Below are 61045 nucleotides of genomic sequence, written 5' to 3'. Positions count from 1 at the left end.
TACTTTCTCTCTCTTTTTGTATTTTTTCACTCATTGCATTGCCCTGGATAGGGATTTATTTTCTGCACACAATTCAAATAGTCAGTGGACTCTACTTCTATTATTTTCTCTCGAATACTGTGAGTTCCTCTTGACACTGTTTGCCTAGTCATGCTGTAAATAATACATGGAACTTGGGCTGGAATTTTGGTAATGCAGAGGCTCTGTTTGGTTGTTCAGCTAGAGGTATTTAGGGAGTCAGGGTTGTCAGTAGGTAAGGGCAACTGGTAATTTTCATGTTTCTGAATATATTCCCTTGAATTCACAAGCCATTTTTAATGTGGAAATAGCTCCATTTTCCACATAGTCATACTCTTAGTCTTTGTGACTTCAAATTAAGGGGTTTTAGTAACGTGTTTCTGAAATGGTTTAAGTTCTGCAACCTGTACTGGATAGAGGAAATTAGTGTTACTGTTTGGTCCAAAGATTATCGTATCTAACAAATATTCTTTTTTTTTTTAAATTTTATTTTTTTGGTGGTGCTGGGGATTGAACCCAGGGCCTTGTGCATACAAGGCAAGCACTCTACCAACTGAGCTACAACCCCAGCCCCAAAAATATTCTTCATATGCTTGTATGAGGCTATAGCTATTTCTAGTGTCATAACCAACTCTTTTTGGTTATTGTTTCTTTTAGTGAGTGTCAGAGAAAATTGTATAGAAAGTGCTTTTGTCTTTCAGAAAGCCATTTCATATTATTATTTATATTTATATTTTGAGCATTTGGAATCAGTTTTATATTCAAATTACTGGGGATGTGGCTCAGTGGTTAAGCACTCCTGGGTTAATGCCCAAAAACAGAAGAAGAAGCGGAGGAGAGAGGGAGGTGGAGAAGGTAGAGGAGGAGGAAAAGAAGAAATGGCCAAAAAAGGAGGAGGAGGAGGAGAAGGAGAAATAGCCAACAAATATATGAAAAAAAAATGTTCAACATCTCTAGCAGTCAGAGAAATGCAAACAAAACTACATTAAGATTTCATCTCACTCTAGTCAGAATGGTAATGATCAAGAATACAGTCAACAATAAATGCTGGCAAGATTGTGGGGAAAAGGTACAGTTGTACATTGTTGTTGGGGCTGTAGACTATGTAGCAGTATGGAAATTCCTCAAAAATCAAGGGTTGAAACCACCACATGACCCAGCTATCCTGTTCCTTCATATTTTCCCAAAAGATCTAAAACAGCAGCAATACAGGCACCTCAATGTTTATAGCAGCTCAATTCACAAGAGCTAAATTATGTAATCAACCCAGATGCCCATCAACAGATGAATGGATTAAGAAATTGTGGTGTATACATACATGGAATTCAATCAGCCAAAAAAAAAAGAATGAAATTATGGCATTTGCTGGTAAATGGATGGAAATGGAGAATATCATACTAAGTGAAATTAGCCAAACTCAAAGGTTGAATGTTCTCTCTCATATGTGGAAATAGAGTGAAATAAAGGAAATAGGGAAGGAAGGATAAGATTATATAAAGAACCAATCAAATATAAATTAGCTGACAAGTGAAAGGAAGTCTAGCAGAGGAAGGAGAATGAAAGAGGGGTGGGAACATGGGCGGGAAAAGGGGGATCATGAACTGAAATCAATTTCCACGCATGTATGAGTTTATCAGGATGAACTCAACCACTATGTATAACTATAAAGCTCTAAAAAAAATATACACGTGTGTGTGTGTGTGTGTGTGTGTGTGTGTGTGTGTGTGTAGAGAGAGAGAGAGAGAAAGAGAGAATTATCTTGTATGGTGAAATGGAAATAGAAAAAATAATACCTACCTTGAATAGTTGTTCACAACTAAATAAAGATTACACCTCTAAAGTATCTAAATAACAGTGACCACATGGGATTTTTTAAAATTGTTGATTTCCCTCCTAACTTGAAATCCAATGGTTTTCACTGCCATGAAGTTATGAAAGAGCTGGTCAATATCACTGATCTATAAGAAAGGTAGTATCTGACCTCAAATATGACCCTCAGGACAAGCTACATAATTTGTAGGGCCTAGTGCGAAATGAAATTGCAGAGCCTGTTCAAAACCATTAATGATTTCAAGACAGTAGCAGAACAATAAATCCAGCCAGAACAGGCTCTTCTGAGCATGGACCCTGTGTGAATGCATGGTTGCATGCCCTCGAGGACAGTGACCAGTCAGCATTATTGCTTTGAAACTAAAGAGCAAAGTTTAGAGTAACCCACAAGTATTCTGTTATATGGCATATCTTTTGTTGATACTAGTTTCTGAGAATCATTGGTTGTTTTGATATAGAGTAAGCAAAATAAATAAAAAATCCTCTAGAAAATACCCTCTTTTGTAAAATTCAAAATGACCTCATTTTTCATTTTGCAGAGGGAGGAAAAGAGTTTCTCAGCTGATAATAACCCATATTTGCTGTGAAGTTATAGATAAAGTCCAGTCTTACAAATCATTACTCTGACCATATAAATCAGGCAAGTGTAATGTTTGGCTTAATGAATTGATTACCATTGTGTCTCCTGAGGGGGATCAGCTTGTTTCTTTTTGTCTTTTTTTAATTGTAATGTGGAAATACAAATCTACTCTGTATAACACTGGATTCAATTTACAAAAATAAGCCAGAATCTTTGGAACCCAGAGAGCCCAGGTGGAAAGATTCTGTTCGTTATCTACCCTCCTGCCTCCAGCTTTGTCCTTGAACTCTAACTGGGTAAAATATCTATAGAAAAGAGGCTGTTTGACCATGCTCTGTACTATGTTGGTATGAGGGAAACACCACAGAGGAGTGTAGAGAGGACTGAGTTATTATTCAGAGACAATCACAAAAGTCAGATGAACCAACGAGAGGACAGGGGCTTGTCCCCTTGCGCTTTCCTATTTGACTGGACTTTGTATTCGTCTGGAACTGTGGTACACATTACCTTTTTCATTTTATCACTCTTTTCACATTCTTTCCCTTGACCCTCAGTGCCTGATGTGTGGCTTTTCAGTAACTAAATGTCATGGAGAAAGTGAGGATACTATAGCAAGCTGTGAGATGCATGGAATATCATAGGTATTGAAAATCTGGGATTGGGCCCTGCATAGCAGTGCATGCTTGTGATCCCAGTAGCTGGGGAGGCTGAGTCAGGAGGATCGAAAGTTCAAGGTCAACCTCAGCAACTTTGCAAGGCCCCAAGCAACTGATTGAGACCCTGTCTGAAAATAAAAAGATTTTAAAAAAGGGCTGGGGATGTGATTCAGTGGTTAAGCGCCCCTAGGCTCAATCCCCAGTAAAAACAAAACAGTTAAATATTATGGGCATGAAAGCTATCTTAGTGAAAACGCCATCAATAAGCATTTGAAGGATAACTCATTTCTAATACTATCATTGATAAAGTACTTTTTATATTGCCAAATTAATATATCTCTTTCCCACAGGTTTTAGCTATAAAAGCAATCTTCATGTTTTACATATTTACATACAATTTTCCCCATCACCTAGCCAAGAAAATTTCCACAAACATATAATTTTTAAAAATATATTTATTTATTTTTTTAGTGGTACTTGGACATAATACCTTTATTTTATTTTTTTATTTTTATGTGGTATTGAGGATCTCACCCAGGACCGTGCAAGGTGAGCGCTCTACCGCTGAGCCACAACCCCAGCCTCATCATTTTTTAACACAGTATACCTATGGCTGTGATTTTCCTGTCCTCTGGTTTTCGTTTTCCTTTTTATTCTCAAACGTGCTCCATTGCTTTCATTCTTCTGACTCCTACACATTTGCTGACTTTCACATCTCTATTTATTCTAAGATTCATGGTTCTTCCCCTCTTCTCCCACTTTAAAAATAATAGCGTGGCATAGACTGAAGTTATAGAGCCACAGGACCCATGCTTGGGTGCTGACTCCAATACCTACCTTGGACCAGTAACATGCCATCTCTGTGTTTAATGGTATCTGCCCTGCAGAGTTGTTTTAGGAATGTATGCTCCAAAATGAGTGCCCCCAGTTCTCCCTTTTTTGCCAAGTAATCTCAAAATCTTTTTATATAAATACATTAATACCAATTTTGTTTGAACTTCTAGGCCCAATCCTCAGCAGGTCATCTATAATATCTCATTTAGTCATTACAACAACTCTATTAGTCTTGGTATGATCCCCATTTGCAGAGAGGTAGATAAGGCTTAAAGATGCAAAGTCTCATTTACTCAGAATTGCTCAGTGAGTAAGAGGCAGAACTGACATCTGAACCCAACTCCTCTGTTTCAGAGCCGGAGCCTAGGCTACTATTTGTTGAATTTCTTTTTTTTTTTAAATATTTATTTATTTTTTAGTTTTTGGTGGACACAACATCTTTATTTTATTTGTATGTGGTGCTGAGGATCGAACCCAGCGCCTCGCGCATGTCAAGCGAGCGCGCTACCGCTTGAGCCACACCCCCAGCCCTATTTGTTGAATTTCTGAATCTGATCTCCATATCCTTTTCTCAAATGGATTTTATTTTTTCTTTTTGTTCTTTGTAAGTTGTATTTTCTACTTCATGTTGATCTTATCACTTCAAGTATTTTGCCAAGCAAAATGGATATGAATAAAACATTTAATACAAATTCAAAAAGTCTCTTTTGTACAACTTCGCATGAGTTCTCATCTTTGCCTTATAACTTAATTCTATAGCCACTTTCTGGCATTTTAGCAACCTTGCCCATAAATCCAGTGTTTCCTTAAGTCATCTTGGACATTTCCTGGCATTTTAAACCCATTCTACCATCTTTCTCATGCCTTTGTCACATTGGCTATGGTTTGGCTATAGTTTGTCCCCCCAAGTTGATTCATGTGCTGGAGGCTCCCGGGTTTCTGTTCTCGCAACTAAAAGGCTCAGGGGTCACTCTAGTTAAACTGGGCTAATTGGGCTGCAAGAAATATTTGTGTCACAAGAGACACAAATACCTTTTTCTTTGGGGTTGCTGTGACGGCTCCTCTGACCTTAAGGGTCCACAGAAAGAGAGAGAGAGCAAGAGCACACGCTGACCCCTTTTACTGAGGAGAAGCTATTCAAATAAGGCAAGGGGTTGACTAACACCTGGGTAGGCCACACTCAAGGGCACAGTAAGAGGAGGGGACACACACAAGGCAATTCCATGGAAGACTCTATCCTAAACAGGGCAAGGGGTTATATTACAAAGGAACAGGTGAGCATAGCTTCACCCATGGGGCTGTAGCAAGACACACCCATTTCTGTGACTGAGCGCCTCAGCACCCAGCTGGGGAGTGTAACTCAGTCACCCGTAAGGTTGGCCTCCCACAGGAGGCTCTGTCCCCATGTAATGAATGGTATTGAAAGAGGGTGGGACCTTTAAGACACTGGGCCTGGGGGAAGGTCATGAGATCACTGGGGATGTGGCCTTCTGAAGGCTTTAATGCTCATCTCTTGGGAGATCTAGTTCTTATGGGACTAGATTAATAATTGGTGTAGCTTGTTATAAACAAACCTGGTACCTCTCTAAGATGCTGTCTTTTATCCTCTCCAGCCATGTGATCTCTCCTTCTCTGTCTGCCTGTCTCTTCCCCCTTCTTTCTTTCATGCTTTCCTACCATATGATACTATCATGAAGCCATTACCAGAAGCCAGTGCTCTTAAGACCTCCAGAATTGTGAGCTAAACAATCTCTTTTCTTTATAAAGTACCCAGTCTCAGGTCTTTTGTTATAGCAATACAAAATGGCCTAGGACAACTTTTTACCTTGTTTGGTTGACTATCTCTTTCTCATCAGTGCTGTAATCCCTCCTTACCAGTTTTAAAGTATAGGATAGTAGAATTTCAAATTTTTTTCTCCTTTTTCCTCCAACTTCTGTCTTCTTTGTGTAGAAATGGAATAATGAAAAGTAATTTTGCATTAATCAGACCTCATGTCATACATCTATTTTTTGTCTTTATTTTACTGTTATTATTTTGGTGGTCAGGATCAAACCTAAGGCCTTGTGCATGCTCAGTGATGATAGATCACTGAGCTACATCCCCAGCCCAACTTCATTTTTTTTTCTCAAACTTGTAATCCTCCTGTCTCAGCCTCCCTAGTCACTGGGATCATAGGTACACACCATGGCACCCCACTCCATTTTTTGACTCCTGATTGCTTATTATCCTCATCCCCTATGCCTTCCCCCTTTGACTCTGGCAAGAGGCTCAAATCTTTTAAGTCCTTCTCCACCTACTGGAAGCCTCAATCCTCCCACCCCCACCAAAATAAAAATACCTAGCCAATATCCTTTCTTTACTCTCTCAAGCCATTTTGAACAATCTTGGGACTATCCTGCTTTTCCCTGCTCTCACTTGTTATGTAAGTAACAAACCTTTAATATATCTTCTTGGAGTGCAAGGTGTCTCTCCACATTTGTGGGTGTTTGTGGTGCCGGGGAGTGAACCCAGGCCCTGGTGCATGCAAGGCAAGCACTCTACCAACTGAGCTACATCCCCAGCCCTGTCTCTCTGCTTCTGAACTGTGTTTTGGGTGGGAGTTCACCTCTTCTTGTGTTGTTTGCCACACAACTTTACTGGGTCCTGTTCTCCTTCCTCAGTAGACTGACACCTGATCTGCTGCCTTTAGCAGATGGTTCCCAGGTATTGCTAGGCCTACCAGCTATTCCAATACTCTAGATTTCTCACGAATTTGGTACATTGCCCAAATTTTAATTTTCTTTTTCTTAGTATATATCAAAAAATTCTTACCAGCACGTCTTTTTTTTTTTTTTTTTTTTTTTGCCACCAGGTCTCCCTATGCCACCCAGGCTGATCCCTAAGTTAGTTGAAGTGATCCTCCTGTCTCAGCCTCCCAAATGCTGGAAGTTTTGTCATTTTTCTTGTTCTGGAGTGCTGGGGATCAAACGGTACTTCTTTAATAGTATTAAAGTTAATAGTATTAAACCAGATGTGGAGGCACAGGCCCAGGAGGCCAAGGCAGGAGGACGACAAGTTCCAGGCCAGTCAGCAACAGACCCTGTCTCCACAAACAGGGCTGGGGATGTAGCTCAGGGCTAGAGCTCTCCTAGGTTCCATCCCCAGTACAAAAAAAAAACAGTGGAGGAAAGAGGAGGGAGCTTCCCTCTCACCTTAGATGCCGGCCCTTCTAGAAGCCCTTCCAAGGGGTAGTTGTCACCTTCCAACTTTCCTAGGTGTGCTTCCAGAAGTTTGTGAAGCAAACAGGTTAGATAAATAGGACAACTTAAAACCCACAGGCATATTTCCTATTAGACTTATTATGTATACTTATATATCCATTTTCCTTTTTAAAAAAGTGCACCTTTTTCAAAGCCTCACATACAGAAGAAATGTGCTGTACTAAATCAAGTAGGCCCGAGAATTGGAGGCCTTGTCCGCCCTAACTTCTGTGTCCCCATGTTTGTAACAGTACCCAGGGTTCAGAAGATGCTCAACAAATAGTTGTGATTAAATAATGTATCACAAAATGTATCTTGGAATCATTCCCTATCACATACATAATCTCATTCTTTTTGACAGCCAATCTTTATTTTCTAGGTTAATCATGATCTACCTGAGCATCTAAGAAGGGCATTTAGGTTGCTTCTAGTCTTTTAAGAAATCTGGACTCTGCTTTAACATTCTGAATTTTTTTTTTTTTTTTTTTTTTTTTGCAAAAAGGTTTTGGTTATTTTAGAAATATGCCATAAAAACTGATCATCTTATTAGGGTTTGAGAGGTTTTCTTTTTGAAGAAAACCTACTAAAGCTGCTTAAACATAAAAAAAAATTTTTTTTCAATAGAAAACAAGGTGTGTTAAATAGACAACCATATCTGTCTGGAAAAGAATTTCAAGTAACTTAGAGAACAAAGTGGCTGCTTTAAAAAAAATTTTTCTTTAATTTGTGATGGGCTGGGGTTGTGGCTCTGCGGTAAAGCACTCACCTCTCATGTGTGAGACCCTGGGTTCGATCCCAGCACCACATAAAAATAAATAAGCAAAATAAAGATATTGTGTCCGTGTATAACTAAAAAAAATTTTTAAAAATTCGTGAATCAGGGCTGGGTTGTGGCTCAGTGGTAGAGCACTTGCCTTGCATGTGTGAGGTACTGAGTTCTATCCTCAGCACCACATAAAAATAAGTAAAGATAAAAAGAGAGAAAGTACAGTGATGCTCAGTGATGATAGATCACATAGGAAATATTTTTTTTAAAAAATTTGTGAATCTCTCTGCTGTGAACAGATGTTATCAATACATGAATTAATTGTAGGAAACATTGATTTTTAAAACCAGTTTGTCCTTAGGCAATTTTCTTGAAAACAGAGATAAATTTCTAAGCAATAGAAATATTGCTTAAGCAACAGAATAAGTAAAAATAACTCAAATATACTGAGGAACAAAAAAAAAAAACAAAATCAAGGGGAGAAACTCAGCATTCATTAAAATCACACCTAAGTCTTCCACCCCACATCTCATTCTGGAAAAATGACCATTGATCAGTAAAATATTATAATATTGCTTAACTTGTAATTTAAAAAATTAGATACCATAGCTTTAAAAATAAAAAATCTGAGACTTGAAATAATCATTTTATTCTTTTATTGCTTTTACTAACATTTGTTTAATTGACTTTGTAATAGAGACTTATGCAGGATCTATGGTAGAATTCTTGGTTGAAAGTACAGAAGCCTAACCTAAACTAACAAGTGAAAACAGAAATCAATTTACAAGGTAACTGCAAGTCTAGGGGTGGAGCTGGATTCGAGCCCAGCTGTATCCAAGATTTCAAAATAGCATCTTCAGTGTTCCACATCTGAGTTTTTCTCCCTTCTGTATGCTACCCTTTATCTCCTGCATACACAGCTTTTTAAAATGCAGCCAGAAAGGATAACCTTTCACAATTTGAGTTAGTTCAACTTAGCAAATGCAGGAGAAAAAAAAAAAAAGATTCTTTTTATTTTTTCCAGCCGACATTGACTAGACCAATCTGAGTATGCAGGAGGAGACAGGAATTTGGAACCTCCAAAGAAGATATGTGAGCAGACTACAATACACTAAGATAAGTAAAACGTAGTCAAGTAACAGCCTCTTGGAAGACAATAATAAACAAGTTGCTGCATGCTCTGAACCTCAGAAGAATGAGTGGCCAAATCTATGTATTAAAAACGGATTAAGAGACCAGGATTGTGGCTCAGTGGTAGAGCTCTTGCCTAGCATGCATGGGGCACTGGATTTGATCCCCAGCACCACTTAAAAAAAATAAACAAATAAATAAAGGTATTAAAAAAACAAAACAAAACAAAAAACAGATTGAAACTGGGCTTGATGGTATACACCTGTAATCCTCTCGGCTCAGGAGGCTGAGACAGGAGGATTGCGAGTTCAAAGCCAGCCTCAGCAAAATCGAGGCACTAAGCAACTCGGTGAGACCCCGTCTCTAAATAAAATACAAAATAAGGCCGGGTATGTGGCTCAGTGGTTGAGCGCCCGTGAGTTCAATCCCTGGTACACCCCCCCCCCCAAAAAAAAAAACTAACCCAGATTGATTTAGCCATTTTAAAACATCATGTGGGCACTGAGGTTGTGGCTGAGAGGTAGAGTGCTCACCTGGCATGCATGGGGCACTGGGTTTGATCCTCAGCACCACATAAAAATAAAATAAAGGTATTGTGTCCACCTACAACTAAAAAATAAATATAGGAAAAAAATCATGTGGCACACTATTAATATACACATTTTTTGTCAAAAAAGAAATAGTAGCTGGGCATGGTGGCGTGGGCCTCCAATCCCAGCAACTTGGAGGCTGAGGCAGAAGGATCATGTTTGAGACCAGCCTCAGGAGCTTAGTGAGACTAACTTTTTAAAATGAGCAGTGTTTTATAGTTACTATAGTTCCTAAAAACGTGTTGAGTTTTCATTTTCCTTTATACAGTCTTATCACTGAGGTTTCAGATCATATTGGAATGAGCTCCAGAAAGGGCTGGAGATATAGCTTAATGATGAAGCACTTGCCCAGCATGTGTGGGCCCCTGAGTTCAGTTGCCAGTACTGCAGAAACAAAGATCTGGAAAAATGAAATGCCAGTATCAAAAGTAAACTTCAGGCAGTTTCGTTATGAAGTGCTTCTGGAGTACTTATACAATCTGGGGTATTTAAATGGGAGGGCACTTAAAAGGTAAATATTTTAAGTATCAAGGCACTCCTTCTTAGGATTCCGAAGAGATACAAATACCAAAGGTAAATTTTGAGAGTAAAAATAAACATAACTGAAGCAATGTGTAAAAATTGTCAGGTAAATTCCTCGGAGGCTAATTGGTGTTTCAATGTATTGTGATAGCAAATGAGTGTTTAGGATGCCTTAACTAATTACCTAAGACAACTTAGAAACAAAGAAGACAATTTACAATCCTTTAAAGTCACATAAAAATAAAGTATTGTGTATTATAAAAATAAAGTATTGTGTCCATCTACAATCAAATCTTTTTTAAGTCACTTTAAGATGGCCACAGTGGCACACACCTATAATCCCAGTGGCTAGGGAGGCTGAGGCAGGAGGATCATTTAAGACCCTGTCTCAAAAAAGAAGGGAAGGAGGAGGAGGGCTAAGGATGTATGTACCTAGGTTGAGCAATTACCTAGCATGTGTGAAGCTCAAAGTTTAATCCGTAGCACTGCAAAAACATAAATAAATAAAATATGTGGAAAAGAAAACATATTTTTAGCTATTATCAGAGGCACTTAAGAATAGTAGGTTGCACATTGATGCTGATCTCCACTCAGAAACATGAAGAAATGAGTCATTTAAAATGCACTTATCCTTGTCTCCCTTAAAAATGGAGGAGAGTAGTTGAATTCTTGGACAGCATAAATACGTCGTAATGAAATTACTAAATGCATCCTAGGAAATGAAAAAAGCTTGAAAGACACTATAAACAATTTAGCACTTCCTCTCTAGGGAGACCCCTGTCTATTTTAGAACAGCTCTGGTTTGTCAAATGTATATTTAATTATGCAAACGGGTAAAGAGTCTGGCCTAGGCAAGGGGATAAAATCTGTGAGCGCATATAAGGCTCCAAAACCAAAGGAATTGAGGTGGAGTAGAAAGGGCTGGAATCTTGCTGCTTTAGGAAAATAGGAAAAAGCTGAGGCGTTGGGATCATTTGCAGCTAGAAAAATGCAAAGATGTATGAGCTTATGTGTTTTCCTAGAATTGACAGAAAGCAAGCATGCTCTAAGGCTGGGTAGATGTGGTTATACAGAGCTGACCTCAGAAGGAAACCTGCAAGCTCTGCCTTCTCTGAGACAGCCAGAGAACATAAGGTCTCTCTCAGAATAAGCAAACTCAAGTTTGGTTTGGTGGTGATCATCTTTCAAACACGTGGGGAGGTGCCCTTCTACTTCTGTGGCTCTGGCCCTGTTCTCTTGTGCACTGCTTGTTTAGTGCTAGCTGCATTTAATAAAGATCTTTACTTTTATAGAAAAAAAATCATGTAATGGATTTGCCCTCCAATTATTTAAGCTTTGAGTAAACCTGATCTATGCAGGCAAGGCTGACTGAGTTGCTGAGAGTCTCCACCCAAATTCTCATTATCAGAGGGGAAAGGAAGAAAGAAAAAAAAAAAAACCCAAAGAACTTTGTGCAGTGGATCCACCCAAGAGACTCTGCTGTCCCTGTTCCCCACATTGTTTTCGAAGCTGTGAGCTGAATGCTTGCTGTTAGTCTCCGAACACCTTATGTACCTACAATAAATGAGAAAGTGAAGGTGGGTACACTTCTCAGAAATTCATACATGACAAAGGAGCACAAGGTCCCTTTAACACAGCATCTTTTCAGATGTTTATCTATCATTAAATAATAAGTGTGGTGAATGACAAAGAGATTGCTGACTAATGTCATTCAAATTTAAAATAAAAACAAATCTGAAGTGATAATTACTTTAAAAGAGAGATATTTAACCTAAAAGCTTAACCCTAAATGCTAGTCTGTCCCACAGCTGAAATGTGCAGCTGAGATGTGCCCTGCCTGTGGATTCAAACCCATTAGAGACTCCACCGAGGTTGGAGGAAGTGATGGGAATGGACATCTCAAAAGTTAAGACAATAAAGCCTTCCATGGGCTAGGGATATGGCTCAGTTGGTAGAGTGCTTGCCCAGCATGCTCAAGTACCTGCCTGGGTTCAATCCCCAGCACCAAAAAAAAAAAAAAGATTGGGCTGGGGCTGTGGCTCTGGCTCAGCGGTAGAGCGCTCGCTCACCTAGCACCTAGCACATGTGAGGCCCCGGGTTTGATCCTCAGCACCACATATAAATAAATAAATAAAGATATTGTGTCCAACTACAACTAAAAAATATTTTTTAAAAAAACCTTCCATGGGGCAGAATGGTGCATGCCTGTAATCTCAGTGATTTGGGAGGTTGATGCAGGAAGATCTCTGGTTTGAAGCCGGCCTTGGCAAATTAGCAAGTCCCTGTCTTTAAAAAGAAATGATATCCAGGTTGATCATATTTATGTATTTTTTTGTAAATATCAAAGTCCTCTTGATAATTGATAGTTGATAGTAAACTTGGTGTACATAAATAAAAAAAAATAAAAAGAAATGGGGGGTGGGGGCAGGGCACCAAGATGTAGAATAGTGATAGTGTGTCCCTGGGTTTAATCTCCAGTCCACAATTAAAAAATAAATAAATAAATAAACAAACAAACAAACAATAAGAATAGCTGAGAATATAACTCAGTGAAACTGGATTCAATCCCCAGTACCCCACCACCACCAAAAAAAGCCTTCAAGTGACATTATTTTGTTTAATTTAAAAATGCAGTTGAACGAACAACACCTTACTTTTAGGTTGACCTTCAAGAAATACCTAAGAAATAGATAGCCGAGGTTGCAAACTTTCTATAAAGGGCACTATAGTCCCTGTCACAATTGGTCACCTGTCCTTGTAGTGTGACTGTACCCATAGATGATATGTAAATGTATGAGTGAGTAAAACTTTATGAATACTGACATCTGAATTTTATATTTTCTTCATGTATTTGACATATAACTCTACTATTTCATTTCTTCAACCATCTAATATTGTAAAGATCAATCTCAGCTCCCTGGCCCTACAGAAACAGACTTGATCAGATTTGACCCAGGACCATAATTTGCAGACACCAACCTCTCTCCGCCTCCAGCTCATTTCCATACACAAAGCTGGGCACGGTGGCACAGGCCTGTAATCCCAGTGATTTGGAAGGCCAAGGCAGGAGAATTGCAAATTCAAAGCCAGCACTTTACCCTGTGTCAGATAGATAGATAGATAGATAGATAGATAGATAGATAGATAGATAGATAAGGCTGGGGATGTGGCTTGGTGGTTAAGTGACCCTGGATTCAATCCTGGGTCAAAAAAAATGTAAGAACACTGGACTCACTCAAAAGGGAGAAAAGGGGTTGTAACTCATTATTAATTGAGGGCCACGTTTACTCTAAGAATAAGAGATGAAAAGAGCAGAATTTGTTGAAAACCCAGTGCTTCACCAGGTTTATATAGCTTGTTGGTTTACTAGTCTTAAGGATGCTATGAGATATTACATACACACTTTTCTTTTCAAAGAAGAGGAAACAGCCTCAGAGATATTAGGTAGACTTAGCTGGATGCCTAGAACTGGTACTCAGCTACATTGGAACATAGGTCAGTATTTTCAACAAAACCCTAAATATAGTGACTTGACCTAGGATGAACTGAGTTCACTATGACGGACAGGAGAAAAGGCTGCGCTCAACTTTTGGGGTGGAGTTGTAACAGGAGAAGCAAGTATTTCAATGCCAAGGTCAACAGAGGCTACCTGCACCAGAGAACTGATGAGAGAACTTAAGAATCTGTGGCTCTGCTAGGGAGCAGCCATAGCAGACACCTCAAATCAACCCAGACTGACTTCTGGGTGTGTCCTGCTGGCCAGTCTACCTGTAGTGGGACACCAGTCCAGAGGTAGATGATTAGCAAACCTGGTTTAATTAAGCCTTCAGACCATGTAACAAGTTAGCCCTCACACAAAAGCTAGATGTTTTATTCCACTATTAATAGATAGCATTCAGGTGGACTCGGAATTTCCTTTCTCTTTACCATTTTTTACAAATACAGTCTACATTCATTTTGCAGAAACTTTAGCACAATACAGATAATGAACAAATTAAAAATTATCCCTCCACTTATGCATCAAGACAATAATGGCTAACATTCTTGTGAAAGATCCTTGAAATCCTTCTAGCCTTTAAAAAAAAAAAAGCACATATATATTTTTTTTAAAGAGAGAGAGAAAGAGAGAATTTTTTTAATATTTATTTTTAGTTTTTGGCAAACACAACATCGTTTGTATGTGGTGCTGAGGATCAAACCCGGGCTGCACGCATGCCAGGCGAGCGCGCTACCGCTTGAGCCACATCCCCAGCCCTGTATGTTTTAAAATGGATCAACACTATATATTTTTTTACACTAAATATAACATGTTTCTTTGTCATTTTGGAAAATGTCTGTTGTGCAAAATGTCCCTAAAAGCAAACAAAACAACCATAGACAAAATTTGGTGTGTATATTTGAGTTCTTCCCCAAATTATGAATTATGTATCTTCACCCATATTTTCTTTAAATGTTTTTATTGTTTTACTTATATCTTCTTTTTTTTTTTTTTTGGTGGGGTGGATAGTGGGGATTGAACTCAGAGGCACTCGACCAGAGCCACATCCCCAGCCCCGTTTAGTATTTTATAATATTAAATACAGAGTCTCACTGAGTTGCTTAGCACCTCGCTTTTGCTGAAGATGGCTTTGAACTTGCCATCCTCCTGCTTCAGCCTCCAGAGCCACTGGTATTACAGGAGTGCACCACTGAATTCTGCTTACTTATATCTTATATGCGTGTAGGATTTGTTTTGGTATATAGTATTGATTTTTTTCTAGATAATCTTTTATTAGATCACAGATGCTTTCCCGATTGATTTGTGATGTTACTCTTCTAGAACATAAAAATTCTCACACATTTTTATGTCTTCAAAATGGACTAATAATTTCTGGAAAGCAAATTTCCCCACATTGCTTTTTTTTTTCTCTCCCAATTTTATGAGTTCATTATAGATATACAGAATATTGGGGTTCATTTTCTCATAATTATACAAACATGAAATGTAATTTGCTTCAGTTCAGTCCCCAGTGTTTCTTCTTTCCCTCCCCTCGTACCTCATTCCTGTTCCCTTTTCTCTAGTGATTATTCTTCTGTTTATTTATAGTTTTTTAAAATCAGTGCATTATGGACACACATAAAGGCAAAAATTCACTGTGGTATCTTAATATATGTACATAGGAAAATTTGATTGGATTCATTCCACCACTCCTCCCTTTTCCTGTCTCTCCTCCCTCTCCCTCAGTTCCCTTCCTCTACTCCACTGATCTCTCTTCTGTTTTCATAGGATATCCCCTGCTCCTTTCCCCCCCCATTATTTTGGCCTAGCTTCCACATATGAGAGAAAGAAAACATTCAACCCATGACTTTCTGAGTCTGGCTTATTTCACTTAGCATGATGCTCTTCATTTCCATCCATTTGCCAGCAAATGCCATAATATCATTCTTCTTTATGGCTGAGTAAAACTCTGTTGTGCATATATACCACCTTTCTTTATCCATTTGATTATTGATGAGTACCTAGGCTGGTTCCATAGTTTGTCTATTGTGAATTGTGCTGCTAAACGTTGATGAGGTTGTGTCTCTATACTATGCTAATGTTAGATTTTTGGATACATATCAAGAGGGGGGATAGCTTTTTAATTTATATATTTTTCTAGTTATTCTCTTGTAAATCAGAGTTAAACTAACCTCCTACCACATTCTAACATTTCAGTTTAAAATGAAGAAAATATTGGCACATCCCCAGCCCTTTTAAAATATTTTATCTAGAGACAGGGTCTTGCTGAGTTGCTGAGCTAGCTTTGAACTTGTGATCCTCCTGCCTCAGCCTCCTGAGTTGCTGAAATTACAGGTGTGAGCCACCAGGCCTGGCTATTTGTCAACTTTTTAAAAAGATTTTTAGTCTATACAACTGTTTTAGTTATCAAAATTGTTCTCCCAGGAGTCATTTTATTAAGGTGTCCAAAATTATTAGCCTATTGTACCTATGGTTATAACTCTCTTCATTCATAATAGCACGTATTTAAATTTCTCATTTTCTTGTTTGGCTTTAACAAGACAGTGTCTATTTTATAGGTCTTTTCAAAGTTCTACTTCTTAGGTTTGTATGTCAGTCCCATTTTCTAAAAATTTCTTCATGCTCTTTCTGGATTTGTTCATTTTGTGGCTTCTTGAAGTCATTGCTTGGCTTACTTTTATTTTTTCATATTCATAAGAATGTAGAAAAACATGAGGCTCTGAGTTTTTCTCTATTCTGGCTTTAGGGCATATTTTGAATATAGTTTTTTTCTGTTTTAAACTCTGACAATAGTTTGTATTTTTCTCTTTGATCTAAGAATTATTTTAAGAAAGCATTTTTAGTTTTAAAAATTATTCTTTTTTGTTAATTGTTCACTTTATTGCCTGGTGATCAGAGAATGTGTAGCTTTAATATGTTGTTTTAAGTCTTATATTGTTTTTGTACAACCTTGATGCATATTTTTAAAATACGTATTTTTATAAAAATCCCCTCTTTCAGGGAAGTTAAAGCTGATTTTTATAAAATCCTTTGTGTATATTTATATCTATATATCTATATAGATATAAAAATATCTGGTATATGTATATCTATAGATATATATGTAAGTACACATACATATATACATACATATATATTTGCTTTATGTATTTTGATGGAACCTTAGTAGTCATTTTTATGTCTTCATACAACATAGCCAATATAATAAAATAATCTCCTGCTGTTTGACCCAGTTATTTTTGCATTAAATTAATCCCAGCAACTTGAGAAGCTGAGGCAGGAGGAACAAAAGTTTGAGGCTAGCCTGGGCAACTTAGCAAGACCCTCAGCAACTTTAACAAGGCCCTGTCTCAAAATAAAAAATAGCTAAGTGGTTATATGCCCCAGGGTTCGGTCCCCAGTATTGCAAACAAAACAAAAACAAAAACCTTTGACCAGTTCCTGATATACCTTCACAGAGTTACAAGCTTGAAAAGCCTCTTTAAGTGATTAATCACAAAATATAAATAGTGGCCTCCATTCTCTCTGCCTCCTCGAAATGTCTGTAAAGAATACATATACAGGGGAGGGAAGGGCTATGGTATTAGGGATTGAAATTGAGAAAATCACCTTATATGAATTTATGAATGTTAAAATGGCCAGCTCGGGAGGATCGCAAGTTCAAAGCTGGCCTCAGCAGTGGTGAGGCGCTAAGCAACTCGGTGAGACCATCTCTCTAAATAAAATGCAAAATAGGGCTGTGGATGTAGCTCAGTGATCGAGTACCCCTGAGTTCAATCCCCAGTACCCAAAAAAAGTCAAAATGAACCCTACTATTATGTATAACTACAATACTCTAAATTTTTTTTTTAAAGTAAATACACACAAGTCTACACAAATACAGCATGTGTCAAAAGTGACAGAGTAGCATCACCTTGTATTCATGAAAAAATCCTGTGTGGTTAACGAAGTGACTTCCATTATGGTGAAATGCGTCTGTTTTATAACACATAATGGCAGGGACAGTTCAATCGTTTTCATTTATTACTTTTATTTGGACAACATATATACATATGTACAAAATACCTACTGTCAGAATCCTCTTTTATAATTTCATTTGATTTACAAAAACGGGACAGCAAAATAACTTAGGTCACTAATACTGTACAAAAATAAAACTGATTAAACAGTTGTAGAGATCAGTATTTTACAGTGTTACAGACCATTCATCCGTTGTGAAAGAACATCTCTATCTACTCAAAGTGATGAGTACTATGCTAAATCTATCTGCAAACTGACGAAGCTAATTTGTTTCTGTAATTATAACTACCAAATATAATTCTCAAAAGAAGCATGATATGGAGCTTAAAGCCAGGGCATCATTCCACAATGGTGAAGGGCTTTCTTCTTCCCTAACCAAGGAGAGGAGATATCTTAACTCTAAAACTATTAAATTTTCCAGAATATGACAACTACTTACAGTGTTAGATAAAACAGCTTTTTCTTTCTTTTTAACACCTGCGATACTCTTTCAAAAATTCAGTTTGGTTAAAAAAGTAAACAAAAATTACTATCCTGCATTTGGATTTTCATAAGTTAAATCCATGGTCTTTTTAATATAAAAAGTAATTGTTTCATAGTTTTAGTGTTCAACGAACTCTAGTAGTCCTATTTGAACCACATCTTGATATAGTAAATCTAATTAGAATGCTGGTTCCTGTTTTGTGACATCGTAAAACAGGATTTATCACAAAGAATAAAAAGCCTTGAGTTTATACATTACGTTACTATGACATATAAGAGAATATCAAATGTGTGTCTGTCAACAACTTCAAAAGGCAAGTAGCAACTTTTTTTTGGGGAAGTAAATTGTGCATCTTTTTTAAACAAGTTGCTGCATTTATATCCGTCGAAATGCTTGACGAAAGCCATATATAGATTTACTCCTGAAACTAGAAAGATTGTCTTTCACTGGCTTGACTTTGTTTTCCTTCATTTCTTTCTGCTAGGGAAAGCTGAGTTTTTACAAGTTAGCAAGTTGCTAGGCAACCCCCAAACTCCTCACTCATTCAAAGGCGCGTGCTGGGTATCCTAAGCAGAGCCTTCCCATGAGCTCAGTAAGAAATAGGCAGCCTGACCTATTTCGTATGGAAGAACAGATGTCCTTAAAACTTATTTTGGACACAGAAATTAAAATTTGGTTTAAAATAAGCGTTTCAAAAATCTGAAACAGAGGTAGAAAGTGTTCTTTATTTTTCCTGACGTGTTTTCTCGTGAGAAAACACTTTCCTTTTTAGCCCATGGACTGCTCCCAGTCCCTAATGTTAAAAGCAGTTCTCTTGATAGAACCACTAATACAGCTACGTTGGTTAAACAGAAAAACACCGTGCTAGTGATGGCTGTTGTATTGGAAGTGGGAGTCAGCCGTGACCCGTGCCCGCCGCAGGAGCACCCCTGAATCTGAACCGGGAACGAGCATGTGCTGGGTGAAATACCGAGCTCACTCACTGCGTCTACGCAGCACATTTGATAGCACATGGATAAACTAGAGTGCACCATAGCGCCCCGTTTTAAATATCAGATAAAATCGCCAGAGTGTTATTTCTGAAGAAAAAAAAAATGTAAACATTTCCACCATGATCACTGCTGACTCCCCTCATTTGAGGTTTATTTTTTTTTTAATTTTTTTTATTTTTTTGTTTTTTGTTGTTTTTTTTTGTTTGTTTTGTTTTTAACTATGAAAACTCAAGTTTATTTCTCTGGCCATTAAAAGCCAAACTTAAGTTTTCAGTAAATGGCATAGTATGGATGTAGTGGTTTAGGCCAGTTGTAGACACCTAGATATAAGATATATAGTGGTGAGGCTAATGATGTAAAGGTACAGTGATGTGATTTCATTCACACACATTTCATTTGCCTGCGTTCTCCAAAAGGGACTATTTAGCAGAGACTCCTCTGAAACCAAGGTGGTATTTTCCCTTGACACTCACTACGTATAGGGTAATTTTTTTTTTAATACTTCAGCTCTCTTTCCTTTTACATAACTCTTGCACCTGATAGTGGGAGATTTGTAGGAACATGGGAAGGAGACCACCAAACCTTTCCCCCCTCTAGACCTAGTGACTGTTAAGCACCCACTCAAATGACACTGAACAGGGTCCAAAGTTCTTTCTCTCAGTGGCATCATGGTACAGCTAGATGATGTTAACTAAAAGGATAGGAAAATTTGGACAAGTTAATAGAGTTAAAATTCTGTTGGTTCTTTGTTTTTTTTTCTTCTTTTTTTGTATCTTTTTAAATGCTACCCTCCTCCTTCAGCATGTGTTGTGTATATTCTGCCCTCACATCGCTGCCATGATTTCTTAGGGAAACGTGTATACTGTAAAATAAGCAGATTATAACATGGTGCCAAACAGAATGTCTGCTTCTATCCTCAAAGCATGTGTTTAACTTATTCATCCTCTGCATTAGAAAATAAAAGTGCAGCTTATGTTCAAAAAGTACAATTCATACAAAGCAAGGCTGAAAAGTTCCGTACTTGGTGCGACCTGCCCAAGGTTGGTCTTATTAAATTCGGACTTTGCTTACCCATTGACTGTAAGGAACTTTTTTGTTTTCGAGTCTTTAGATGGCGGATCATGCTGGAGTAGATGTGTTCTTGCTTGCATAAAGACAGCTGTGCTATGGAGTTTCTTTTTTAATCTCAAAAGTTAACGTGATTCAAGAGAGTGGTTTTGCTAAACAAACTGAAGCACACTTGTCATTACATTAAAAGGTAAGAAAACAATTCAGAGAGACAGCAAGCATCAAGGGCCCAGAGAATTGCTGTGTAGTGCCACAGGTCAACTCACCCAGTCAGACATATGTACACCAGTGTGAATCTTTAAAATTCTACCCCAGTCTTGGCCTTGCCCCCTCCCTCCCCCACCCCCCAAAAAAAACCTAAAGGAGAAAAAAAAACAAAAGCATATGCCTCCCTCCAGCAGTCAGAGACGGTTCCCAAGTTGTCTCTGCAAGGGGACAAGTGTTCACTTTGATCTGAGGCTACCATGTGCTTTTAAAAAACAATATAGGGAGAGAAAAAATCAGAATATTGACCAAAGAGCAGTGACCTCCTGCTGTCAGCAAGCCTCTTCTGGGGCTTGTTTCCATGTGTCCGTCTGTGTCCTGGGAGTTGTCTTGTCCTCTGGGGTCCATCCCTCCCTGGCTGCCATGGGTAGCACCTCACAAGGGGTTGGCCAGCGCCTTTTTCGATCGCTTGATCATGCTGGGGTGGAACTCAGTGTGACGCCGGGCGTGCTTTGTGAGATGGTCACTCCTCATGAAGCGCTTCTCACACAGTGGACAGCGGAACTGCTTTTCCCCAGTGTGGGTCCGGTAGTGGCGGGTCAGCTCGTCTGAGCGGGAGAACTTTTTAAGGCAGTCTGGCCACGTGCAGGGAAAGGGACGCTCACCTAGGAGAAGGGAATTGAGACAGGACACTGTTTAGAAATCATGTGGGTGACAATTCCCACTACTCAAAGATTAAGTCCCTTGTCCACGCTCAGTGTTATGGGCTGGGCTGTATCTCCCCTCCCCCAAAGGCTTACGTGGAAGTCCAAACTCCATACTTCAGAATGCTGATTTTGGTGGCCTATGCCTGCAATCTCAGCAACTGGGGAAGTTTAGGCAGGATGATTCCAAGTTTGAGGCCAGCCTCAGCAACTTAGCCAGGCCCTAAGAAACTCAGTGAGATCCTGTCCCAAAATAAAAAATAAAAGGACTGGAGATGTAGCTCAGCAGTAAAGTGTCCCTGGGTTCAACTCCTGGTACAAAAACAAAACAAAAACCCTAATATCTCAGAATATTGACCTCCTTATCTGTGGGTTCCACATCTACAAAAATTAACCAATTACAGATGGAAAATATTCAGAAAGGAAAAACTGTCTCTGTATTGAACACATACTCTTTTTTGTTCTTGTCATTATTATCTATGCAACACAGTATAATAACTATTTACATAGCATCCACATTGTATAAGGTAGTATAAGCAATCTAGAGATGACTTAACATGCACTGAGCCAGGTGTGGTGGCACAGGCCTATAATCCCAGTGACTTGGAAGGCTGAGGCAGGAGGATCTCAAGTTCAAAGCCAGCAACTTAGCAAGGTCCTAAGCAACTCAGCGAGGTCCTGGCTCTAAATAAGATATTTTAAAAGGGCTAGGGACATGGCTCAGTGGTTAAAGCCCCTCAGTTAAATCTCTGGCACAAAAATAAATAAATAAACAAATAAAGTGCATTGATTATATGCAAATTCAATATTTGCATTTTCTATGATGAACTCATTCATCTATGGATTTTGGCATCTGAAAGGGGATCCTGGAACTAATCCCCTGAAGATACTTAAAACAGTCTTTAAAGAGGTAACTGGGGTTAAATGAAATCATTGGGGTGGTCCTTCATCCATGACTGATGTCCTTATAAGAAAAGATTATGCCAGCATGGTGGCGCCCGCCTGTGATCCTAGTGGTCAGGTGGCTGAGGCAAGACATTGCAAGTTCAAAGACAGCTTCAATAATTTATTGAGGCCCTAAGCAACTTAGCAAGGACCCTGCTTCAACTTAAAAAATAAAAAGGGCTCGTGATGTAGCTCAGTGGTAAATTGCTGCTGGGTTAAATCCCCAGTAACACCCACCCTTTAAAAAATTAAAAAGAAGAGATTAGATGGAGCACAGTGGCACATGCCCATAAGCCTGGCGACTTGGGAGGCTTAGGCAGGAGGATTGCAAGTTCAAAGCCAGTTTTAGCAACCTAGTAAGGTCCTAAGCAACCTTGTGAGACCCTGTCTCCAAATAAAAAATAAAAAGGGCTGGGGATGTGGCTCAGTGGTTAAGAGCCCATAGGTTCAATCCCCAGTACCAAAAAGATAAAATAAATAAGGACACAGACGTATTAAGAGTAGAAAAAAACATGGAAATGTACTGTGAGAAAATGCCATCTACAGGAAGAGAGGCCTCAGAAGGAACCAACACAGCTGACACCTTGAACTCCCAGCCTCCAGAACTGTAGGACATACTTCATTTCTCTTGTTTAAGTCACCAGTCTGTGATTCTGCCCTAGGAAACTAATATAATGAGTAAAATGCTGAGGATTATCTTCTCTAGGCAAATAAGCTTGGTATTTTGTACCCATTGGATCCTTCCTAAAATTTTTTTCTGATGTTATTCTATGCAGTTGCTGGTTTCATCCATTTTTTCAGGACTCCAAAGCCTGAGCCCTTTGCTAATTTTCCTGACATCATAGAGATGGAAGAGAACTCAGGCATCTGATCCAAACAACCTCCCACCTGGAGCAGCCCTTTCCCCTCAAACTCTAGTGCTATGGACACCCAGCATCAGTCATTCCTGTGACAAGGAGCCCCAATACCTGGCAGGATAGCCTGGTTGTTCTTGAGCATTTCTTTCACAAAGTGTCTTTTATTGATGTGAAATGTGCCTTCCTGCAAAGGCCATATTTTAGTCAAACTAAAAATAACTTTGCTCCCTCTGCTACATAATAGCCCTTCAGAACCTTTTCCATGTCCTTTTTCCAATCTTCTCTCCTGTGGACTAAACAATTCCAATTACTTCCATATAACTAGCATTATAAAAATAATCATATGAGCTAGGGCTGTGGTGCACACCTATAATCCCAGCTGCTCAGGAGGCTGAGGCAGGAGGATTGCAAGTTCGACGCCAGCTTAGGCAACTAAGTGAGACCCTTTCTCAAAAGATAAAGAGGGCTGGAAGCACATAGTTCAGTGTTAAAGCACCCCTGGTTTAATCCCTAGTACTGCCAAATTTTTTTTAGAAAATAATAATAATCACAGGCATGAAGACAGAGATAAGGAGGGATCCCAGTGCATTTTTCACACTGTATTTTCACAGGACATTACAAAAGCCTGCCCCATTTTCCAGATGAGAACAGAGTTAGAGTTAGTACTTGCTCAGGCACATAACTGGAAAACATGAACTGACTCTCTCCCCAATGTCGAGCCACCTGCATGAGCCTAGCCACTCAACTGTCCTGTCTCTTTGTGGGTCATGAAGACTTGGGCACTGTTTCCAGATCTTTCCTCATTCTGATTGCTTTCCTTGGAGTCATATTAGTGTCTCCACGTCCCACTTAGAATGGAGCTAAACCCTGCCTGTAAGAAATGCTCAGTTCCGGAGAAGATGGCGGCAAGGGGAGTGCATTACCCCCGTGTGCTGCTTCACTGTGTGGGAGTGTGACAAGTCAGGACGGCTGAAGGATATCTTGTTGGGAATTTCCAGCAATAGTGGGGTGCGCCGGAACCTGGAGGAAGGATTTCCATCGCATGAGGATCGGCTACGGGGACTCAAACGCGAGAGGTTTGTCGCACGGAGGGTAAAACTGCTTATTCAGCGAATCGCCCCGCGGCTGGAGTCTGCAAGGCGCGCTGGGATAGAGACGCAGGGTTACAGCGCTGCAGTTTCTGCCAGACGCGCAAGCACCGCACTCAGGGCTGAATTCTGGGTTCGAGACGGGGAAGGAAGCGGTCCATCTCGGTTCTCCACACCGGTCAGACCACAGAGGAGGCCAGCAGCCACCATGTTGGTAAACTGACGTCACCACACCTGTTTTTGACTGACCGCAGCTCATTCAGCCGTAGAACAGGTAATTTCAGGCTGCAATTCGCCTGCGGCTTGCAGACAGATTGCTAGGGTTCAGCGCCTGGGGGCTTCTTAAAATCTGATCTTATCGGAGTGAACACGGAGCGCGGGGCGGCCGAGTCCCGGCTCCCGGAGCCGTCCCGGAACCGCCCTGGCTCCGGGCTGCGGAGCCTGCGGAGGCTGCTTCTTGGACCCTGCTAATATCAGAGCAAACACGAAACACCAAGAGGCCGAGTTCCGGCTCCCGGAACTGAGCCCGCGGGGACTGCTTCTTGGAGCTTACACTTATAGGAGCTTACACCGAGCACAGAGCGGCCGAGTTCCGGCTCCCGGAACCGTCCCGGAACCGCCCTGGCTCAGGGCTGCGGAGCCCGCGGAGGCTGCTTCTTGGACCCTGCTACTATCAGAGCATACACCAAACACTAGGCGGCCGAATTCCGGCTCCCGGAACTGAGCCCGCGGGGGCTGCTTCTTGGAGCCTACACTTATAGGAGCTTACACCGAGCACGGAGCGGCCGAGTTCCGGCTCCCGGAACTTCCCTGGACCGGGGCTGGGAGCCCGCGGAAACTGTGTCTCGGTCCGGGTCCTGCTGAGGGCAGGTCAGGACTCACCCATTGCTTGGGTTGCCTGGCAAGGGGAACGAAATGCTGCCATTCGCATAGGATACCAACATGGCAGAGATCTGATGTCAGCAGAAAGCGGTGGAGGAGAGATCTTCATCAATACCAGCGGTGACATAAGCAGTTGGTCTCCTGGTAAGGGGGGTGAGGCTCAGTCACCCGAGTCTCCTCAATTTGTCCTCGAGCCAGAGGGAAGGAGCCGGGCCGCCGCCAGCCCCCGGAGCAGGCCCAGCGGCTCGCCAGCGTGGTGACCGCGTGACCCCAATTGGAGAGGGGGCGGAGCGGAGCCGCCACCCACACCCGCCAGGTGGGCAGACCCACGACCCAGTAGTACATGGGCGTGGTAGGAGGGGCAGGGCAGAGCCGCCCTTCGCGCTTGCAAGGTAAACAGACCTGTGACAGCCTGGCGGGTCAGGCCCAGTGGCCTGCCAGTGTGGTACACACGTCACCCCAACTTGAGTAGGGGCAGAGCAGATCCTTATCCCACGCCCGGATCAGGCCCTGCCGGTGTGGTGGTCACGTGACCCCAATTGGAGTGGGGGTGGAGCGGAACCGCCACCCGTGCCCGCAGGGTGAGCAGACCAGTGATCAACCTGCAGATCAGGCCCAGGGGTCCGCAGGCGTGGTAGGAGGGGCAGGGCAGATCCGCCGCCCGCGCCTTCAAGGTAGGCAGACCTACAACAGACCTGCGGATCAGGCCCAGGAGCCTGCCGGCGGGGTACAAATACCACCCTAATTGGAGTAGTGACAGAGCAGAGTCGCCTCCCTTGCCAGGAACAGACCCAGCATCCTGCAGGCGGGGTAGTCACGACACCCCAATTGGAGTAGGGGCAAAGCAGAGCCTCCACTCGTGCCCGAAAGGTGGGCAGATCTGCGACCAACCAGCAGGACAGGCCCAGTGGCCTGCTGGTACGACAGACACGTCACCCCAATTGGAGTAGGGGCAGAACAGAGCCGCCACCAGCTCCCAGAACAGGCCCAGTGACCCTCCGGCGTGGTAGCCACGACACCCCAATTGGAATAAGGAGAGAGCAGAGCCGCCGCCCGCACCTGCAGGAAAGATACGCAAGCAGTATGAAAAGACAAGGAAAGAAAGGACCACAAGCAATGCAGGTCAACGCAACTTTAGAAGAGGTAACAGCTGCAGCAGATGGAATGTCAGATAAAGAATTCAGGATATACATGCTTCAGATGATCTGGAGTATCAAGGAAGACATTAAACAGCAAAATCAGACAATGAAAGATCACTTCGACAACGAATTACGCAAACAAATCCAGGAAGCAAAGGATCAACTATACAGGGAGATAGAGGTTATAAAAAACAAGCAATCAGAAATCCTAGAAATGCAGGAAGCAATAAACCAACTTAAAAACTCAATGGAGAATACTACCAACAGAGTAGAACACTTAGAAGATAGAACATCAGACAATGAAGACAAAGTATTTCAACTGGAAAAGAACATAGACAGCTCAGCAAGACTGTTAAGAAACCATGAGCAGAACATCCAAGAAATATGGGATAACATTAAGAGACCAAACTTAAGAGTCATTGGGATACAGGAAGGTACAGAGCTCCAAACCAAAGGAATGAGCAGTCTATTCCATGAAATAATACAAGAAAACTTCCCAGACTTGAAGAATGAGACAGAATCCCAAATCCTAGAAGCCTACAGGACGCCGAATGTGCAAAATCATAAGAGATCCACACCTAGACACATTATAATGAAGATGCCCAACATACAGAATAAGGAGAGAATTTTAAAAGCTACAAGAGAAAGGAAGCAGATTACATTTAGGGGCAAGCCAATCAGGATAACAGCTGATCTTTCAACACAGACTCTGAAAGCTAGAAGATCCTGGAATAACATATTTCAAACACTGAAAGATAATGGGTTCCAACCAAGAATTGTGTATCCAGCGAAATTAAGCTTCAGGATGGAGAATGAAATTAAAACCTTCCACGATAAACAAAAGTTTAAAGAATTCGCAGCTAGAAAACCATCTCTTCAAAACATCCTAGCCAAAGTATTACAGGAAGAGGAAATGGAAAATAACAATGAAAACCAACAGTGGGAGGTAGGACAGTAAAGGGGGGGGGGGAAACAATCAAAGAGGAAAACAAACAATGTTTAGTAACAGAAATAAACAAATATGGCTGGAAGAACAACCCATATCTCAATAATAACCCTAAATGTTAATGGCTTAAACTCACCAATTAAGAGACACAGGCTAGTAGAATGGATCACAAAACAAGACCCAACAATATGCTGCCTACAGGAGACGCATTTGATAGGAAAAGACATACATAGGCTGAAGGTGAAAGGTTGGGAAAAATCATATCACTCATATGGACTTCGGAAACAAGCAGGCGTGTCCATACTCATATCAAATAAAATAGATTTCAAGCCAAAGTTAATCAAAAGAGATAAAGAGGGACACTACATACTGCTTAAGGGAACCATACACCAACAAGACATAACAATCATAAATATTTATGCCCCAAACAATGGTGCAGCTATGTTCGTCAAACAAACTCTTCTCAAGTTCAAGAGTCTAATAGACCACCACACCATAATCATGGGAGACTTCAACACACCTCTCTCGCCACTGGACAGATCTTCCAAACAAAAGTTGAATAAGGAAACTATAGAACTCAATAACACTATTAATAACCTAGACCTAATTGACATATATAGAGTATACCACCCAACATCAAGCAGTTACACTTTTTTCTCAGCAGCACATGGATCCTTCTCAAAAATAGATCATATATTATGTCACAGGGCAACTCTTAGACAATATAAAGGAGTAGAGATATTACCATGCATCTTATCTGATCATAATGGAATGAAACTGAAAATCAACGATAAAAGAAGGAAGGAAAAAGCATACATCAATTGGAGAATGAACAATAGGTTACTGAATGATCAATGGGTTATAGAAGACATCAAGGAGGAAATTAAAAAATTCTTAGAGATAAATGAAAACACAGACACAACATATCGGAATCTATGGGACACATTAAAAGCAGTTCTAAGAGGAAAATTCATTGCTTGGAGTTCATTCCTTAAAAAAAGAAAAAACCAACAAATAAATGATCTCATACTTCATCTCAAAATCCTTGAAAAAGAAGAGCAAAACAACAGCAAAAGAAGTAGAAGGCAAGAAATAATTAAAATCAGAGCTGAAATTAATGAAATCGAAACAAAAGAAACAATTGAAAAAATTGACAAAACTAAAAGTTGGTTCTTTGAAAAAATAAACAAAATCGACAGACCCTTAGCGATGCTAGTGAAGAGAAGAAGAGAGAGAACTCAAATTACTAGCATACGGGATGAAAAAGGCAATATCACAACAGACACTTCAGAAATACAGAAGATAATCAAAAACTATTTTGAATCCTTATACTCCAATAAATTAGAAGATAGTGAAGGCATAGATAAATTTCTTAAGTCATATGATCTGCCCAGATTGAGTCAGGAGGATATAGAAAACCTAAACAGACCAATATCAATTGAGGAGATAGAAGAAACCATCAAAAGACTACCAACTAAGAAAAGCCCAGGTCCCGATGGGTATACAGCAGAATTTTACAAAACCTTTAAAGAAGAACTAATACCAATACTTTTCAAGCTACTTCAGGAAATAGAAAAGGAGGGAGAACTTCCAAATTCATTCTATGAGGCCAACATCACCCTGATACCTAAACCAGACAAAGACACTTCAAAGAAAGAAAACTACAGACCAATATCTCTAATGAACCTAGATGCAAAAATCCTCAATAAAATTCTGGCGAATCGGATACAAAAACATATCAAAAAAATTGTACACCATGATCAAGTAGGATTCATCCCTGGGATGCAAGGCTGGTTCAATATACGGAAATCAATAAATGTTATTCACCACATCAATAGACTTAAAAATAAGAACCATATGATCATCTCGATAGATGCGGAAAAAGCATTTGACAAAGTACAGCATCCCTTTATGTTCAAAACTCTAGAAAAACTAGGGATAACAGGAACATACCTCAATATTGTAAAAGCAATCTATGCTAAGCCTCAGGCTAGCATTATTCTGAATGGAGAAAAACTGAAGGCATTCCCTCTAAAATCTGGAACAAGACAGGGATGCCCTCTCTCTCCACTTCTCTTCAACATAGTTCTCGAAACACTGGCCAGAGCAATTAGACAGACGAAAGAAATTAAAGGCATAAAAATAGGAAAAGAAGAAATTAAATTATCACTATTTGCAGATGATATGATTCTATATCTAGCAGACCCAAAAGGCTCTACAAAGAAACTATTAGAGCTAATAAATGAATTCAGCAAAGTGGCAGGATTTAAAATCAACACGCATAAATCAAAGGCATTCCTGTATATCAGCGACAAATCCTCTGAAATGGAAATGAGGACAACCACTCCATTCAAAATATCTTCAAAAAAAATAAAATACTTGGGAATCAACCTAACAAAAGAGGTGAAAGACTTATACAATGAAAACTACAGAACCCTAAAGAGAGAAATAGAAGAAGATCTTAGAAGATGGAAAAATATACCCTGTTCATGGATAGGCAGAACTAACATCATCAAAATGGCGATATTACCAAAAGTTCTCTATAGGTTTAATGCAATGCCAATCAAAATCCCAATGGCATTTCTTGTAGAAATAGAGAAAGCAATCATGAAATTCATATGGAAAAATAAAAGACCCAGAATAGCAAAAACAATGCTAAGCAAGAAGTGTGAATCAGGCGGTATAGCGATACCAGACTTCAAACTATACTACAGAGCAATAGTAACAAAAACAGCATGGTACTGGTACCAAAACAGGCGTGTGGACCAATGGTACAGAATAGAGGACACAGAAACCAATCCACAAAACTACAACTATCTTATATTTGATAAAGGGGCTAAAAGCATGCAATGGAGGAAGGATAGCATCTTCAACAAATGGTGCTGGGAAAACTGGAAATCCATATGCAACAAAATGAAACTGAATCCCTTTCTCTCGCCATGCACAAAAGTGAATTCAAAATGGATCAAGGAACTTGATATCAAATCAGAGACGCGCCGTCTGATAGAAGAAAAAGTTGGCTACGATCTACAGTCAGTGGGGTCGGGCTCCAAATTCCTCAATAGGACACCCATAGCACAAAAGTTAATAACTAGAATCAACAAATGGGACTTACTCAAACTAAGAAGTTTTTTCTCAGCAAAAGAAACAATAAGAGAGGTAAATAGGGAGCCTACATCCTGGGAACAAATCTTTACTCCTCACACTTCAGATAGAGCCCTAATATCCAGAGTATACAAAGAACTCAAAAAACTAGACAATAAGAGAACAAACAACCCAATCAACAAATGGGCCAAGGACCTGAACAGACACTTCACAGAGGAGGACATACAGTCAATCAACAAGTACATGAAAAAATGCTCAACATCTCTAGCTGTCAGAGAAATGCAAATCAAAACCACCCTAAGATACCATCTCACTCCAGTAAGATTGGCAGCCATTAGGAAGTCAAACAACAACAAGTGCTGGCGAGGATGTGGGGAAAAGGGTACACTTGTACATTGCTGGTGGGACTGCAGATTGGTGCAGCCAATTTGGAAAGCAGTATGGAGAGTTCTTGGAAAGCTGGGAATGGAGCCACCATTTGACCCAGCTATTCCCCTTCTTGGTCTATTCCCTAAAGACCTAAAAAGAGCATGCTACAGGGACACTGCTACATCGATGTTCATAGCAGCACAGTTCACAATAGCAAGACTGTGGAACCAACCTAGATGCCCTTCAATAGACGAATGGATAAAAAAAATGTGGCATTTATACACAATGGAGTATTACTCTGCATTAAAAAATGACAAAATCATAGAATTTACAGGGAAATGGATGGCATTAGAGCAGATTATGCTAAGTGAAGCTAGCCAATCCCTAAAAAACAAATGCCAAATGTCTTCTTTGATATAAGGAAAGTAACTAAGAACAGAGTAGGGACGAAGAACAGGAGAAGAAGATTAACATTTAACAGGGATGAGAGGTGGGAGGGAAAGGGAGAGAGAAGGTAAATTGCACGGTAATGGAAGGAGACCCTCAGGGTTATACAGTGGAGGGGGTAGAGAGAGAGGAGGGGAGGGGAGGGGAGAGGCGGGGAGGGGGGAGGGTGGATGATGGGAAAGGCAGTGGAGCACAACAGACACTAGTATGGCAATTTGTAAATCAATGGATGTGTAACTGATGTGAATCTGCAATCTGTGTATGGGGTGAAGGTGGGAGTTCATAACCCACTAGAATCAAAGTGTGGAATATGATATGTCAAGAAATTTGTAATGTTTTGAACAACCCACAATAAAAAATTAAAAAAAAAAAAAAAAAAAAAAAAAAAAGAAATGCTCAGACCAGCGAATACCCCAGCCCCTATCAAGGCAAGGGGGGCGGATGCCTGTGACCACATCCAGGAAGGACACATAGAGGCAAACGTCCAGAATAAGCTCTTTTAGATGACAGCCTAACTTGCTCATCATGTAAATGGTTGTCATCGCCCTGCTTTGGAGCTGTCTGCCTACTCTTCACACCTTTCCAAGCACAGCCAAAGCAACTGCTTCATAGACACAGGACACACAGGCTCCTGGTTTCCACAGAACCCTCCAGACACGCCTTTGGTAGGTGTGAGGAGTGAATGTTTTCTCACTCCTATGCCAGCCTTCCTGGAAGCCAGAGAGAAATTGCAGAGGCTGGGAGCTGTCCAGCACGGTGCATCTGAGTCACCTAAAAATTATCTCCCCACAGTAGCTTCTCCTAACCCATGCTGATGAGATGTACAAATAATGATAACAACAAAATCAACAGCAACCAACTTGTCAACTTTGTGATAATCTCTGAGCACAGCAATGATCTGACACCCTGTTCAACCTCTGTGTGAGAAACCCAGTTCTTGTGGGAAAAGCAGTGTGGGAAAACACATCGGTCACAGCTGATTCTCTACATACGGGTCTGGTATGAATCCTCACTGAGCTCTGGGCTGAAGAGCTGCGGCAGCAAACCAGTGGATGCTAGGTGCTGCCCAGTGGATGAGCCTGCGGGTAATGATGCATGAAAACACTCCTGTAGGGGGCGGAAAAGAAATCACAAAAAGGTCCTCACCAAAAAATTCAACAAAGACACAGAGTGGAAGACTATACTTTTGCAACTTTTGGAAATATTACTTTTGTGTTGATTCAAAGCATTTTTTTTTCCCACTTTGGCCATCATTTAAGCAAAAAGTAAAATGCAGATTGTTATACACAATAAGGTTGACCTTGAGGCAAAGACAATCTCATGTATGATTTTTGTCCTACTCATTCTGCCCAACACTTACTAAATGCTCAAACTTACATGTAATCATCTTTTGGTATCCACGAGTGATTGGTTCCAGAACTCCCTACCACATGGATACCAAAATCCAAGGATGCTCAATTCCCTTATATTAATTGGCATAATATACTTGCATATCTTATATATTTTAAAAGATCTCCACATTACTTAATATGCCTAATACAATGTAAATTGCTGCTTAAAATAATTGGTACACTGCATTGCTTAGGGGAATAATGACATGAAAAAAAGGTCTTTATTTTCCTGAGTGTGTTTTATTTTGCAGTACTAGAGATCAAACCCAGGGCCTCTTGCATAATACCACAGAGCCATATCCTCAGTTTCTTTTCTGGATATTTTTTTACTTGTATTTTATTGAATTTGCTCATGCAGAATCCATGAATGCAGAGGGCTGTTTGTTTGTGATTTAATCTGTACATCCTCTAGGTCACTCATTGATCAAAATCTGCTCAGCGGGCTGGGGATATAGCACAGTTGGTAGAGTGCTTACCTCCCATGTACAAGGCCCAGGGTTCAATCCCCAGCACCACAACACAACAAAACAAAACAAAACAAAAAACCTGCTCAGAAAGTTACTAGGTTACTTGAGAAGACCTCTGGGCTATTCTAGAGTTAGATTGCAGCAAAGTCCTTTTTGACCCCAAAGAAGTGTCTATGGGGAAATGTTCTTCTAATACATGCTACATTAAATATATAAAAAGTAGACAGAGGGGCTGGGGCTGGGGCTCAGTGGCAGGGCGCTTGCCTAGCATGTGTGAGGCACTGGGTTCCATACTCAGCACCACATATAAATGAATAAAAATAAAGGTCCATCAACATCTAAAGTTAAAAAAATTTAAAAAGGAGGCAGAATTCATAGAGTAATAAGTTGCAAAAGAACAGAGACAACAAAACAAAACAAAGCCTGAGAGAAAGGACAGGAAGCAAAACTCAGTATATTCTCACTGCTCTCTAGATAAAGCCGGACAGGGGTGGGTTTCTTGGAGGTGTGGTCATGTGGCTTGGCTTACTCATTGGCACATGTTCTTGTGTCTTTCCACTGAGTCATGAGAGGAAGGGGTTATTTACTTGAGGGAGTCTATCCACCTTGAGGAGAATGGACCAAGAAGCTACTAGGTCGTGGGCTGGAATTGAAAAGAAACAAGGTGCTCTTGTGTTAGGAAGAAAGTTTCATAGAAATGACACGAGGTGGAAATTGTCATGAATCCACTGTGGGTAAAGGGGACCTGTACCCATACGTAAGTTCTTACGCTGACAACTGACATAGTATTTAAGTGTAATTAGGCCCATTCCAACGGATTCACTTTTTTATAGCTGTAGATAGACACAATGCCATTTATTTATTTATTTATTTATTTATTTATTTATTATGTGGTGCGGGATTGAACCGAGTGGCCTCACGCATGCTCCGCAAGTGCTCAACCACTGAGCCACATTTGTATCTTCTAATGTAGATGCTGTCATTGACCTAGCATCCCCGTCTCTGAAGTGTTCCAGAGAGAAGAGAGGGACACCCAAAGAGTCTCGTGGAAATCAAGATCCCACAGCAGCCTGTGTTAGCATTACAGAACTTGTATAACTTAAACAGTTTCTAAGCATGTAACAAAGATCTGCTTGGAAGTGAGTTGCTAGTGCAAAAATCCTCAGATCACTTTAGTTCTTTTGGAACCCTTTGGAAAAGTACTAGGAGTCTTTGGTCAGTGATCAAAACTGGGGGTTAGCAAATTCAACTCACTGGCCAAATGTGGCCTGCCATGAGCTGAGACCAAATGGTTGGAAAAAATCAAAAGAAGAGCCGAAGCGGTGGCACACACCTATAATCCCAGCAGCTCAGGAGGCTGAGGCAGAGGATCATGAGTTCAAAGCCAGCCTCAGCAATGGTGAGGCACTAAGCAACTCAGTGAGACCCCTTCTCTAAATAAAATACAAAATAGGGCTGGGGATGTGGCCCAGTGGTGAAGTGCCTTTGAGTTCAATCCCTAGTACCAAAAAAAAAAAGAATCAATTTTTTAAAAAAATATTTTTTGGTTGTAGATGAACACGATATCTTTATTTATTTAACTTTATGTGGCGCTGAGGATCAAACCCAGCGCCTCACCCATGCTAGGTGAGTGCTCTACCACTGAGCCACAATCCCAGCCCAAAAGAAGAATATTTTATGGCAGGAGAAAGTTATATGAAATTAAAATTTCATGCCCTTACATAAAGTTTTACTGAAAAAAAGCTCACACACAACTAGTTCAACTATTATCTGTGGCTGTTCTCTCAACCACAGCAGTGTTGAGCAGTTGTGACAGAAACTGTATGGCCTGAAGAGCTGAAAATATTTACTATCTGACCCTTCTCAGAAAGCTGTCTGGTCACTGATCTCGATCAGAAGATTTGGAACTCTACCTGATGTGTTAGTCAGCTTTTCATCACTGTGACCAAAATATCTGACATAAACAATTTAATGGAGGGAAGGTTTATTTTGGCTCATGTTTTCAGACCATGGTTGGCTGGTTCTGAGGCAGGAAACATCATGGCATAGGAAAGTTGATCAACTCATGGCAGCTGAGAGAGAGAGAGAGAGAGAAACATATACCATGCCAGGGACAGGATATAGTCCCTCAGGGCATGCCCCAATGACCTACTTCCTCCTTCATGCCCTCCCAGCCTACAGTTTCTACCACCTCTCAGTAGTCCATTTAGCTATCAATGGATTAATCCACTGATGAGGTCAGAGCCCTCATGCTCCAGTCACTTATCAAAATCCCCAACTCTGAATATTGCCATGTTGGTGACCAAGTCTTCCGCACATGAGTTTTTAAGGGACAATCCAGATCTGAACCATGACACTTATATAGTAGTAGAGTTTGTAAATTCAAATATCTTCAGGATCAAGGCACATAATAAAATGAGTCCAGCACCAATTGCGTTCAATCACAGGTTGCAATGAAATCCATGGTCTCCTGAAGAGTGCTTTCCCCACTAAGAGGTGTGCAAATTCAACTCTTTATAAAACATGGCACCAGCCAGCAGTGTGTATGCAGACTGGACTCTGCTTGAAGACCTACAATTTCCAATCCTTTATCCCAGTGGAGGGTTGCATATAACTCATTATGGGATACATTCTAGCACATTAGTAAATGTCAGACACACAGTAAAGTATCACCAAGAATGATATGTGGTTTGGGGATGGGGATGTGGCTCAAGGCAGAGCATGCGTGAGGCCTTGGGTTCAATCTCCATCATTGCACACACAAAAAAAGATACGTGGTCTGCACCAAAGAACATATAGGCATGAGGAAATCATATGTAGAGAGGACTGAAAGCTGAATGGGACCCAAGAGGAGGAAAAGAGAGGTCTTCAGGATTGTAACTTGCCCTTCATCACACAACCTGGGGGGGAAACCAAGTCAGGCCCTCACTTTCTTTTGGCTCAATGGTAAGGTCCAAAGGAAAATGGTCAACCTTCTTCACACCAAACACATCATATAACAAACAATTATCAAAGAGAGATTCTTTAAACCTCTCTTTAGTATTAATGAAAGTTACCATCCTCCTAGGAGAAAAAAAAAGACTTGTACCAGTGTTTTATTTCTGGCCTTCACAGGAAAACACACCCAGAGGCAATGACACAATAAACTCTGCCTTACTGGAGCAGAGCTGTTAATAACACGAGTCTCTCTGAGTTCTCATTATTTATACACCAGTCCCTGCCCCTTTCAGCAACAAGCTAAGCACCTCTCCTTGACAGACTCAGAGTATAAAATAAACTTAATCAAAAAAGCTACTGAGCACTGCACGAAATGTGTAAAAGACTTTGCAGACACAGATGGGGCCCCAGAATTCTCCTGGGCCTACCAAGGGTTAGGAGAGAAGCCTAGTTAGCACAAGGAGAGTTCATTTCTTTGAGAGAAAGTTTCCTCTCTACCAGTAATTAGCTGGTAATGTCCAGTGCAGCTCATTCTTCTTTAGAAAGTCCTGAAATAAATGGGGTTGAGTCCTCCATGTAGAAGAAAGAGGACAGGGTGCTTGGTAAATGCATGGCTTGTTCACTGGATACACCCAAGTCTTTGCAGGGTCCCCAAAGTTCAGCCAAGCTGCCACTAAGGTCCTAGCCTGGGGTCAGGGAGGCCTGTGCATTCAATACTGTGTCTCCTTCCTACCTGGTTCTTCTCACTTTCCCTTATCAGAGTCCCAGGAAGGGGATAAAAACTGTAATCAAGGCAGAACCTTAAAAAAATAAAAATAAAAAATCTCTCATTGTTCCTAGCAAAAGTAAACCAATCTGGTTAAAAAAAAAAAAAAAAAACAACTAAGGGAATTAGGTCTCCTGTTCAGAATACAACTCTCAGAATATCAATAAAGAACCATAACTTCCTACAGATGGGCAAAATCTTGAGGAAAAAGTTGTTGTGGTGTTTGTTGTTGTTTGTGTGTGTGTGTGTGTGTGGTGCTGGGGACTGAACACAGGGCTTCTTGCCCTCTATTACTGAGCTACACACCACCCCTGGCCCTAAATAGTGTTGATGTTGTTGTTGTTGTTTTAAGACTTTTTGTTAAGTTGTAGATAGGCACAATACCTTTATTTTATTATCTATGTGGTACTGAGGATGGAACCCAGTGCCCCATGCATGCAAGACAAGCACTCTACCACTGAGCTACAACCCCAGCCCTAAATAGTGGTTTTTTTTGTTTTTGTTTTTGTTTTTTTGACAGCAAAAAAGCAACTAGGATTCCATGGTAAAAGGATAATTTGACTTTAGAAAATCATGTTGATATAATTCCCAAACATTCAATGTTTGTCCCTAATAAAAAATCTTAGAAAACTGAAGAATAATTCCTTAACAGGATTAAAAAAAATGCAGATCTGAACCCTTCCTGTAGCAAGGTCAATAGTGAAATAAAGTTAGCATTCTTACTAAATCAAGCCCAAAGAATGAAGGTGCACATACTCCTGTCATTATAATCAAATGTTGTTAGGAAATGCTAGTGAGTGAAATTAGATAGCAAGATAAGAAGTAAATGGTGGGAAGAAGGAAGTTTATTAAGTAAGAATTATTTGCAGTTGTTATAACTTCCTTATTTGGAAAATACAAGACAAATTCCTGAAGAACTGCATACAAATTAAGCACAGCTGGGCGTGGTGGTAAGTGCCTTGTAAACCCTACCACTCAGGAAGATGAGGCAGGAGGATTCCAAGTTCCTGGGCCACTTAAGAGACCTTGTCTCAAAATAAAAAATAAAAAGGGCTGGGGATGTAGCTCAGCAGTTAAAGTGCCTCTGGGTTCAATCCCCCAGTTAAAAAAAAACCCTGCTAAGCATTAGTACTCTGAATAAGCCTAACAATAAAAGTTCAGGACCATCAAGAAGAAAGCCATACAATCTTGATGTGAAAGAAAATGAATAAATGGAATGTTTCCCATGTTAGACTCAATGGTGTGAATACAGCAATTCTGTACAAATTCATCTATGAAATTAACCACACACCATAAGAATTTCTTTTTCTTGAATTTGACAAAATTATTTCTGAAGCTTATTTGGAAGAATAAACATACCTAACTTGCCAAGAAAATTCTTAAAAGAATAAATAATAAGTGAGCACTTGCAATAGTAGTTATTAAAATGCATTATTAAAGTTGTAATAATTAAGATAGTGAGAAACCAGCATAGGAAAAGACAAATTGGTAGAACAGAGCAGAGCCTGAAAATAAACCTAAGAATCTATAGGGATTTAGCATATGGTAAATGGAGTATTTCAAATCAGTGAAGCAAAAAAATGTTTAATTCCGTAAATGATGGAGACATAAGGTTAAACAGAAACTAAATCAGGATCCCTACCTTATGCTTCTCACTTAAATGAATTCCAAGTGGTTTATATTCATGCAAATGCAAAAAATAATAATAATAATAGAATAAAATAAAACCATAAAGGTAAAAAAAATATAGGTAAACATTTAAAGAATCCTGGAATGAAGAGAGACTTTCTAAACATAAAACTAAAATTCTATTAGAAGGACAGTTTTGAATACATAAAAATGCTAAACTTCTATGTGGCACAATATATGTATATTTGCATATATCTATGCAAAAAAAAGAACACTTACAAATCAAAATGAGTAGTCCAATTTTATAAAAGTGGGTAAGAATGCAAATAAGCAATTTATAAGATAAGAAATACTAATGACCAAGAAATAAATATATAAAGCTATATTAAATCTCATACATAATCAAAACATGCCAATTAAGACACCAACGAAATATATGTGAGGCTGATGAAAATGTCAAAAAGTCTGTTCTTACCTACCATTGGGGGAGGCTTGAGGAAATAGGCCCAGTACCACACTGGCAAGACTCATGATTGATCCAGAGCCATCTGGCAATATTTTGGGGGAATTATTTTTGGTAATAATTAGAGAGGGACATGAAAATATAGAGGTATACCAGTAGGATACAAATATAAGTTGGGTACATGGGAAAAGGAAAGATGGTGGAAAGAGATGGACATCATTACCTTAGGTAAATATGAGACTACATATATGGTGTGACGCTACATCATGTACAACCATAGAAATGTAAAGTTGTGCTGCAATTATGTACAATGAATCAAAATGCATTCTGCTGTCATATACACCTAATTAAAATAAATTAATTAATTTAAAAAAAAACTATAAGTTGGGAACAATTGTCCAACAGAAAAGAGCTATTTTAATACATCATTGGAGAACATACAGTAGAATAGTATGGCCTTGTTAAAAAAAATAGAAATTAAATACCAGACTGATATATAATGAAATGGAAATATGTTAGCTATTCACTGCTAATCGAGAAGGTCAGCTGAGTGTGGTGGAGCACACATGTAATTCCAGTGACTCGGGAGGCTGAAGGCAAGAGGATTGCAAGTTCAAAGCCAGCCTCAGCAATTTAACAAGGCCCTAAGCAACTTAGCAAGACCCTGTCTCAAAATAAAAAATAAAAAAGGGAGGGAAATGTAGCTCAATGGTAAAGCACCTCTGGATTCAATCCCCAGTACCAAAAAAAAAAAAAAAAAAAGTTTGTCATCTACTGCATGCATGTATGAGTATCTATAGAAAGAAAAAAATCCTGGGAGAAGAGACACAAAACATGAATGGTGGTTACTTATGTGTGAAGGAAATAAAGAACAACTTCTACTTTCTGTTATCTTCCCCTATATTCCTGATTTTTAAAACAGTGAGTACAGATTTTTTTGATTATAAGGAAAAGTTTTCTTTTATAAAAAATTTATTTTAATGTTTTTAAAAAGTATCATTGGGAGTGGTGGTATATGTCTGTAATTCCAGCAACTCAGAAGGCTGAGGCAGGAGGATCCCAAGTTTGAGAAGCAAGCCCAGATAATTTAGACATACCCTCTCTCAGGACAAAATGAAAAAGGGCTGCGGATGAAGTTCAGGGGTTGAGTGCCCTTGGGTGCAATCCCTAGTACTGAAAAAAAAATAATATAATAATAATAATAATAAATAAAAGAATATATTCTGTGGGGGTGGGGGTAGGGGTGAGGGTATGATTTACTTTACATTGAGAAATTATTGGGACACTCCAGGTGTCCAAAACCCAAGAAAGGAAGAGTCAATCTGTTTCCTTCTCAAACAAATTGTTAGAAAGTTAAAAACTTTCTGTACATACATCTGCTTTCTCACTCCTCCCACACTCCCCTCTTCTCCTCCTCTTTCCATGTGTGTGAAGGAAATGGCCCTCACAAGAACAGACAGGAAGCTTCAGAGGTGGAATCACACCAACAGTCATGGCAGGAATTGCCCAACAAAGAACCACCCTGGCTAGGAAGATGTGTGAGGAGAAAGACTGTGAAGAGAAAGACTGTAAAGATCAGAGTCCAGGAAAGCATTCCTCAAGAACCAGGCTGGTGCACACATCCCACCCAGACTTGGACCCAGCACTCAACCACCCCACTGATGTACCACCTGGCCTCCCTCCCCCCTGGGAGGCAAGAAAGAATGGCAGATACAAAAGGAGAATGATTGCTTTTACTGCATGCTCCAATACCTTAGTGGGTAGAACCTCTAACACATGATAGAAGAGGTGTACAGGCCACACCTTTATTGCAGAAATAATTTCAATTGTTAACACTGAACTCAAAAATCAATAAGCCCAGCAGCTCAGGAGGCTGAGGCAGGAGGAGCTTGAGTTCAAAGCCAGCCTTGCAATTTAGCGAGACCCTGACTCTATAAATAAATACAAAAAGGGAGGTGGGGCGCTGGGGATGTGGCTCAGTGGTTAATTAAGTACCCCTGGGTTTAATCCCTGATTACCCTCCTTGCCCCAAAAAAGCTTCTTTTGTCAGAAATATTGCTGTAACTGTAGATGTTCTAGATGAATACAAATACTGGATAGACTTTGAAAGAATAATCCCACCCCATTGCCATCCCATCCTACTACCATTCGCTCCTGACCCTTCACTGAATCCTTGTGGTTTGCATTCCTTTTGTTTCATTTGCTGATTCAGTCAAATTACTATAGAGCTTGGAAGTGAGATTTTACTTCCTGGTTCCAGTGTTCCTCTATGGAAAGCAGGTGATGCCCCGCTGTAGGTTCTGAAATGGGAAGTGGGTGTGTGTCTGTCCCTGTACTGTACTTCCTGTTCCAGCTCTTTGGTGTCTAGGAAGCAAGCCTATCTGCATATTTCTGGCATGACTTGAACCTCAACGGATTTATGAGAAAGTTTGTGCAGTTCTGGTGGGTCTCAAATGAAAGATGGCAGACAGGAGATTCTTGACTCAACCCAGCAAGACCTATATCTTGATGTCTGTTCTGTGACTCTCATCTCATGGCTCCCAGATAGCCATGCCATCAGAAGAGGACACAACCCATATTCCACAGCGCACTATTTGTTGCTAAACTAGGATGTTTGATAGCTATGTATATTAAAAGCATTCTGACTTAACTATATTCCCAGTTTATGTTTATTAGGTTGTCATTCCAGCAAACAGAGGGCATCTGTATAAATACAGATGTTTCTAAACAGTACCCAGAACCCTTAACTCTCCTCTTAACAGGCATGGGAAGTCCCCAAAAGTACCACTATTGCCTAGCTTCCATAAGCTAGAGCTTATGGAGCTTGCATAAGCCCCCCTTAAGGAAGTCCCCACATACACGTGGCGCGGCTCAAAGGGATGTGTCTGAGGGCATGCCTTGAATATTTCTACCCTTCCCCAAATTAGAGTGGGGAGGACTGTGTTCCTAAGCCCAGAAACTCATTGGGAAGAACACCACTAGAAGAGGGCTGCCTCACGGTACCCAGTGAAGACCACCAAGAGCAAAGGACAGCATGCCACATGGATGGCCTGTTGCCAGAAGAATAATAGAGCACCCTCAGGAGAAAGAAAGGCAAAGGACCCCAAATCAGAGCAAGAATCCTGATTTTGTAAACTTTCACCCAAAGAGAATGAGGTGTCCAACTGTCCTGAGATCTCAGTGGAATCCTCCATGGGCAGGAGTTCCTGAGTTGTGTTTTGAAATTTGGGAGTTGAGAATAAATGCCTGGGTGAGGGAGACAGCCCATTCTCTATCCTGCTGGGAAGCCCTGATGAGTAGGGTCCTGCTCCCTCCAGAAGCATTTTGTGGCTAGTCATGGGTAGGGTTTGCAACATGAAATAGGGAAAGCCAGATGTTTGGTTGTCATTTGTCTTATTTCCATTAAAATGATAATGGGGCAACACAGTGTAATCCCAGCTGCTCAGCTGAGTCAGGAGGATCTCTAAGTTCAAAGGCAGCCTCGGCAAAAAAGCGAGGCACTAAGCAACGAAAGGAGACCCTGTCTCTAAATACAAAATAGGGCTGGGGATGTGGCTCGGTAGCTCAGTATCCCTGAGTTCAATTGCCAGTGCCAAAAAAATTGATAATGATATAAAGCTACAGTAGAATTATGGAAGTCCTGGCATTTTATGTGTGCTTTTTTTGTTTGGTTTTGTTTTGGTTTTTGTTATTTTTGAGCTCTTTTTCTCTCTTAGGGTTTCTTAGGATGTTTTTGCGTAGCATTGTGCATACTGAATAGACTTCTGGATCTGAATGGAAACCGCTATATAAACAGTTCATCTTTGCACAGACTAGTGCTTTATTAGCACATAGGGTAATAAATGTTCCTGTAAACATGATTCATTTCTCTGAGCTAAATGGACAGTCTTGAGTTAGGATCAAGTAACTGGCTCTGAAGATCACACTATTATCTGAAGATAATGCTGTTAATTCTTTTTTGCTTACTCTTTTTTTCTTTTTCTTTTTTTTCTCTAAGAGCATGCTGTTATATTAGATCCAGCTTCTACATCATCCACTCAGAAAGGCCTGTAAGTATGTACCTGTACAAACATGTCAAAATAATCTGTTTTCTGTAAAAACCCTGTTGTCCATTCATTACTGGCCTTTTAAGTTGAACTCCAGAGACGAGAGAAAAAGATGTTGTCATACTGTTTTGTCTCTCATTTAGTCAAACTGTTCTTTTGAACATCTGCTTGTGGGTCTAACTGAACTAGTAGAGGGCCTAGGTGTTAGTTTTGCCTGTCTTGCATTTATTCCTTTTTGGGTAATAAATAGTGCACTCTGAAGTTCCTACTCCCTTCCTACTCAAGAGTTCATGTAATTCCTAGGGGTGACCATAACACTCTTCCAGACCCAAGAGGTTGGATGAGCCCCAGTCATGCCACAGGAATTGATCTCAGGGATGGGCATACAATTTGAGTTTAGCTATGCAGCTTAAAGGCCAGGGACTTTTGCTGGAATCACTGGGAATGGGAAATGTCCTTTCCATGGGGCTTGCTGAACTGGCAGGATGTGAGTCTGGCATTGTGGGCAGCCATCTTAACACCATTTAGAGACAGCCTGCCCATGAATGAAGCCAGAGCAAAAGACAGCAAGGCTGAGTCACAGAGAGTAGACACCGAGCATCTGTATCCAGAAAACCTGAAACGGAGTGACCCCAGTTGTGTCTGCAACTCGAACCAATAAAGTTCTATTTTTTACTAAGCCGGTCCAAGTTTGGATTCTATTGCATGCAACCAAAGAATCCTGACTAATATACTATTGGATGTAAAACTGAGTTCTTTTTCAATCGAAGGGAAACAGCCTGTGGATAACTATGGCAAATACAAGGTAGGTGTGATCAAAGTCCAAGATGTCTGCCAAAACTCCTAACCAAGGTTCATGAATGAGATAAAAACCAGAGTTAGAGCAGGAGTAGACAGCTGAGGATGGATGGCTTTGGGGGAACCAAATCCAAGAGTGAAACAGTCTCTTCCCACCACCAGAAACCCAAACCGGGCAAATGGTACTGGCCTGTAATCCCAGCAGCTTGGGAGGCTGAGACAGGAGGTTCAATCTCCAGTATCCCACCCGCCCAAAAGAAAAAAGAAACCAAGGGATCCAAGTCAATAGCTATTCATTTACAACTCCAAGCACCTAGAAACATACTAGGAAAACTCCACTGTAACCTTAGGTCAGGTTAACTAGTCTGATTCCTCCTATTAAATAAGTACCTAATAAATAACAGCACCTTTTTAATCTCAGGATTGCTGTGAAATCATTCAGCTTGGAACCTAGCATATGATACATATTTGATGTTATTTTTATTGCTATTATTGACAAAATTTACAGTGCCTGCTATCAGCATTCAGCATAGTGTTTTGCATAACAATCACTCAATATTATTTAAAGGAATGAAATCCTGATAGATTCTTCTAGCATTCTAAACAAAAATTCTAAGAATCTTTAGCTGGGCTTGGTGGGTGGCACATGCCTATAATCCCAGATACTCGGGGAGGCTGAGAGGCAAGGAGGATCAAATTCCAGGCTAGCCTGGGCAATTTAGCAAGACTCTGTCTCAAAATGAAAAATAAAAAGGGCTGGGGATGTAGTTCAGTGGTCGAGTACCCCTGGGTTCACTCCCTAGTACCACCAAAAAAAAAAAAAGACTCCATTTTGGTTCAAGTCAGGCCCTCCCACAAGCTTGCACTTCTACCAGGATGAAGGCTTAGCTCCAGAAAGAAGTTCAAACTTAACAAAACACCACTACCTGAATTTCAAAACCTTGTCATTATTTTTTTTCTAATATTTATTATTTTTTTAGTTGTAGTTGGACACAATACCTTTATTCCATTCATTTATTTTTATGTGGTACTGAGGATCGAACCCAGGGCCCGTGTGTGCTAGGCAGGCGCTCTACCACTGAGCCACAATCCCAGCCCCTTGTCATTATTTTTTGTATGGTTTAAGATCCGGTCTTTTAATTTTAAATTATTGAAAAATGTCCTTACTTTTTCAAAAGACTCAATCTGGTCAGTCAGGGATGAATTCTAATTCTTCTTTTCAAATTTGTGAACATCCTCATTTTACTAAAAAATTAAATTCAGGGGCTAGAGTATAGCTCAGTGGTGCAGCACTGGCCTACCATGTGCTAGGACTTGGGTTTGATCCCTTGTACTGCAAAAAATAAATAAATAGGCTGGGTATGGTGGCCCATGCCCGTAATCCCAGTGGCTCTGGAGGCCGAGGCAGGAGGATCCCAAGTTCAAAGCCAGTCTCAGCAATTTAGCAAGGCCCTAAGCAACTTAGCACGAATTTATCTCAAAATAAAAAATAAAAGTGCTGGGGATGTGGCTCAGTGATTAAATGTCCCTGGGTTCAATCCAGGGTACAAATACATACATAAATGAAAATTCGAAGATCTATCAGCCCTGGCATTAGATGGTCAACTAACTGGTTCTTGCAGCTCTGGAACCATCACATTTCAGGTCTGGATTCTCAGTTCTTATCTCAGGATTCCACAACCTAGTGTAGCTCATGATAAACTGAGATAAAAGGGAAGCCCATAAACACAGGCATTAAGGACAAATGGAAATGGAGACCCTACAAAAAAAAAAAAGGATTCTCTCACTCCCTTCATGGGGGATCTCGTTCTAATGAATATTAACAGTAGTCCTGTATTTGCTAAGGGGACTGCTTGATGCCCCAACAAGACAAATGTTTACTTTTGGCCTTAAAGCACCACAAAGGTATTAAAGTTTCAGGATTCCAGGAAGGGAGCAGACCCTTCCCACTGCTATGCCTTGGGCTGTTCCGGGACAGCAGCTCTACAATAGAAGGGCAGAGGCCACTGGCTGACTCCACCTCTGCCCTTTTACTTGGTTAATTCCTTGAATCAGCTCTTTAAACCCAGGTTTAAAAAAAAAAAAAAATGTTAACCACAGATTGAAATCCTCAGGAGAGCCCGAGAAGGAATTCAAAATGAAGAAAGCTCTAAACATCCACAGAACTAAGCTTGAAGTAGAGGTTTTAGCATTTTCTGCTGAAAAACCCTTCTGGGTACCTGGTAACCTTATGGTGCCCAAAAAAGGTGGCTCTGGAAAATTACCAATAGGTCCAGAGTCACGTGCTAGTTAAGGCAGAGAGATGCTTTTGAGCCCTCACAGAGTACTTCCAAAGCCTTCCAAGTCCCCCAAAATATTTAAACAGAACAATCCCCATGTCTCTGAGATGGTGGCACATGCTTTTTTTTTTAACAGACAAAATGATGGATGAGATGACCTCTCAAGGTCACTTCCAACCTTTTGAGTTCTATTCTTTCAATACTAACAACTGTTGCCACCCAGTGCTCTGGGCCGGGCCTAGGCCTATGACTAACTTCCAACAAAAAGTGGGATGGAGGGAAAGCCAGGATTCCTCCAAGACCACTGACAGAGGATTTTACTTCTTTCCCTTTTCAACCATCTGGGTTTTTTTTTTCTCCTTCTTTTTCTTCTTCTCCTCCTTCTTCCTTTTGCCCCTCCTTTTTGTGTGTGTTGCATAGAAACAGAAAGTGCCTTTGTACCAATTACTAGGCACTAATTTACGCAGTTCAGTGGGCGCTGGGCTTGCTGGAGAAACATTAGGAAAAGGTGGGTGGGTCGTATGTGGGGGAGGTTGTTAACAGGGAAGGCTTTGCAGACTGCAAGCGATTCCCCAAGGCTTAGAACAGCCAGAGGGAGAGAAGGGGGGGAGTGAGTATCAGATTTGGAAGTCAAGACTAAGGAACTCAACAAAGCCATTTATTAAAAACAAAAATCAAGAATGCTAAGGATCATAAGGCACTGAATAATCAAACTGATAGGCTTCCAATTAGATCATAGCGTGCTTTTTTAGGGGCTCCTGAAAGTGAGTACTGGGAATCATCCGCCCACTTCTCTTCTCAATGAACTTATTAGGGAAGACCATTGTCAGCCACTTTCCCAATATGTCACATGATGTTTCTCCCTGGGAAATTCAATCTGGGAATTTCCCACAGACATTTGCAGAATGACTAGTTCTTGGGATAAACGTCAACAGTTGAGACAGGAATATAAATCTGATCCTTATGTTCAGAATCCAGAATTCATTTCCCCCAGGTCACATCTTTATGTCTGAAGGGAATGGGGTGTTGACCATCAAAACAGCACTGTTTACTGTAACACCTCCCTCTCCCTCCCAGGGCCCCACTTACACTCCTCCCATCTCTTCTCACCACCCACAGAAGATTTGAGAGGAAAATCACAGAAATGATGTGTGTACTCTGTAATTTTACTCCACTTGTGTTTTCTGTTGTGAAACAGTAATCCTGCCAACCTTAGAGTGACTTCCTCTGAGCCATCTCCACCTTGTCATTGCGAGGGCAGATGGAGGATGATGGGGGACAAGTGAGAAATGAGGGAAGGATTGCAACTGGTCCTTTACCCCTTTCACTACTAGGAATAAGAGCAATGCCTACCCTCCCCATCCTTATGGGGTGACTTTGGCTGTGGGCTGGAGAGCTGTGGGGCCATCCTTCTCTGGATTCATGGAAGTCTTCACCTTTGGTCCAACACAGAAGCAAACCCATAGGAACCCTGCATGCTTAGAAACCTTCTGTCTGCAGAGGCCATCTACATACACCCCTTAGCTCCATTCTCCAATGCAGATCGTTATTTCTCCCTAACAGGATACTTACAAGTGTGTTTTCATTCTGTTGGGGAGTGTTGGGGCGGGGGGGGGTATGTGACATTGTCCCCAAGGGGGCAAAAATTAGTGCTTTGGAGGGTTTAAAAAAAAAAAACTTAAGTTTTCACAATAGTTTGTGGCTTTCTAAAAGGTCACAGTCCATAAACAGCTCTATAATGTGACTGTGGTATTAAAATATCATGGCAGAGGTGTGGGCAATCGTTTATTAAAAAGTCTAGTCTCATTAGGGGAGAGAGAATGGGAAAAGGGTAGAGAAACATTTACCTGTGCAAGCCCCCCTTAGGCTTAGTTGTTATGAAATGCCACTCTACCAATCAGTCTGGGTAGTCCTCTGGAAAGAATAGGGCAGAGAGAATTCCTCTTTAAGGATCAGGGTACAGGGTCTCTGTTCCACTCAGGAAGAAAAGAGAAAGTGGTAAGGACCAGGCAGGTGTGGCTTCATGGGCAGCCAAGGTCCCTTAGTCAGGGCCTGGGGTCAGAGCAAGAGCCTGTCCCTGAAGCCTTGCCCCTTGGGGAAAGGAAATGGATCCCACTCACACCTCTGATGGTCCTAGACTCCCCTTGACCAAATAGGTGACTCCAAAGCTTGGAAGAAGAGTTCAAGAGGCACAGAAAAATCTGGCACCTGTGTAAGCAAACTTTTTACCTGAGTTAGAGAGGACCAGTAATGGACATTCCTAGAGGAGCTGAAAAACCTATTTCTTCTATTGGAGAACGACTTCTGCTGTGGGGGCTATGCAGATCCCTTCTACCAGGAAGTCTAAATACCCCAAGAAAACAGTCCAACAGGATAAGGAGCAGCTCAGGCAGCCCCTCGGGTTTGCTGCAGCTCTCACCACTCCTTATTTTACAGAAGTTTCCTTTTGTTTTATTAATAAAAGCTGTCGGTTTTTTTTCCTCTAAATTGGGCCGCGATGGTTGGTATTTGGGATGGATTTTTCAGACTCCAGTTACCAGTATCATCAGCTCAACCTACTGTCACCTATTGAGGACAGCTGACTTCCCCTCCAAAGAGAATAACATAAAATACTCTTAGGCATGAAAACAAGGTCTAAGGTTTCTGTTGATTGTATATCAACCCAGTGTGACTCTATATCAGCCTGTTCTGATGACTTCAGATCTGGAATAAGATGTAGTTGTTTCCTTCTCCAAAGGATACACCCCCACCCCACCCCAAAATATACATATATGCCCTGTGCAGCGGATCTGGATCCACAAAGTCAGGAGACTTAAGACACACTTAATGTTACATTTTCAAATAACAGCAGTATGGTCTGATTCATTTTGGTCTGCTACCCATGTCTAAAAAGTCTGAGAACAGGACAGAGTGTATTTGCTGATCCATTGTTCAAACTTTAGGTTTATCAACTGAACAGATATATCTGGTCCAGAAGGTAAGGGAAATAAAATTGAACATATTACTTGAAAATGTAAACTAACACATGCCAGGAGTGATGGAGCACACCCGTAAACCCAGCAACTCTGGAGGCTGAGGCAGAGGAACACAGAATTGAGGCCAGCTTTGGCAATTTATTGAAATCCTGTCTCAAAATTAAAAAATAAAAATGGCTTGGGATGTAGCTCAGTGGTAAAAAGCATCCCTGGGTTCAATTCCCAGTACTGAGAGGGAAAAAAAAGTTTATCCTGTGTTCCCTGACTTTGAGGACACCTTTTATATTACACACAAACTGTAGGATTTACCACTATTCAAGGATGTGGACTCTTAAGTGCTTTATGTGTTTAATTTTGCAGTGTTGGGGGATCAAATCCATGGCCTTCTGCATACTAGGCAAGTGCTCTACCATTGAGCTACACCCTAGCTACATCTGGGCACTTTATATATGTTAACTTTGCACAAGAACCTGTGAGTTTAGAATAGTATCCCTATCTTGTGGATTAAGAAATGGAGGCTCAAAATAGAGGTTGTAAAAAAAAAAAAAATGCCAGCAGAGATCATGTTAACAATTAAAATAAGAGGCACTGGCCCACAAATAAATGATTAGTTCAAACTGATTGTTGCTAGACAGAAATTCAGGTCCCATCTTGCCAGATTTTTAAAATTTTCCACCGAAGCCAGATTTCTAGATTTGTGCTGAAATCCTGATTTTTAGACATTGGTAACTAATTAAATTTTTATACACTCTGTATTGGCCAGGCCAAACAAATCCACAAGCAAATTCAGCAACAAACCTCTAGTTTGCAAACTCCGAGTTAAAGTAATTTGCTTAGGGTCTTACAACTACGAAATAGAAGGACAAGTCACAACCCAATTCAGCTAACCACAACTCTCCTTCCTCTCAGGACACTGTGCAGGGAGCTACACCGAAAAGATTGAAAATTTGTTGAAAAACTTTAACTTCTAAAGTTGCTGGTCTACTATGGAAGCAGCAGCTGTAGGAGGCTCTATAAGGAAGTGAGCAAGCACAGGGATTCTCAAGGGAGTGTCGAGCAGTACTGAGCAAGGGGGTGTGGCTGGGATTCTAGCTCTTAAACCTTCACAGAATGCAGACATTTTAAATGCTATCTCTGTCCACCTTCTGGATTTAACTACCAGAAGAAAAGAAAATCAGGAAGTTCTTTTTTCCCCACCCAGAAGTGGATTTAACTTGAAGCTGTTATCTGAAACTTCCAAATGAAGGAAACCTCCTCTACAAGTCTCTTAATAGTCCTGCTTCTGGTAACATTTACAGAGGCTGAGGATTTTATCCAACCATGTGCTAGGATATCAGATTCCCCCCCCCCCCCCCCCCCAAAAAAAAAAAACACATAAATAAGACACACTAGCATTCAGCATATCACTAGTTTAAAAGACTGTAGCACTTAAAATGGGATGAACATTTGCCTTCATTTTCCTCTCTGGACTGTGTAAAAGGTTCTCCTGAAAACAGCTGAGCCGACTTGCCTTATGGAGAATTAAAGAGCAGCACGCATGCACGCACACATAAGCAGCCATTTCTATAAATGCTTAAGAAAAGCACTGAGCCGAATGGCCCAGAACCCTGGAAATCCTATTCCTGAGTCTGACAGACTCTAGCTCACAGAGGCATTGCGGACCTTCACAGCTGCACAACTGGACAGCTCCCTGAAGGAGAAAATGTCTTTGCTCAAGGTGGCAGTGGGTGTCTATGTGAACAACTGAACTCCGGGAACATGGCTGACATGGCCAGACCCGCCCAACAGCTGCCAGTGAGTAACACCCTGGTGGATACACCCCTACTTCACCCCCAGAGCCACGCTAAAGGTCACAACCCCCAATGCAGGCACATGCCTTTTATCAACTTTACAGATAGAAACTTTAAAAGGTGCTGTTTTATGGCAACCTAGATGCTGACCCTAAACAGGACCTAATTTTGCATTAACCAGAGAAGAAATTCAGACTTATTCCTGTGCCAGCAGCCACCTCCACAAGAATCACTTTCCTAAGGAAACAAATTGAGAGGCAGTTACATAGCCTTTCTTTTAAAAACCAAAAGCAAAAGTAAAGCAAAACGGAAAATCCCAACAAAGTATCATTTTGAAACCCAAAGGCCCAGGGTCAATTCTTCAAAGTATCAACCCTTTACACCAAAAAGCTACCTTTCCAAGCAACTCCAACAACCTCTTAAACATGGCGTCTTTAGGACAAGAGGGAAAAGCTGTTGAGGACCAACCCCCCACCACCACCTTATCAGAACAGCAGTTAGAGAAGAACCTTTCTAAAGATGGTCAGGATGTCGAAATGCTTTCCACCTTTTTCAGTGCATGTTAAATAGAACCAACAGAACTGGCTAACCAAGGTCCCTACAAGTCTCCAAAAGCCCAGCTTATACAGCAAATGTCTTTGCAGTCACATTCATTTGTCCAGCTTTGCTGCTTGTTCTCCCGAGAGCGAGTCGACCTGGCAGCCTCCAGAGCCGCCCAACATTCACTACAGAGCCTTGACCTCGGGCAAGGACCACACCTCACTAACCACGGTATTCAGGGGTGGAGGGCACGTCCCCAGTCACAGGGGGGAAAAAATCAGCTCTGTAATTTCGCTCACTGAGAAGGTTAACTAGTGATGAAATTAACCCACCAACCACTACTTGATCAAACTCCTCTGCTGCCTGAAGCAGTGTCATTTTAAACCTCTCAAGGGAACTCTAGGCCAAATTTAAAACCACCTTGGCGAACCCTGAAAAGTAGCAGGCATCCAGCTAAGTGAGTCCTTAGTCATCCCTAAATGTGCAGCTTCCCCCCACGTTTCGTCCACTTCGCTGCGACCCCACAACGGAATGAAATTAAAGATACGCCATCTGACTTTCCTACCGCCAGCGTCTACACAGCTGGGGTGGCCCCACCAAGGCTGGGTGCGGAGTCCCGGGGGCGGGGCGGGCCAGGGGCGGGGCGGGCCCCGATCCCCGCCAAGCCACGCAAAGCACTCGCTCTGCCCGCCAGTGTAAGGCTCTCCGTGGCTTCTGGACGCCAGAGACAATTAAGGAGAGAGTGAGCTTTCCACGTCTGCACGACTAAATTATTAAAGAGTTAAACAGCATCTTATCCAAAATGTTCGCACCCTCGAAGCCGAGTGCGGTGTCCTGAACGCCAAGGTACACTGCCTGGCCAAAGGTTAACCCCAGAGCGCGGGGGGAAAGGACGAAGCTGCTAACCTGTATGCACTCTGTAATGGGCTTTGAGATGGGAGGATTTTCCATAGACTTTCCCACAGCCACTGTAGGGGCACTTGTGCCTCTTTTCGGAGGCGTGTTTCCCTTTCGCAGCCACTCCAGGGTGGAGGAGGGAGAGCGGGCTGGGCGCGCTGCCAGGATCCTGTCTCTCCTCCGGGCTGTGGGAAGGACTCGACCCAGATTCGGTGGTCACGTCGCTGTCGGATCCCATATCCTCATCAGGACTCTCCAGACTGTCGCTGCACACCGATGGGGTCTGAATGGGTCGGTACTTGTTCAGATCCAACAAGCTCTTGGCAATGGTGACCAGCGTGCAGTAATCCTTCCAGGTGTCCCCCGGGTCACCGTGTTCCTTGGTCACCTCGCGCTCAGGTAGTCGCAGCCGCTCGGTTTCTGGAGCGCCCCCATGCTCCGACACCGCAGCGCGGTTCGAAATGGAAACCAGACACTGGGCAGCCACAAAGTCCATGTAGGCGGCCGCGGACATGGTGCGGGAGACAGCAGCCTCGGAGGCGCGGTCAAAGTTGGCGGTGGCTGCGGAGGTTCGGCTCTGGCTGCCCTGGCCTCGGACGACTAGCGCGGCGCGGCGCGGCGCGGCGGCCAAGGGGGCGGGGGCGCCGGGCGCTTCCGACTCGCTAGAGCGCCGAGGCGACCTCAGCCCCTCATCTTTACGTAACCGTCAGCGCCTCCGCACGCAGCATCCACGGCCCGGGTCTCCGCCGTGCCGCTGCCTCTCGCCACTGTCCCTGCCCTTCTCCGGGCGCGATCTCCACGACAGGCGCCCCGGCCCCTCTAAGCCGGCTCCCTTGGAAAGATGCCACACGTGGCGGTCGCAAGTTTAAACGACTGAAAACGCCCCCGAGGCGCTGGGAGAGGAAACTGCAAGAGAAGCACACGCCCTCGGCCGCCTCACCGTCGAGCCAAAGCCCTTAGACATTCACCCCACCACCCCGACGCGGGTGGCAAGGACCGGACCGAGCGAAAGGTCTAAGACACACTTTTCCCCCAGTCCACTGACGGCTTCTGAGCCCCTGCTCTGGCCGGTCCGCACCGTTCCGGCATTCTCTCGCTCAGTAACAATTTCGCAGAATCCCATCACGTCACAATCCAAACCCCCTCCAATTGGCCAGTGGGGAGGGTGATTCAACTCTGTTTACTTTCTCCCCCTGCCAGTCAGAACGGCCTTTCGGTGGAGAGGTGCGTCTAGAACTGAGGCGTGCGGCCAATCCGACTGTTCCGTTCCACTGCCTCGTGCTACCCCTACAGTCTCGAACGCTGACATTTAAAAGGGTAACGGCCGGGAGGCAGGGAAGAAGCGGCCGCTCATCCTTGGGAGTGCTGCGGGGTCCGACAGCCGGTCCAGGCCTCCTGGCTCACCGGCCAGTTTGCAGAGCTTCGGGACACTTCCTCCCTAGTCAGTTGCACCCGTCCTGTGACAAAAGACAACTTCAGTTTTGGTTTTCCAGCCTGCAAACAGTTAAGTGACTTCCTGCAAACGCTACAGTCCCAGCAACCAGCCTTCCAATCAAAAGTAAGTTGGTTGATGTCACTGGCATTCGCTCAGCCAATCAGAAGGACGTTCCGAAAGCAAGCGCTCGACACTTGTAAACGCGCAGAGCTGTAGTGAAACTGGACACATCTTTGTATTTTGTGTTGCTGGTAGTGAAGTTGAGCTATAGATGGGAGGACAGTGATGAGTAAGTGCAGTGTGAGTCTATAATTCTTTTAAAGCCCTCAATATGTCAGGACAAATTGTCCAAGAATAAACACAAATGAGAAAGCATCAATTCATTTTTTTTTTCATTTTTGTTTTTTGGATGCAGCCTACTTTGGAGCAATTGTTTAAAAAGTCTCCCATCCAATACATTAATTATAAGCAATTCATACTTAAAAAAAAAAAACAGCTAACAAAAGTTCTTGTTTTAAAACATGGACTTTGTCCAGATTGAAACACTCCATTTTTGTTTTTTGCCCTGTCTCACTACTTCTATTTTTCTGGTGCAAGTTAGTCTAAGTAAAGCTTTTTTTGTTTTTTGAGTCCCTGGCCTTGTGCATGATAGAGAAGTGCTGTACCCATTGAGCCATTTCCTTATCCCTTTAGTATTGTTTTGCAACTATTTTAACCCACCTTCACATAAATGGAGACCCCCCCCAAAAAAAAAAATCCCTAATTTGTACTTAAAAAAAAAAACACCATTTTCTCTCCAGAGATCCTGGCATGATTGTTAGGGCCTGTTTCCTTTCCTTTACTTTAGAAATGTGAAGACTGACTCAGAGAAGGTAGACAATGACAGATTTTAACAGAACTAAAATATCAATCTCCTGATTATGGTTCTTTCTGCTTCACCAACTGAATCCTTTGGTTTGTGAAACATTAACTGTGCTAAACAGAGTCTTAGGAACTGGAACCAGCCAGAAATCCTTAGCATTGAATACTGTGGCATTACTTGATCAACAATTAGTGTGGGTCTTAGAGTCTGATTAACTCAGTTTGCTTCTCCCCCTCATGAATGTGGGGTTGTTTTCCATCTTGATAGCAGTGAAAAGAATCTAAGGCTAGTGTCTCTTGCAGGAGGCATCCTGTCAACACAATTGATTAAAAATACATTTACTTTCCTGCCTGTGAGAGGTACCTGTTTCTATGTGATGCAGATTCAGTGAGATCCAACTCTGAATCTCACTGGCTGTTAAACTTTGTTAACAAAGTTTGAGAAAGTTACGCCAGGTTCTTGGTCTCCAAATGAAAGGTCTCAAATTAACCCTTCCAATTTGCAGACTAGGGTAGTTTATTGTTTATTTTTAATTTTTTTCATGGCATAGTATTCTTTTCATTTTTTAAACTTTATTTTACATTTTGAAATCCTGAGGATTTAACCCAGGAGCTTTCTACCATTGAGCTAGACTATACCACTAGTCCTTTTCTTTTCTTTAATTTTTATTTTCAGAGAGGGTCACACTAAATTGTCCGGGCTGGCCTTCAACTTGCAATCCTCCTGCCTCAGTATCCAGAGTAGCTGTGATTAAAAGCATGGGCCATCAGGCCTGGCAAGGAGAGTTTATTTTTGCTTTTAAAGTGGTACAGGAGCTGGGCATGGTGGTGCAAACCTGTAATCCCAGCAATTTAGGAGTCTGAGTCAGGAAGATTGCAAGTTCCAGGCCAGCCTCAGGAATTTAGTGAGGACTGAGCAGCTTAAGGAGACCCTGTCTCAAAATAAAAAATAAAAAGCACTCGCGACCCAGGTGTGGTGGTGCATGCCTGTAATCCCAGTGGCAATGGGAGGCTGAGGCAGAAGGATCATGAGTTCAAAGCCAGCCTCAACATTTAGGAATGCACTTAGCAATTCAGTGAGACCCTGTCTCAAAATAAAATACAAAAAAAAAAAAGGGGCTGGTATGTGGCCCAGTGGTTAAGCACCCCTGGGTTCAATTTCCAGTACAAAAAAAAAATTCCCACAAGTCAAAAAACACTGGGTATGTTGTATAGTGGTAAACACCCTGGGTTCAATCTTTAGTACCAAAAATTTAAAAATTAAAAAAAGTGGGGCTGGGATTGTGGCTCAGCGGTAGAGTGTTTGCCTAGCATGGGCGGGACCCGGGTTCAATTCTCAGCACCACATAAAAATAAAGGCATTGTGTTGTGTCCATCTACACCTAAGAAATATTTAAAAAAAAAAAAAAAAGGCTGGGGATGTGGCTCAAGCGGTAAAGCACTTGCCTGGCATGCGTGCGGCCCGGGTTCGATCCTCAGCACCACATACAAACAAAGATGTTGTGTCCACTGAAAACTAAAAAAATAAATATTAAAAAAAAAAAGTGACATAGGGAGGACATTGCAGTAGGTGATCACATGGTGAAGCAACATGTAGAAATATGATGCTGGTCAACCAAGAGCATTATCACCATCACCAGAATTATTCCAACCCCTTTCATGGAGGGCTTGTTCTGTGCCAGGCCCAGTACCAAACACCTGATGTGTATCCTTCCAACAACCCCAAGAGGTAAGGATATCATGGTTTGCTAAAGTGAAGCCATCATGGAGTTTTTACAGTCTAATCCCCTTAATTTTAGACATAAATTCACTGAAGCCCAAGGGAGTTTGCCTACTTCATGATTTTTCTGGGACAAACTTTGTCCCCTAGGATACATGATTACTTAGAAATTATATTTTTGCTAGGTAAATTGGCCCAAGCCTAAAATCCCAGCAACTAGGTAGGCTGAGGCAGGAGGATGCAAGTTCAAAACCAGTCTGGGCAATTTAGGGAGACTCTGTCTCAAAAACCAAACCAAACCAAACAAAAAGACCTGGGGATATAGCTCAGAGACAGAGTGAGTGCTCCTGGGTTCAATCTCCAGTAACACACACAAACAAGAAAGACAGAAATTGCATCTTGCTTCTTTGAGGCCCAACAAAAATACCAATGGGATCTCTTCAGGATCCTTATGATCAGGGTCCACACCGCCCCCCAGACGAGTATTTATCTGACATCTCACTAGTGAAGTAGATGCCACCTCAGGCTTGGGCCTGGTCGACTATAGATAGCTATAGGATTAACATCAGCATATTCCAGAAAAGTAAAGTCTGTATTTTTCCTTAAAGATTGTGATCCAGGAATTTGAATATAACAATCACCTTAGGGTTTTTGTTTGTTTGTTTTTTAGTACTAGGGATTTAACCCAGAGGCACTTTACCACTGAGCTACATCCCAGCCCCTACTCTCCAGCCCCTTTAAATTTTATAATCGAGACAGGGTCTCAGTAAGTTGCTAAAACCCCCCTCAAACTTGTGATTCTCCTGCCTCAGTCTCCTAAATTGCTGGGATTATAGGTGTGCATCACTATGCCTGGCAATCACCTTAGGTATTAAATATATATAAACTTTTCCTTGTTTACACTTTTCTCCTTAATTCTCACTAATTTCACTTTGTTTGCACTGAACATAAACCCTGAAGTCCCTGATTTACTCATTTCAGAGTTATAAAATAAGCTAATAAAAATTTCATCTATATGAATTCCTTTTACACATTTACAAACATAATTGTTGCTTGACTTGATTAAGAGAACAGTGAGCTAGACATGAGGAATGCAAAAAAGAGTATTTTCCATGGGACTTACACATTAAAAAACAGTTATATTTAAAATAACATCACAAATAATTTCTACATCAGAATTTTTTTCTTACATTTTCAACAATGAAGTTTCCTTGCTGTGTTGGAATGTATTAAAATAGTTTTATAATTTTTTTGTACTAAGAATTGAACCCAGGGGCACTTAAACATTGAGTCCTTTTTATTTTTTATTTTGAGATAGTCTTGCTAAGTTGCTTAGGGCCTCACCTAGTTGCTGAGCCTGGCTTTGAACTTATGATCCTTCTGCCTCAGCTTCCAGAGCCACTGGGATTACAGGCACGAGCCACATACCCAGCCTAGTTTTATGATTAAAAACAGTTTATGTTGTTTTACTAGCATGTGGCTATCTCAGTTGTTTTGGGGAAATATCCTTAATTAATATGAATCATTCTTAATTAAAACAAATAATTTTCCAGTAATGTATACATCATAAATATGAGATGTTTTTCCTTCCAAATTAATCTTTACAAATATACATTTCAAATCCACATACACCAACTGGAAGAAGCAAGAAAATTCAGACTGTGCTTCTAGTTTATGCGTTTTTCTTTCTACATTCTGCTTAAGTCTTGCTTTATTATCCAAATTCTGAAAATGAAGCCTTATGAGCCTGTAGCCAGAACTATGAGCCTTTTTTGTGTGTGCATTCTAAAATAATTGTCATTTTCATCTGCTAATAAGAGATAGTGCCTACAGTGTATGTACACCTTCCCACATGTGTCGCCAGTTAGGGGTACTGACCTCCTGGGCCTTGGATGAACACTGTGACCTCAGTCAACCTCCCTTGAGCTATTTCCTTAACTGTGAATTGATAGGATTAGATTAATACATCTCCATAGCCCCTTAAACTCCAAATACTCCCAGGGATCTTTGAAAAATCCTAGGGAAAAAACTGGAGCAAGACCTGAGTTATTAAATACCATCTCATCTGCTGTGCACTTACAAACGCTGTTCTTTATAGCAGTGAAGGTCAGAGTATCTTAAATCAATATTTAATGAGATGGCAGGCACAAATATAAATTTGTTCAGAATCTTTAACTTCATGGCTTCTTTTTTCTTTTCTCAAACTGGTTTGTAGAAAGTGGCCTGGAGACTGAAAAAAATCTATTCTTTCACCAAGGTAAGCTTTCCACCCTAACCGGCACAAAGGTTCTTTCCTGGCTGAAGGTTTGAGAGATTCCTGGGCCACGCCCCTGAAGATTTTTTTTTCCAACCCAGACGAGGGCAGGGTTTCCCCACCTTGCTAGGTGGAGCTAATTACCTGGCGTTCAGTTTGACCTGCGTGTTGTGGGGTCTCTTCCCTGCTTAGGGCCCAGAATTCAGGCTTAAATCCTATTTTGTAGGTATTGGGTTCTGCCGATTTTGGCTTTTCTCACTCTTTCCTGCTGGGAGACGTGGACCATGCTGGGCAGAGCTGCCAGCCTCCAGGCGGGAAGGAAGGAGAACAGATGGCCCGCTGGGGGTAGGGGATCACGTGTCAGACCTCACTCTGGGATAGATCCAGGCCTCTCCCTTTCAGGGTCCAGGCTCTCCAGCTTCAGGGATCCCACCTAGGCACACGGAACATATTGGGGGAAAGCAGTTATCATTTTAGAGAAAGCAGGGAAATTAGGGAGGGGAGAGGCTGAAGAGATCGGGCTTCTAACAATGACAATGATACTGGATTTGAGATACAATCCTGTAAAGACCAATCTGGTGAAATGCCCCTGACCAGAAGGAGTTAACACCCAGTGGCTGGAGGGGGATGGGAGCTCCGGTCCCCGCGAAAACTTGCACAACGCCCTACTTTACTTTCGCTCCACTTAGCAGCCTTCCGCAAAACTCCAGCCCTCTCCTTTACAGAGCAGAAAGGCCACCCGTTCATGCATATGCAGGAGGATAAGTTTAGCTCGCAGCCCCCTGCGCTCCGAGCAGCCCCGCGTGGCGCTGGGTGAATCACCCGCCCTCGGGGGCGGGCCCTCTGCTGTGGCCGCAGACTGGCGGACGACTCAGCCACTTGCGGGCCGCGCGCTGGGGCCTGGCATCGCCCTTTTAAAAAGTCTTCTGCAGGCGGCCGCCGCCGCAGCAGCCAGAGGAGGCGAGTTCATCTGAGGACAGTCCCAGTTCTCAGAAATCCCTTCCCTGCTGGAACATCAAGCTCCCTTTACTGCAGTTGAACAAACTGCCCTAGATTGGGGGATGAGGAACCCGCCCCAAACTCGTGCAAGGAGCTCGGGGCGCCTGCGCCCACGTGAGCTAACCTTGAAATTAGCCCCCGCACCTGGGCGGGAGCAGGAGAGGGCGGGAAGGGGCGCGAGCGGGTTGGTGGCCCCTTGCGGCCCTAGCTCTTGGGTTCGCACCCTCTCTGTGCGTGTACTGCTCCTCCACCCTGTTTCATAACTCTAGCGTGATTGCTCTCCCCCGCCCCAAATCTCCAGAGTAAGAAGGGTGTGGGGTGTGTTGGGAGAAGGCCGGCCACCTTCCATACCCCACGCCGCGAGGAAGAGGAAAACCTGCCCGTGTCCCCCCCGGGAACACTGCGGAGTAGGGTGTCGAGATGACATCAGCTTCTAAACATAGCTGGCACCGCACCCCAACTCTGAGCGCCGCGAGCAGGGCGCGGGGGTGGGGAGGGAGAGGCGGGTGCTGCTGTCCCCGGGCGGGGCGGGCCGGCCCGGCTCGGCTGTGCGGGTGGAGATGACTTTGCAGGAATCATGCTCAGCATTTGCAGGCAAATCTCTCCCGCGATGGCCCGGCCACGGGGTTAGGAAACATTTCTGCCATTCCGCGCTCTCCCCTGCCCCCCAAAAGCCACACACGCGCATATGCACCCAGCCCTCGGATCCTGTGTGCCTTTATTTATATATCAATCCAAACCCTGCTGTGGCGCTCAGGTTGGGTCCGACGCCCGTACCCTTCAGCCCTGCGCGGGTCTTCAGGCTAAACCTACAAGGGGGTCGGCGCGGCCCTCCGGGTGAGTCAGAAGGGCTGTTTCCTGTGGTTGTTGTGGAACAGTTTGTCCTTTTGACGCCCCTCCTCACCCGGTCTCCACCCCCTTGGTAAATATAGCGCTCACGTTTCATCATCTCTTTGTCCAACGAGCGCCAGACACCCCGGCCCGCGGCCCCCGCCACCTCCCTCCTCCTCGCTGCTCGCCGTTACCTTGCATAACCCCGAGCGGGCAGGCGGCGGGCAGCAGTCTGCCCCACGCCCCCGCCAGCACTGCACCCCGGTGCTTCCCACTGCAGTACACTCCCACCTCACTGTTACCCCTTTGGCTTCCAAGCATCTCTTCAGTTGCGTGCTCATGACCCCATCGCACCCCATCTACTCGAGAAACGGGGTCGAGATGTGTGGAGGTGTTGGAAGTTAGCCACCCCTTTCCCCAGCCCCAGGAGTCACCCCAAGCCCGAGCTAGTGCTGGACCTTCCACTCCCCCCCTTCCCCCTCCCAAGTCCCAAGGTTGCCCTTTGTTCCCCGCCCGAGCGCAGGTGACCAGCTGCTGTTCTGATTCACCGACAGCTGAGCCAGCTTCTCATACTAGGGGGTGGGCCCCTGGTGAACCGTCTCTCTCCCACCTCCCACTCCCCTACCCTCGTAGGGGTCGTGGGCTGGAGGATCGGGAAAGGCGAGATGAGTAGATGGCAACCGAGAAGTGCGTCCTTGCTCTTCCCTTTCTCCCTCCCACTCCCAGTTTCATTTCCACACACACAGCCACCCACTGGGGACCGGAGGCGGCTGGTGTTCTCTGAACACCGGGAACTGGCTCTCTCTGTGGTCTCCTGTTTACTTCCCTCCTCCTCTCCACCCCATCACCCGGTGCTGCCTCCCGCTTGGATCAGCTGGGTTTCCTACAGCAAAACACTGCAGTCATGGGACTTCCCTGGTCCCAAGCTGTGCCCCGGGTTTGCCCTGTCCTGTCCTGCTTTGCCCTGTGGCCACTTTGGGCACTTTGTCCTGGAAAGGAACGTTCTTGGGGCTCCCCATCCAGCAATGTGACAGCTTCCCTCCATCTTTCC

General features: G+C 42.1%; 1 protein-coding gene and 1 non-coding gene across 3 annotated transcripts; both read right to left on the bottom strand.

Moving 5' to 3' along the window:
• Positions 1 to 513: 513 nt before the first annotated feature.
• On the bottom strand, positions 514 to 586 carry Trnat-ugu (transfer RNA threonine (anticodon UGU)). Its single transcript has one exon. It is a non-coding gene; the product is annotated as a tRNA-Thr (tRNA).
• A 17090-nt stretch (positions 587 to 17676) lies between these two features.
• Klf9 (KLF transcription factor 9) lies at positions 17677 to 53388 on the bottom strand. 2 transcript variants are annotated; one of them, XM_058584025.1, is made up of 3 exons: positions 51904 to 53388; positions 31909 to 32023; positions 20969 to 21099 (listed from the first exon to the last, which is right to left on the bottom strand). In XM_058584025.1, the coding sequence occupies exons 1-2, from the start codon at positions 52406 to 52408 to the stop codon at positions 31926 to 31928; spliced, it is 603 nt and encodes a 200-aa protein (XP_058440008.1). In that variant the 5' UTR covers positions 52409 to 53388; the 3' UTR covers positions 20969 to 21099; positions 31909 to 31925. The 2 variants fall into 2 exon arrangements, with proteins under 2 accessions (XP_046315341.1, XP_058440008.1); XM_046459385.2 differs by lacking the exon at positions 31909 to 32023 and having other exon boundaries at positions 17677 to 21099; positions 51904 to 53373.
• Positions 53389 to 61045: the final 7657 nt, after the last annotated feature.

The sequence above is a fragment of the Marmota monax genome, unplaced genomic scaffold (assembly GCF_021218885.2).
Source record: "Marmota monax isolate L192 unplaced genomic scaffold, Marmota_monax_Labrador192_F-V1.1 WCK01_AAM20220418_F8-fsc00059, whole genome shotgun sequence".
Lineage (NCBI taxonomy): Eukaryota > Metazoa > Chordata > Mammalia > Rodentia > Sciuridae > Marmota > Marmota monax.
The sequence above is the reverse complement of the archived record's forward strand: the minus strand, read 5'-3'. Positions and strand labels throughout refer to the sequence as shown.

Bases quoted from the DNA above. Each gene is read 5' to 3' on its own strand.
- Klf9 (XM_046459385.2), bottom strand. From the start codon at position 52,408: ATGTCCGCGGCCGCCTACATGGACTTTGTGGCTGCCCAGTGTCTGGTT. The intron at 21,100-51,903 runs GTTAGCAGCTTC...CCCTTCTCCTAG, and splicing joins CCATTACAGAGTGCATACAG to GTGAGCGTCCCTTTCCCTGC.